Here is a 71,254-nt window from a genome sequence, read left to right as displayed (position 1 = left end):
TGCCCTATGGGTGCGGACCTTACTAATGGACCACATATCAGTCTGGGTGAACAGGTCGAAACTGGAGGCAAGGAAAGTCATGTCAGCTCCCAATCTTTCATGACACTCCTATAAATTTTCCTTCTGCAGCAAAGCTGCGAGAGAGTTTTCCCCCAGCTTTGATGAATGGCTGATGTCATCACCTTGTCTAGCTCTCTTCAGCCTTCCTGTAGAAGCCAGAGACTTTTGCATGATGATTTCTTATTTTCTGCATGTGAAGGAAACCCAAAAGAAAGAAAATCAGTATCACAGCTCAACACTACACGTTATATTTGTCTTTTGTTACATGATTACAAGCTGCTGATTGTCTCTGGAAACAGTTATCTCACAGATAGAAACTCACAATAACTTTTTTTTTTTCCTGAGGAGCACTGGTCACAGGTTGGTACAAGTTTGTTTGTTCTCTCTGCTGATCCCCCTATGCTGTTCGGATGCATTCCTCTTTGACACCTGGAAGCTGAGTGCTCTGCACAGGAAACTAAGAGTATCAACAAACATAGAAGGTGTCTTAAGGGATCAATGGGCCCACACTTGTAGACTCAGGGTTACATAATAATGTGGATGTGAATACGCATTGTTTTTTTCTTATTATTTCTATTTTTTTCCTCACTACACATGTTAGTTCTTTAGTCATTTGAGCTTTGCTCATCTACTTTACTTTAGTAAAAGAGCTTGACAGTTGTTCTTTTTTTTATCTTCATATCAAATATCAGTTGTGTTGGTTGATTATATAACTTTTAGATGATAGGATGAATAATTTTCAGTAACTTTAAAATTTTGTAACTTAACTGTCAAGTAAACCACATGTCATTGTTACTCATATCTGCTGTGTCATGTAAAAGAGAATTTTAATCCGAATACAATTCTCTCAATAAAAAGAGCCGGTGTCATCTCAGTGTGGGATGTTTTTTGTGACTGCAAAAGTTCTAAAAATGTTATCATGTCCTTTTTTTTTTTTTTCTTCTTCGCTGTTTTTATTATATACTGAACTCTTTGTCCCTTAATGACTCAGGTTAAGAAAACACTCTCCACTGTAGGTGGGGATGTTAAATTTGTGAGTTTAAGCTGTAAGGGTTTAAATAATCCAATCAAGCGCAGTAAAGTGTTGCACTACTTACGCCACCTTGATGCTCATGTCATATACTTGCAGGAAACTCATTTAAAAGAGATAGATAATATTAGATTGAAGAAGAGCTGGGTCGGGAAAATATACCATTCCTCATTTTCCAGTAAATCAAGAGGGGTTGCTATTCTCTTATATAGAGATATTCCTTTTGTACATGTTAAGACAATCTCTGACTCTGCTGGCAGGTTTATAGCTGTCATGGGACATATTTTTGATGTGAAGGTGACTCTTGCTAACGTTTATGCTCCCAACTGGGATGATGAGTCTTTTTTCAGACATTTTTTCTCTATGCTACCGGACTTATCCATGTATGACTTAATTTTAGGAGGGGACTTCAACTGTTGGATGAACCCTTCCTTAGATCGTTCTTCTCTAACCTCAGCTGCTCTGTCCAAATCAACCAAAGCGATTCAAGCCTTTATGAATGAGTTTAATGTTATTGACCCTTGGCGTTTTTCTCACATATTCACCGCACCTACACAAGAATTTACTTCTTTTTAGTGGCTAACAAGTTGTTACCCTCCATTTCCGGCTGCAAATATGATTCAATTGTGGTGTCAGACCACGCCTCTATTTCTATGAATGTTTACTTTCAGAAGTTTATTAATACAAGACCACCATGGCGTCTGGACACACATTTGTTGTTAGATACAGACCTTATTAAATTTGTTTCAGAACAATTAGATTTCTTTTTTCAGGTTAACAAAACTCCTGAAGTAACTGCCTCTGTGCTGTGGGAAACAATGAAGGCTTTTATCAGGGGGGAGATCATTTCGTATAGGGCTCATCAGATGAAATCTAGAAGAGAGAAGTTAGCCAAGCTATCTCAAAGCATCTCACTCCTAGATTCTTTATACGCAGTCTCAAAACTGCCAGACACTTATAAAGAGCGAATGACTTTACAAGCTGAATATGATCTTATCATGTCACAGCATACTACTGAGCTTTTACTACATTCAAGATCTAAATTCTACGAACAGGGAGATAAGACTAGTAAACTCTTGGCCCATCGACTACGTCAAATATCTGCATCTCAGTTAATTCCTTAAATTGAGACTGGCGCGGTCGTTACATCTGACCCTTTGGAAATCAATAAAACCTCTAAAGATCCTATGGCATGAAAATAAATGGAGGCTTTTATATATTTTTATAGGCTCTAGTGATCCCCTAATACTGTATCTGAGTTTTTTTCCCCAAAATTCTGCCTTGGTGCAGAATTACAGCCAGTCCCAAAAATGAGCTTTCCTTAGGATCCTCAGAATGAGCTGTTTAGGGACTGCAGCTTTAAATCCAAAGCGGAGGGTGGGGGTGTGGCCTTACTTACGCCCGTGGTACCTTGCGCAAATGTTTTGTGAATTGCTATGGCACGTAGATGGCACGGCAGCCCTATGCCGTAAAACTAGCGAAACCTGTTGAAATGAGCTTACTTTGACAATATGACGAACTAGTTACTGAACAACTCTCCTAACACAGTCAAACATCAAGCAAGTGCTACACAAGACACAGCAAAAAAGGCGTGCGTGAAGGGGAAAGCAGGAGTGAGGATTTTGACATTCTCAGCTGATTGCTCTGGTTTGCAAAGATGCACGTAGCGCGAGTCATTTCAATCAGGGGAAAGGCAGATATTGTGCGCGCCATAACACCAACAGCAGGACGGCTATCAAAACAACAAATAAGTACACAACACTCGCGTTACAGTAAATGAGGTGTCTACTCGCATACCTCATGCTATTTACCGTTACATTAGCGACAGTGACCGAGCTATTAGCTGCAGAGCTAACGACACAGACAGACTGACCGTTTTAACTCTGGAACCATGAATGAATCATTATCCTGATGAAATGCACTGAATTTGCGGATTCATTCTTCTTCAGGAAGCTTGAAGTAGGGGGTTTTGGTCTAAAATGAGCGAGCTAACCATCTCATGGGCATGCAAACACCTCCAACAGCCCAGTTGGCAGAGATAAGAGCTTGCAGATGCTATTAGCTGCATAGCTAACCGTTAGCTAACGTTAGCTGCTAACGATACAAACCCTTTCCTGTGGTAACAAGCTATGTAACTATACTGTACATACAGGAAAGCAACACAATAATAGAGCGTTAAATTACTTACTCGGGAATGAGATCCTTCCCCAAGTGAGAGAAGAATGGAGCAGGAGATTGACAGGCGGATCGGTGCTGTGTCTGCAGTGATGCGGGCTCGGCCCGTCGTAGTGAAAAAGGAGCTGAGCCAGAAGGCGAAGCTCTCGATTTACCGGTCAATCTATATTCCTACCCTCACCTATGGTCACGAGCTGTGGGTAGTGACCGAGAGAACGAGATCGCGAATACAAGCGGCTGAAATGAGTTTCCTCCGCAGGGTGTCTGGGCTCTCCCTTATTGGGCTCTGTATTAGCCCAAGTTCTGGAAACATTCGTCTGTGAAATATTTGGCGCACACACAAATCTCTTCGGTTCTGTCATCACTTTCTCAGAAAAAAACAAAATCTGTCCACTGGCTCTTTAGAGGTTCTGATGCAGGAGCTCTAAACAGTTTTTTTACATCCATGTACAGAGCAATGAGTTGGCCAAAGAGCTGTGGGCGGGGAAAGGCAGTTTATTGGCTCTGGGTGGAAACAACCTCCACGTCATAAGCGGGCACACGTCATAAGCGGCAGCTTTCCCTATCAGGCCTTCTGCATGGTCACATTTCCAAAGGCTGAGAATAATTTGCAGTGCATGGTTTAGGTCTATCGTCATTTTTAGCCACTGGGGGAACGCAGGCAGGCTAGAGGAACTCATATTAATGTTAAACAACCTTAAAAAGTGAAAATATCATGCCATGGGACCTTTAAGGAATTATATGAAATGCTCTCCTTCTTTCACAGGTTTAACACTCCCACTCTCGATCAGGTTGAAGCTGAGGAACTGGAACGTCCTATCACAGCAATTGAACTTGAGGCAGCAGTTAAAGGGATAGTTCGCTTCTTTTGACATGAAGCTGTATGACATCCCATATTAGCAATATCATTTATGAACATTGACTTACCCCCTGCTGCGTCCTGTGAGCCGAGTTCCAGCTGAGTTTTGGCGTCCACGAAGCTAGTCCGGCTAGTTGGCTGGGGCTTGAAAAATAAAGCGTCTAGCTTCTCAAAAAAATATGCGTTCAAAAGAGTAATACATTTGCATCACAAAATCGTTTTGCATGAAAAAGTCAGACCTCACTTCGCTTGCCGCTATTTTTGCCTCCCCTGATATCAATGCGTCAAGCCACCTAGCGATAGCTGCACCTGTTACGGTGTTTGCTGCTCGGAAGCAGGGGAGTGCTCGGTCTGCTCTTCGGTCTACACAGTTTACATTGGACGCATTGATATCAAGGGAGGCAAAAATAGCGCCAAGCGAAGTGAGGTCTGACTTTTTCATGCAAAACGATTTTGTGATGCAAATGTATTACGCTTTATTTTTCAAGCCCCAGCCAACTAGCCGGACTAGCTTCGTGGACGCCAAAACTCAGCTGGAACTCGGCTCACAGGACGCAGCAGGGGGTAAGTCAATGTTCATAAATGATATTGCTAATATGGGATGTCATACAGCTTCATGTCAAAAGAGGCGAACTATCCCTTTAAGTTCAATTCAATTAATTTTTATTTATATAGCGCCAAATACAACAAATGTCATCTCAAGGCACTTAGATAATAAAGTCCAATTCAAGCCAATTGGAATTCAATTAATTGTAATCATAATTATTCATAAAATAATCCAATTCGTTCATATAGAGCCAATTCAAAAACAATTTCCTAGCTAAGGAAACCAACAGATTGCACTGAAACTTTGTTTTCGGTCCAATCTCCCATCCTGAGCGTGCCTGAGGCGACTGTGGAGAGAAACGACTCCCTTTTAACAGGAAGAAACCTCTGGCAGAACCAGACTCAGGAAGGGTGGCCATCCGCCTCGACCAGCTGGGGTTTGAGAAGACAGAAAGGGGGGGCACTGTAACACCATTCAAAGGATATCTGTTGGAACAGGGAAACACGAGTTGATGACCACAATAATTTCACATATACATATTGTCATTTGAGAAATGGAACAGGGGAAAAAGAGAGTAAAGTGAGGAAAGGTGTGACAGAAGAGCTCCTTCAGCAGTCTAGGCCTATAGCAGCTTAACTATGGGATGTTTCAGGATCACCTGAGCCATCCCTAACTATAAGCTTTATCAAAAAGGAAAATTTTAAGCCTGGTCTTAAAAGTGAAAAGGGTGTCTGCTTCCCGGACATTTAATGGCAGGTTATTCCACAAGAGAGGGGCCTGATGACTGAAGGCTTTGCCTCCCATTCTACTTTTAGAAACTCTGGGAACCTCAAGTAAACCTGCAGTTTGGGAACGAAATGCTCTGTTAGGAAAATATCTTACAATGAGATCTTTAAGATATGATGGAGCTCGGTCATTAAGAACTTTATATGTGAGGAGAAGAATCTTAAATTCTATTCTGAATTTAACAGGGAGCCAATGAAGAGAAGCTAAAACTGGAGAAATATGATCTCTCCTGTTAGTTCTCATCAGAACTCTGGCTGCAGCATTTTCAGAGAATATGTGGGACAGCCCAATAATAAAGAATTACAGTAGTCCAATCTTGAAGTAACAAATGCATGGACTAGTTTTTCTGCATCACTCTGAGACAAGATGTTCCTGATTTTAACAATATTACGAAGATGAAAGAAAGCAGTCCTAGAAACCTGTTTTATATGCGAGTCAAATGATAAATTCTGGTCAAAAATAACTCCAAGGTTCCTCACTGTAGAACTAGAAGCCAATGAAATACCATCTAGAGTAACTATATAGCTAGACAATTTCTCCCTGAAGCGCTCAGGTCCAAAGATAACAACTTCAGTTTTGTCTGAATTTAGAAGCAGACAGTTCTGAGTCATCCAGGTCTTTATGTCTTTAAGACATGCTTGCAGTCGGACCAACCTATTGGGTTCATCTGGTTTTATAGATAAGTACAACTGGGTATCATCAGCATAGCAATGGAAATTTATGCCATGCTGTCTAATAATGTTACCTAATGGAAGCATGTATAAAGTGAAAAGAATCGGTCCAAGCACAGAACCCTGAGGAACTCCATGACTTACTCTGGTGTGTGAGGAAGATTCTTCATTTACAAGAACAAACTGAAACCTATCAGATAAATATGACTTAAACCATCCTAATGCAGTTCCTTTAATCCCAATAACATGTTCAAGTCTCTGTAATAAGATACTGTGATCGACCGTATCAAATGCAGCACTGAGATCCAACAGGACAAGCACAGACACAAGTCCGCTATCAGAGGCTAAGAGGAGATCATTGGTAACTTTCAGCAGTGCTGTTTCTGTGCTATGATGCACTCTGAATCCTGACTGAAACTCTTCAAACAGATTATTTCTGTATAAATGATCACAAAGCTGCAACTATTTTTTCAAGAACTTTAGACATAAAAGGGAGATTGGATATAGGTCTATAATGAGCCAACACTTCTGAATCAAGAGTAGGTTTTTTAAGTAAAGGTTTAATTACAGAAACCTTAAAAGGCTGAGGTACATATCCTGTCAACAAAGACAGATTGATCAAATCCAATATGGAAGTGTCAATTAATGGGAAAACCTCCTTGAACAGTGTGGTTGGGATTGGGTCTAAAACACAAGTTGATGGTTTAGAAGAGACTATCGCTGTTGTTACTTCAGAGAGATCAACTGGGCAGAAGCCGTCTAAATACAAACCATAAACCAGGCTTGCATTTCTCTGCTTTTAAAGAAAGGTAAAGACCCACTTTCATGGTTCATATCGACCCATTAGTCTGTTGAATGCTGATTTCAAGTTATTGTCCAAGTTGCTAGCCAGACGCTTAGAGGTTGCTCTACCTTCAATTATATCTTTAGATCAAACTGGGTTTATTCGTAATAGACACTCCTTTTTTAATCTTAGAAGGGTGTTTAATGTGGTTTTTAATCCTCCTCCAATTGCTCTCCCAGAAGCTCTGGTAGCTCTGGACGCCGAGAATGCATTTGACAGGGTAGAGTGGGATTATCTTTTTTTTATTTTGGGGAAATTTGGCTTTGGGAAAAACTTTGTTTCATGGGTTAGGCTATTATATGCTTCTCCTCAGGCCATGGTCAGGAAAAATGCCACAAACTCAGAATACTTTTGCCTACATCACTCTACAAGACAGGGTTGCCCTTTAAGTCCGCTCTTATTTGCCATTGTGATGGAGCCCTTGTCAATTGCTCTGCGGTCCCATCCTGATATATGCGGTATAACCAGAAATGGTGTTGAACTGAAGGTGGCGCTGAAGGTGGCGCTGTATGTGGCACGATCTTCTTTTGCTTTTGTCTAATCTGTCACGTTCTGTTCCTGCTGCCCTCAAAAGTGAAATGCTTACTATTAATGGAGAGGTAAATGAAAACTCACTTGAACTCCAAAATTTACCATTTAAGGTTGTGAACTCTGGCCTTGTTTTTCTTGGAGTATATGTCGCCAAAACGCTGGTTGATGTTTATAGGAAAATTTTTCTCTCTCTGCTCACAAAAATTGAACAAGATTTAGAGCGATGGTCCCTACTAAATCTTTTTATAGCTGCCAGAATCAATGCAATTAAAATGAACATTTTCCCGCACTTTTTATATATATTCCAATGCATTCCGATCTTCCTTCCTCTTTCATTTTTTCATAAAGTAGACAGTCTTATTCTAGATTTTATCTGGAACAAGAAAACTCCTAGGTTGTGTATACAAATTTTGCAGAGACCCAGTTCTGGGAGGAATGGTGCTACCAAACTTCCTTTACTATTATTGGGCAACAAATATTAGAAATTTGAATTATTGGGTTAATTATTGAGATATTGAGGTCCCTCCATCATGGTTGATCTTTGAAGCAAATTCTGAAAGCCTTACTGTACTCACCATTGTCTTTGTCTATTTCTGGTTATACTAACAATGTGATGGTGGCCTCCAGTATTAAAATTTGGACTCAATTTAGACGTCACTTTGGCCTGCAAACACTTCCTATTGGGGCTCCACTTGCAGCAAATCCTATTTTTCCCCCATCGTTATTGGACAGTACCTTCTCTATATGGGCTAGGCTGGGCATAAAAACTCTTAGAGACCTGTATGTTGATTCTATTTTTGCTTCTTTTCAACAATTGGTAAATAAATTTTTGCTTCCTATAGGACATTTTTTTAGATACCTTCAAGTTCGAAATTTTGTCCGTAGCTCATTCCCAGAATTCCCTGCTCTTCCTAAGCCTTCAGATTCTGAAATATTTCTGAAGCCTCTCTCTTCATTAAAGGGGGCAATCTCTTCTATTTATTTAAATATTTATAACCTAATCGAAGTCTGTAGTTACTTAAGGGGTTACAATTATGTATTTCAGTTGGGGAAATGCATAGGGGTTCTCAGGGTTTTTTCCTTATTGTATACATATGGGTATTGTTTTTTTTTCTTTATGTTTTCATTTACTCTTTTCTACTTTGATAAAAAGAGAGGCAAGGTTCGTTTTTCATGTGGTGCCCTACTGCATAGGTATTTTTATGCTCAATGACAGGTAAATCAGTGATTAAGATCACATCCTGGAATGTCAGAGGATTGAATATACTTGTTAAATTAAAACAGATATTAGGCAGAATTAGATTACTTAAATCTCAAATTATTTTCCTGCAGGAATCGCATTTGACTGATATCACTAAAGTTAAAAGAAGATGGCCTGGACAAGTCTTTGCAGCCCCATTTAACTCTCAAGCCAGAGGGGTTATTATCTTAATTCATAAATCAGTCCCCTTTAGGCTCAGCCATGAAGTAATTGACCCAGCAGGCAGGTACATTATTTTACAAGGAACAATATTGACATCCCAAATTACTCTAGTAAATGTTTATGGACCCAATATGGACAATCCCACCTTTTTTAGGATTTTATTTCTCACTATATCCTCTATTCCCGGACAATATATAATCGGTGGTGACTGTAACTGTGTGTTGGACCCAATGAAGGACCGCTCCACAGGTGTTGATGCTTCTCATTCACATGCCAGTAAGGTCCTGCTTCAGTCTATAAAAGATCTTAACCTAATTGAGGTCTGGAGGAAACTCCATCCCAACAAAAAGGAGTTTTCATGTTACTCCAGTACTTATAAAACTTCATCGCGTATTGATTACTTTCTGATCTCCATGAGTCTACTACCTCATGTGAATGAATGTGCTTACGATAGCATAGTATTCTCTGATCATGCTCCCGTATCACTTACTCTTGATATACCACGACTTGCCAGATCCTCCCCCAGGTGGCGCCTCCAAACAAAATGGCTTCAAGACCCTACATTTGTCAAATTTCTTGGTGTTAATATAGATAACTACTTTTGTATGAACACAGATCAGACCAGTGCGGCCACTCGGTGGGAGGCATTTAAAGCTTATATTAGAGGTGTGATGATAAGCTATACAAGTTATAAGTCAAAGTCCCACTATAGAGAACTAATCAGCTTTGAAGCTCAGATTAAAGCTCTGGAGCTAGACCTATACCAAAATGACAGTCCAGAGAAACATAAGGAGCTCTTAGTGTTGAGAACTAGGTATAAAGAACTCTCTACTAGTAAAATTGCCGCAAATCTTCTTTGGCTGACACAGTCTTATTATGACCAAGGAGATAAGGCTGGCAAGCTTCTTCCATGGAGAATCAAAAAAATGCAATTGCATAGAGCTATAGATTCAATTCAACTAGAAAATGGAGACCACACAGTGGATCCAGTTGAAATTAACTCCTCCTTTAGAACATTCTATGAATCTCTTTATCGATCAGAATACCCAGAAGACACACAGTTACAGTCTGAATTCTTGGACAAACTAGACATCCCAACTATGGCAAATCACGATAAGACTAAACTGGACAAACGCTTAACGGTCGATGAGTTGTCAGAAGCTGTGCGTAATATGAAAAGTGGAAAGACCCCGGGTCCGGATGGGATCCCTATAGAAATCTATAAATTGTTCCCAGATAAATTGCTCCCCCCTCTGCTAGAAATGTTTGAGGAAGCATATGTTTTAGGAATCCTACCTTCCATACAAACTGCACTAATCACCCTGGTTCCAAAGCCTGGCAAATCACCTACAGAAAGGGGATCTTATCGTCCTCTATCCCTAATGTGTTGTGACACAAAAATACTCTGTAAAGCCTTGGCAAGGAGGCTGGAGAAGTGTGTTCCATCCCTGATCCCTAATGACCAGAATGGTTTTGTTCTAGGACGCCAAGCATTTCATAATATACGTAGAGTATTAAATATATTATATGAAAAGTATGATGCTAAAGATAACGCAATCCTGTCGCTGGACGCCGAAAAAGCCTTCGATAGTATTGAATGGAAATACCTGATGGAGGTCCAGGCAAGATTTGGATTGGGAGACAGTTATCTTAAATGGTTGAAGCTTCTATATACAAATCCAACAGCTGAGATATTGACAAACAGCCAGATATCCCAACCATTTAGATTACATAGAGGTACGCGTCAAAGCTGCCCCCTGTCCCCCCTCTTATTTTTCTTTGCTATTGAGCCACTAGCCCTGGCCATCCGGCAGCATCCAAGAATCCTAGGGGTAAAAATAGAAGAAACAGAACATATAATTTCACTCTTTGCAGATGATATTATTATTTACTTATCCAACCTGGCATCATCTATACCAACACTAGTTAGTTTAATAGAATCTTTTGGGAAAATCTCAGGATATAAGGTTAATAACTCCAAATCTACTATTTTGTTCTTGAATAAGAATGAGAGGCAAAATCCGCAGATCATTTCGCCCTTCTCAGCCTCTAACGGTTTCACATACCTGGGGGTAAATATTGTTCCAGAAATTGAAAATATTGTTTCCTCTAATTATGATCCGTTAGTACAGTCTGTTACTGAATCTCTGAATAGATGGATGTCTATGCCCATCTCCATGTTAGGCCGCATTAATGTTCTTAAAATGTCAATTTTGCCCAAATTTCTCTATTTATTTCAATCTATTCCTCTGCCACTTCCACAATCCTTTTTTTGTAAACTCAGAAAGTTGTTTTCAAATTTTATATGGAGCAACAGACGTCCAAGGCTACGGCTCTCCCTACTGTATCTCCCCTATGATGGTGGTGGACTTCAAGTCCCTAACTTACAATGGTACTACTGGGCGGCACAATTACGTACAGCAATGTTTTATTTCTCTGCTTCTGATCCTCCAGCATGGCTAACTATTGAATGTACTACAGCATTAGGTTTATTTCTTCAGTCATATCTGTATTCCACCCATGTTAAAAAACTCAAGAAGCAGACAAAAAATCCTTTTGTAAAGAATACCCTCTCTGTTTGGCATGTGGTGCACGCTTACACTGGGGATCCACCCAGACTTTCTCAGTTTGCCCCAATATGGGGTAATGATAACTTTGTACCTGGCAGAGCGGATGGTGGATTTAGACAATGGGCTAACAGAGGTTTATGTAAAATAATTGACCTTTACATAGACGGGAATCTGATGACCTTTGATCAATTGGTCTGTAAATATGACATACCTAGAAATAATTTCTTTAAATACTTGCAGTTGAGGAGTTTCATAAAATCGCAGGCCCACTCCCTGGATAGACCTTCCATGTAAGTTTTAGAGGAGTTTATTGTAAATAATAAGAATGGTTGAGGCCAGCTGTCAGTATTGTATGGTATGTTACGATCCAAATCTAAGGACAATTCCCACTGTAGACTCAATGCATGGAGAGGTGATTGAGGAATAAATATTACAGAAAATGAGTGGGAAAATGCGTGTCTTAAGGCACAAACAAATACTATAAACACAGCACTAAAACTTATACAATACAAGTGGCTATTCAGAACTTATGTGACACCTGTAAAACTACATTACTACAATCCCAACATTCCTGACAGTTGTTCAAAATGTAACGATAGTGTTGGCACTCTGCTGCACTGTATGTGGGAATGCCAAAAAATCCAGTCATTTTGGAAAGATGTAACCGACATAATTTCTCGCATGACTAATACGGTGGTTCCACTTGAGGCAAAGCTCTGTGTATTAGGGATCTATCCTGATCACTTTGTACCGGGCTCCAAAATTGCTCCCATCATTGATCTATCCCTGCTACAGGCTAGGAGAGTGATTGCATTGAGGTGGAAAAGTATGGACAGCCCTACACAGGGAATGTGGTTACGGGAAATGGCGTTATGCTTGACACTGGAGAAACTAACTCATGTTGCCAAAGGGAAACTAAACAAATTCACAGGAATATGGGACACTTATATGCAGTTCCTGGAAAGTGTTTGACTGAAATTAATGTCTAAATTTCGAAGGGTGGCGTTTGTGGACGCTGGCTTGCCTCTTATAAATGCATAGGACCACTATTGATTTTGTGTTTTGTTTTGTTTTTTTTGGGGGGGGGGGTTGTATGTTTGTTTGTTTTTTGTTTGTTTTTTTTATTTTGTTTTGTTTTTTTCCCTGACTGTGCTGTCAAGGGTGGGGGGAGGAGGGATGTTCGTAATGTTACTGTCCCTGTGACTGTATGTTCTTTCTAAAAAACAATAAACATATTGTTAATAAAAAATATTTATAACCTTTGCCAAGGCTCTTCTACGGTACTCAAAACAGTTTGGGAGACAGATCTGGGAGAGGTGATTCGGGATGATGTTTGGGAGGAGATTTTACGGAAAGTACATAAGTCTTCAATCTGTGCTGGACACAGTTTTATGCAGTGTCGAATCCTCCATCAAGCTCACTACACTAAAGCTCGGCTTGCAAAAATGTTTGATACAGTGTCTCCCCTATGCGAACGATGCCAACAAGCCACAGCAAATTACTCACATATGTTTTGGGGCTGTTCTTCTCTGCCTAGATTTTGGTCTGAGATTTTAAGCACTTTATCTAAGGTAACCGGAAGGGATATGACTCCCAATGCCTTAACTGCCCTGTTTGGGGTATGGCCTTTCCCACTAACCCTCTCCCCCGCTTAATAGCATTCACAACTCTGCTGGCCAGGAGGCTGATACTCCTTAAGTGGAAATCCCCAGTCCCACCTACCTACACATACTGGGTTAAAGAAGTGCTTTATTTTCTTAAACTAGAAAAAATTAGACTGACTCTAATTGGTAAGGCAGTCTCATTTAAAAAGTCCTGGAAGCCCTTCCTGTCGTATGTCAATAGTACAAGTTGTCAGATCACTGTGAATTGAGTACTGCAATGCTGAGCTAGTGTGGGGTTTTTTGGGGTTTTTTTTGTCTTTTTTTCTGTTTTTTTAAATTATCATTTATTCATTACTATTTTTCTTTATTTGTAATTGATTTATATATTTTGTATTATTATCTGCCAATTCAGATATTTGTCATTTTATATTGATCTTCTTCATTTATCCATCTGTTTACACATGTATATATACCGGTGTATATATATTTTGTTTTACTGATATTACTATATGTACTCTTTCACACATTTATTTATTTGTTTGTTTTCCTTTGCTTTCTATCTAAATATATCTATCTGCTGGGGCAAGGTGCCAGAGGGATAGGGGTGGGGGGTGGATATCTGTTTTGTGATACATTGAATCTATATCTGCAAATCTAAAAAAAAAAAAACACTGTAATCATTATTGTATGGAACTCTATTGTTTATTATGTAAAACTCAATAAACAGATTGTTAAAAAAAAAAAAAAGTTATCATCTAACTAATCTAAATGTCCTACTGTAATAACATAAAGTAATCATGGAGTTTTGCGACCATTACCTTGATAATCGCACGCCTTCAGCTGGTACAAAACGCAGCTGCGCGACTTTTAACTGGCACTAGGAAATTTGAGCATATTATGCCGATTTTAGCATCTCTCCATTGGCTTCCTGTCCATTTTAGAATTAATTTTAAAATTCTTTTATTTGCTTTTAAAGCCATGAATGGCCTTGCACCAGTGTACCTCTCTGAGCTTCTGCAGCCCTACGCACCCAGTCGAACCCTCAGGTCAGCTGATCAGCTGCTCCTGAGGGTTCCTAAAACAAGGCGGAAGCTCAGGGGGGACCGAGCATTTTCTGTTGCTGCCCCTAGGCTCTGGAATGAGCTGCCGCTGCACATTAGGCAGGCCCCTTCCTTGTCCTGTTTTAAAAGTCGTCTTAAAACACACCTCTTTTCTTTGGCTTTTACCACCGTCTCGGTTGTTTATTTTATGTGCACAGTTTTGTTTTATGATGTTTTTATTGTGTTTATTTTAATGTACAGCACTTTGGTAACCTTTGCGTTTATTTAAAATGTGCTTTATAAATAAAATTGATTGATTGATTGATTGATTGATAATGAGTATTTGCCAGTATATAGAGTGCTAAAGTGGTCAAATATGGATATTTCTGAAGCACAACACAACTGAACCAATTGTCTCAAAAGCTTTAACCTTTTAATGCAAAGCAATGGAGAACTGAAATTTCTTTGCCTTGTCCATTTCCTTGGCACAGTAATAAGAATGGATGGGTTTTTTTCTAGAAAAAAACGGTTGCCTTGTCACTTCATACGAAAGAGTTATGGCATAACATGAAATCATTTTCATACTTGAACTTAGTGGGAGAGATGGCTCAGACAGGTTTACTTCTACAGATTTTCAATGGAATACATTATAATCACAGAAAATACTACCAAAATGTAGAGCAGGACATTTTGACCAGGGTATTTTGGCCTAATGATTAACAAACTTTCCAAATAGCTGGGCCATCATCAAGACAATCAGTACATTTACATAAAACTAGATTTGTCTGACCAAAACCAGACTTTTGAAACACATGTAAACATGCTAGTCTGATGCAGTTTGGAGTCAAATTGCTTTTTCATGTATAGGCTCTATGACACAGACTCATGCTCGGGGCACAGTTTCTGTCAAGTATACGGAAGAAGAAGAATTAAGTTACTAACAACAAAGAGTAACTACAAAGGATGCCATGTATTTTTTTTGCAAAAACAAAGTAAGTACACTAAGTACAGAGTGTATAAATACAGCTGAATTTTCCATAAAGCTGCTGTTGTTTGCTCTGATAAAATCCTGATTTTATAATAGCAGCACCATCTGGCAAAATCTCCATTCGAGCAACTTAAAAACAACATTTACGATCTGATTTCAGCTATACTTGTGTGTACGATAATCTGAGGAGCAGCAGAATGTCTTGAACTCACAGCCTTGCAGTGTCCGACATACTTAGGTCAACAACTCAACCCCCCTCCTGCGTGCTTTGAGCGGTCAATAAAACAAGAAATGTATGATGCAGTCCATTTACAACACAGCTCAGTTGTTGTTCCTAATGTCAGACCACATGCACATCAGGCAATATTAAATAACCGGGCAAAGATTTGAGATTTGAAAAAAAAAAAATTGCTCAAACTTTTAAAAATGTGCTTGTCATGTATTTCTAATTTTTTTTTTTCTTTTGGCCGTAGACTGATGATAAACTTGTATCCAATTTAATAGAAATCTATTGTCACAGATTCTACATATTTTAAATCACAGATTTTATTTTACACAGATTTCTGCTTCAGTACGAGTAGTTGAAATTTATTGTGTTTGCAAAATAGGTGCGGTTTATTGGGACTTTGAACAGACTCTTGATCCCTCTTCTTTAAATCTTTGTGCCATGTTTAGGCTAAGCAAGTTCTTGGACAATATTTTAGTGGTAATGAATATGCAGCTGATATATAATTAAAAAAATTAATTGACTCTCTTGCAAAGGTGTATAAGATAGACAATACCATAACTATTTTCCAATTGTCTGATGATTTTTTTTAAAATCACGAAACAGAGAATATCAAAGCAAAGAAGCAATGACCATAATCAAATCAAATCAAATCAAATTTATTTGTATAGCACATTTCATTTACAAACAATTCAAAGTGCTTTACATAGAATAAAAGCATTGCAGTAGGGAGTGGAAGAATCATTAAAAATACATAAAAGAATATAAAGAGAAACAAATAAAATCATTTAAATGAATTTGAAAACAAGCAACAGTCCAGATAAATTAAAAGATATTGTGCAGATTTCATGCATAGACACACGAGAAAAGAAATGTTTTTAACCTGGCATTTAAAAGTGTCTGGGTGAAAGTTTAATCTCCACTGGCAGTTTGTTCCACTTGTTTGCAGCATAACAGCTAAATGCTGCGTCTCCATGTTTAGTCTGGACTCTGGACTGGACTAGCTGACCTGAGTCCTTGGATCTAAGAGCTCTACTAGGTTTATATAATATCTGAACATATCACAGATGTATTTTGGGCCTAAACCATTCTGAGATTTGTAAACCATCAGTAGGCTTTTAAAATCTATTCTGTCACTGACTGGAAGTGTAAAGATTTTTAAACTGTTGTGATGTGTTCAAATCTCTTAGTCCTGGTTAAAACTCTAGCCGCTGCAGATGTTTAATGCTCTTTTTGGGAAGTCCAATTAAAAGACCATTACAGTAATTGAGTCTACTGGAGATGAATGCATGGATAAGTTTCTCCTGGTCTTTTTGGGAGAGAAAACCTTTAATTCTGCTGATGTTTCTGAGATGGTAAAAAGCTGCCTTGGTGACAGCTTTGATGTGGCTGCTGAAAGTCAGATCTGAGTCTATCAACACTCCAAGGTTACAAACTTGGTCAGTGATTGTAAGGGCCCAAGTCTCATGATATTTACCAATGCTGACCCTCTTCTCTTTGCTACCAACCAGAATGATCTCAGTTTTGTCTTAATTTAACTGTAGAAAATTCTTTCTCATCCAGGTATTTATTTCCTCCAGACACTGACACAGTACGTCTGCTGGGCTGCAGTCGTTTGGTAACAGAAACACATAAGGTTTTTTATCGTCTACATAACTGTGATAATTGATGTTAAAGTTTTACAATATCTGACCAAAAGGGAGCATATACAAGTTAAACAAAAGAGGTCCAAGAATTGACCTTTGGGGGACTCCACAAGTCATGGCCACTTGCTCAGATTCATAGCTGCCAATTGTAACAAAATAACTCTGGCCTTCTAAGTAGGATCTGAACCAGTTAAGGACCGCTCCAGAAAATATTAGGCATATATGTTGTGTGTGTGTGTCTTCAAACATAAAATCAATCATTCAACTATGTTTTTGATGTGTAAATACTGACATATTTTCCACATCAGGTAGAAAAACGATAAAGACACATATGTCTGAATGTCTGCTTGTATATCTCAGTGAATGACATGTTTGAACATAGTGTGAGAGAATTGGGTTTGACCTTTGGTTCCTCACATATCATCAGTGCTTTGGGTAGAGAGAAACACAGTTACATTCAGACCTTACATTACGATTTTAAATGTCTCACATTTTTGTAACTTAAAGGAACCCTGCACCAGAGGACGTTCTGAGGGGATTTTTAGTGGATCAAGCATCAGGGAAGAGTTTTTTTTCCTTGTATACAGGGATGCATCAGCTTGTTTTAAAAGTTTGAAGTCTTCCGTTTTTTTATTATATGTTTTTTATTATTTATTTGTTTTTGTTTTCCCCTGCCGCCCGGTAAGCTCCAGCTCTGTTTGCATTTATTATGTTTTTCTGCATATTATTTTAACTGGGTTTTTCTTATAGGTTATTTTCCCTTTTCTTTGTTTTTCTTTAATAAATTGTAATTTTGATATACACCAACTGTCTCTTGCCCTGCGGGATTTATTTGGAACCTGTGTGTCTCTCGTTGTGTGTTACTTTCCACATTAATTTCCTGGAGGGTGAAACTCCCCCAGGTGGCGTTGTCGGTCGATCTCCCTCTCCGTAACCGCATGGTGATTCCGCCACATTGAGATCCAGGAGCGTTCCTCGGGACCGTACCCCTCCCAATCCACAAGATACTGGAAGCCGCGGCCACGCCTGCGGACATCGAGAACCGTGTAAGCAGGGTGACCATCGATGACACGGGGGGGGGGGGGGGGGGGGATGGAGGGGGTGGAGGGGGCTCTGCAGGAGGGTGAAGATGTTTTAGGAGGGAGACATGGAAGCAGCAGCAGGACCTTGAGAGCTGCTGGTAGTGTCAGGCGGACAGCACTGGGGTTGATCATTCTTTCGATGGGATAGGGACCAATGTATCGAGGAGCCAGCATCTTGGAGTCAACCTGGAGAGGAAGATCACGAGCAGAAAGCCATACCTGCTGTCCTACTTGGTATGATGGTGCAGGAACACGATGTCTGTCAGCCAAATGACGGTTCTTGGAGGATGAGCGTTCCAGCGCCGCTCGGGCCTCCCGCCAGACTCTTCTCGCTCGTCGGAACTGCACTTGGACTGAGGGAACTGCCACCTCAGTCTCTTGGTTAGGAAAAAGAGGAGGTTGGAAACCATAGCTGCTTTCGGACTGTAGGAACCTTTGGCAGTTCTAATAACCTTTTAATCCGCGGGGCCGTTTTCTCCCGTGTTCGGACATACAGGAACTCTGGGCTTTCTCCCTTAGTTCCTATAACTATTTAGCTCCTTCTCCGAGGTCGGGTCTTTTCATGGTTCTATAGAACGATCTGACGGAGGTGTGTGGTGGTCGGTAGCTACGCCCCATGTCATGCTATCACGGCTGAAATGTTTACTCATACACGGACACAACCGGCGGGTGTTTAATAAGTTAAACTTACACTGGTCTCATTTGTCTGCAGCGCTGCTCTCCTTTCTTCCTTCATGAAATGAAAAAGTATCTCCTGACTCTCTCTGTGAGCTTTTCCAGCCTCGATATTAGACGCCTGATGTGATTGTCCATGATTAATATCACCATCATGCAGACCATAAACACAGTGGCCTCCCCACTCTCCATATTAGCTTCTTGGTGGTGTTTTTTCTACTCTCCTTACTTTTACCGTTTTGTTTTGTGTTTGAATGTAGCGCTAAACGGCTAACGGCTAACGGCTAACACGTCACTGAAGCAGACGGCTGCGCGCGGCGCATCAGTCCCTATCAGGTCCCGACTCATGTGCGAATGCAGACTGAAACAGTTCCGCTGGGGAAGGATAGTTATCAGAACGAAATTCGAGGAGGGTAGTTCTGATAACTACTTTCTTAGAACGGTCTGTCCGGAAGCGGCTCATGACTGACCATGAAAGGAGACAGTCCAGTAGCAGAAGTAATCTGGGAGTTGTGGGCATACTCCACCCACGGTAGATGTGAGGACCAGGAAGCTGGTAGATGAGAAGCCACAGCGCAGTGAAGCTTCCACCTCCTGGTTGGCTCGTTCCACCTGCCCATTAGACTGGGCATGATAGCCTGAAGTGATGCTGCTACTGGCACCTAAGGACTGACAAAAGGCTTTCCAAACCTGTGATGTGAACTGTGATGTTCACGTCATGTTCATGTTCACAGAGGTGATGTCGTCAGGGATGCCGTGTAGTCGGAAAACTTGCTGGATGAGGAGGTTGGCCGTCTCCAATGCAGATGGAAGCTTGGGAAGGCCGACCAGATGAATAGCCTTAGAGCAACGGTCAATTATGGTTAGTATGGTCGTGTTACCTTCAGACGGAGGGAGGCCGGTGACGAAATCGACTGCGATGCATGCCCAGGTACGGTGGGGAATGGAAAGTGGTTGCAGGAGTCTGGCCGGAGGGTGATGAGAAGGCTTATTGCGGGTGCATACTACGCAGGATAGTCTCTGATGTCTGACATCTTGGAAGGCCACCAGAAGTGTTGGCGAAGGAGTGCGATGGTCCTGCGTATTCTGGGATGGCAGGCGAGTTAAGAGTCATGACTCCACTGGAGCACCAATGACCTAACTTGTGGAGGAACGAACAGTCGACCAGGGGGGCAGTCCACAGGTGCCGGATGTTGTCAGAGGGCATCCTCTGAGGACCTCCTGTTCCACTTGCCATTGGATGGATCCTAAAAAACGAGAAGGTGGCAGAACAGTGTCAGGGGTGGGACTGCTATCAACTGATGTGAATTGGCGAGAGAGGGCATCTGGCTTTCCGTTCTTGGAACCCGGTCTGTAGGTGAACGTGTAGTTGAACAGGAACAGAGCCCAACGAGCCTGACGGGGGATGAGTCGGCAGGCAGAATGCAGGTAGGACAGAATTTTGTGGTCAGTCCAGACAATGAACAGCTGAGAAGTCCCTTCAAACCAGTGCCGCCATTCCTGAAGGGCTAAGACGACTGCCAGCAGCTCTCTATTGCCTACATCGTAATTCTTTTCAGCTGAAGAGAGTCTACGAGAAAAGAAAGCACAGGGGTGTAATTTGTTATTAGACGGAAGGTGTTGGGAGAGGACGGCCCCCACTCCTGAATCAGAGGCATCGACTTCCACGACAAACTGCTTTTCTGGATCTGGGTGAATAAGCACAGGAGAATTAGTGAACATGTATTTTAGCTTATCAAAAGCTTGTTGAGCCTCCCTATGCCAAGTAAAAGGTATCTTCAGGGAGGTCAGCTGGGTGAGAGGAGTGGCTACCTGGCTGTAGTTCCTAATGAACGGTAAAAGTTTACAAAGCCCAAGAACTTCTGCAACTGTTTGCGTGATTCAGGTACAGGCCAATCTGTCACAGCCTTAATCTTGGCTGGATCAGAACCCAGCTGTCCCCTCTCGATGATGAACCCCAAAAAGGCTACCCTTGACGTGTGAAATTCACACTTCTCTGCTTTAACAAATGGCTAGCTTGTTTTCTAGAAGACGATGGAGGATCTTCCGAACATGTTTGACATGTTCTTCGGGCGTGCGTGAGAAAATTAAAATATCATTCAGATAAACAAACACAGACTTATTTAACATGTCTCGTAAAACATCATTGACCATAGCTTGAAGCTGGGGTGTTTGTAAGACCAAATGGCATGACTAAATACTCAAAATGTCCCAACGGGGTGTTAAAGGCGGTCTTCCATTGGTTGCCTTCCCGTATTCTAACCAGATGGTACGCATTACGAAGGTCAAGTTTGGAAAAAAATACTGCCTCTTGAAGCAAGCTAAAGGCAGAATCCATGAGTGGAAGAGGGTATTTATTCTTAATTGTTATGTCGTTTAGTCCAGTGAAGTCTATACAAGGACGGAGGGACTTGTCCTTCTTCTCAACAAAGAAAAAATCTACTCCAAGAGGAGAAGAGGAAGGTCGGATTAATCCAGCGTTAACAGACTGTTATATAATTCTCCATGGCCTGCTTTTCTGGTTTGCTGAGGTTACATAACCGCCTGGATGGTAGAGAGGAGCTCATGGTTGCTGCCTCTTTAACACTTTATGTGCATAAACTATTATAATTTTTTTTTTTTTTTTTTAAAGGCAAAAATGAATTTTTTTGTTTGTGAAAACGAGTAATAAGCAAGGTGTCTCATATGTTCATTAACCTTTTCAAATGTTCAACTTCAAAATGCACAAAATGTAAATGGAAACATGTAGCATGTAACATGTAGTGTAGCATGAAAGTAAGCTACAACTAACTTAGCGTCGCAAAGACTCAAACTGGGGTAAAAGTGAACCTGACAATATAGAGAAGTACTACTGTGTTTCAGAAAAGTTGAAAAAGGGCTGTGTGTTATAACTGTTTTCCATCAACTTTTAAAAAATGTGTTTGGGAACGATAAACACCTTTTTTCTTGTATGTATTAAACAAGAAAAGTATCTTAAATGTTGACTGGCTAGCTTTATACACACTAGTAGGCTAATAGTGCCTAATTATCAGACTGCTGTGGACGCTTTACACTTTGTACTAAGTTGAGCCAATTAGCTGCCTGATGTAGCTTCATATTTAGTTCACAATTTTACACAAGAAAATATTTTAGACTAACACTGATTGCCTATCTACGTTTTTCTCCTATGAAACGCCCTTGTTTTGGCTGTTTGTTAGTCTCCCATTTATTTCTACTCCTCTTCCAACTGTATGCCACATGAAAGCAGTACACACCCATCTCTCCCAGTGTCAGCGGTGTGTTATTAGCATCCCCAGACTCCAGAGTGTCTGCTGCACTGTCACCTCCCACAACCTTCTTTACACGCACTCTACATGTGAGTGTATAATATATAGCTGGGTGCAACCTGTATCTGTCGTGACTCACCCTGACAGGCACAGCAGATAAAGCACTGTCAGCACAACACTTTTGTGTGTGTACGTGCTTCATTCACATGTTAACATATGTAGAAATGAATACATTAGCAGCTCAGTGAGATACACAAAATACATTTTATTTTTGTTCTTATTTTCAGACAAAAAGAAAAAGCTTCAGTGACACTAAGTGTTGTGCTTCTTTATTTCTACGTTTGCCATAAATAAAAGAAAAAAAACCTGAGTAAAACACGTTATTAGAATTTTTACAACTTGTTTTTTAAAATATTCTAGCACCAATTTACTAATTTTGCTCACTTAGCCATGCCCTCATAGTATCAGTGAGCAGGAACAAAAGAGCCACTCCAGTAATTACACAGATGAAGATTGTTTGAGAACTAATGTGGAATACTACTTAGCATGTGAAAACAGTTGTACGTCTTCCGTGGGTCTCGTAAGGCTTTGATAAATCAGGTTGAAAACCTCTGAGAGCTGTCTTGAAGAGTCGAGGCATGTTGTTTAAAATATGTGAAGAAAGCTAGTCTCATGAAAGACTCTACTGAGGTGTATTGTGGAAGTTGAAGGCTCACGACCTGGCTCATACTGTGGGATAAAGACATGGATTTGTCGTCTCTTCTCTGTAAACGGCCTTAATATAAAAAAAGGAGGAATTGAACAGATCAGAAGAGAAGTAAATAAGTCTCTAGAGTACTGTGTAGATGTTTGACCTATATCTTCCATGTTTCTGCTATTTGTTTTACAAATTACATCACCTGCTGAATTTTCAACCAGTGCTTTTATCTGATTTTTTTTCACAACTTGACAAAATATTTGCAGGTTATAAATCATGCCCTGCACCGAAAGTAAGTTGTCTAACAACACAAATTGCTTTGCATGTATCGTTGAGAAAGTTATCTTCAAAAAATCCGATAGCTGGCAGTCTTGTTTTCCTTCCATGTTTTCAAACATGCTAAAACTGGACCAGTTAAACTGCGCTAATGCGAATATCACAGAGATGTTTTACGAGTGCTCATTATCGCTCTCAGTTGCACGTCTTTGGATCGAGTGCAAATAAAAACATTTAAACTGCTCTAAACGTCACGCCAACTATTAAAGCAACAAGACAGGAAACAGGCACCCTACTATCTATGCTGTATCCGAACAAAGTGGCTATATATATCTAGATTCAAAAGCTATAGATGACAGGAATTTTATTTTTTCATATTTGCAATTAAGAAGGGGAATGTTGAATAAAGGGATAGCCAAATGCATTCTTTCCGCCCTTATTTACTTATGTTATTATAATTTCTGAATAATTACTAGATATTGTGTCGTAATTATCACAAAATCTGTTCTTATGAGATAGTACTTTGTAATCGCAAATTATCTGGTCTGTGGAAGAGGTTTTTGGAATGCAATGTACTTCCGTACAGCACTGGCATAAATAGCTTCTTCCTCAAATTCCTCTTAATTAAAAGCTTTCCCTTACATTGCCCACAATGCAACCTGACAGTATGGCCTCAGTGTTGGGTGTATCATGCTAGACGTGGCCATTCAAGCCTTTAGTAGCTAGACAGAAAAAGAGATTATGAGAGTATCAAGAGGATTGATACACCATAAGAATTTGTACAAAAAAGAATCTGTGGTTACAGCTAGTGGCCACTTAGCTTAACACAGTACAAAGACTGCGCGTAGGGAGCTAGCATGCATCCATCCAAAGAAAAAATAAATTCCATTTGTTAAGTTTCAGTGGAAACTGAGTTTAATTTGAGTGAATATGGATGAGTTTCTTGTTTTTATTTCTAAAATTCTAGTAGACTATCAGTAGTATTTTGTTTTAGTGGTAAAGTTCAAAAGTTAAAGAACATTTCCAGATGATTTTGAGGAAAGGACTGAAAAACTAAAGGTTTTTGGCATAAATATGCAGATCTTTCAAATAGTAAAAATACACAAAATGTTTTCTGTAATCAGTCATTTTAAATCAATATCAGTCTCAGCACCGAAAAGTGCATTTCAATCTCCGTAATGTTACTTGGATGCCTTAGAGAGAGAGTAACTGAGGAAGTCAGTTGGAACTGACCTTGTTGTCAGTCCACAGCTGTGTTTATTACAGTCATGACTTGTGTCTGATGGCCACTGTGAGGTGTTTCAGGTAACAGTTAAGCTGACTGAACACTGCCCTCCAAAAAACATTTTCAAAATCCTCCCAGTGTTTCAGCACAGGGTTCAGATCAGGATGTTGAGAGTCCATTTTCCTGGATCAGTAGACGGCTCCCATACTCTGTGAGGCTGATGGTCCTGTTGGTGGTACGTGGTTCGGCTGACCTGAATGTGTCAAACCTAAAAGGGCACCTTGCTGTTGGTACCAGTTCTGGTGTGTGAACTCCTCCATGTAAGTGGAATCGACTGAGACTGGAGGCTGATACAGGCCTTGTCCCCTGCTGGCAGGTTCCAGCATTGCATTATTCTTGACGTTGCTGCTGTTTATGTCGTTGCTGCTGCTGTTGCTGCTGTTGTTGTTGTTGTTGTTACTGTTGCTGTTTTCCCACACAGCTGGGGATGGGGGAGAGTTGCAGGCCATGGAATCGCTGGCATCTGGACTGTGTTCAAGAGGTATTTCCCCGAGTGGAAACTCTCCATTCTTGAAGAGTTTCTTAAACTTGGAGCGACGGTTCTGGAACCAAATTTTTACCTGGAAAGAAGAAAAATATTGAAGCAAATGTAAAAAGAAATAACAATAATCAGAATTGTCTTTAACTGTATTTTTTTTTTCTCTTTAGCCGCTCAGGTGCAATATATCAAAAACATCACTGACATATTGTAATTGTATGGGAGGAAAAGTCTGGAACTTTGAGAAATATGCTTCTTTGCATAGAGTTGGACCTTAACATTAATACTGCATCCTTGTTTTGAAGCAAATGATTTAGCTACAGCCAGAGATTGGTTATGCCCGGTTTGGTCTGTACATCGGTTAGCTAAATGTACTGTACAGCTACGAAGGATGTCAGTATTTAAGTAAAAAATCTCTCTGGATTTGTTATTTTGGGCAAACCATTTAAGAAACCACATATGGATTTTGATTCATTTTTAAATTAACATTATTTATTCAGCTTGCTTAAAAGGGACCTTTTAAACATTTTCTCTTGTTTTTAGCTTATTATAGCAAATGTTTTTGGCTTCCTTCTTATCAGCTCTGATTCTGTCAAAGAAGGAAGTCGTTCACAATTAGCCAGTGATCATAGTGGAGAATTTAGCCGCTGATAGGGTCTATTGCACAAAACACCTACATTTTTCTTCTTTAGTGAGATACTTGGAGCCTAATTTGTGACTTACTTAAGAGTGCACAAAATTTCCTATCTGTGTTCTTAGTAATAGAAGAGCATTAATGCATTTAATGCTTTTTTAAAGTACTGTCATAAAAAGAAGAAAACCAAATAGGTCGAAGGAGAAAAAAATAGCATTTCTTAGGAAACAAAAAAGAAAAAAACATTGTGTAATAATAATGGTTATTCTGCAAACTAATGCCACATTGATTGAATGTTGCTCCCCTCCAACTGAACAGGAACATAACACGATGTTCAGCTGACGGAGGAGGACGTTAAAAACTTGAAAGATGCAGCACAACGTTGACTTGTAGACATTAAGTCGCTCACCAAGAACTGAGTGGAAAGATCCTGTAGCATGAAACCATTGGCAATTTTAACTATAAAGTGGCTGGAAGAACACAGCTACAGGAAATAGAAAGATGTAACTGTAAATGACTGGACAAATCTTGAATTATCTGCCGATCAAATATTTAATGCAAAATTATTCTCTCTTCTACTACAATCCAAATGCCAAAAAAGTTGGGATAATGAGTAAAATGAAAAAAGTCAGACATTGCAAATATTTCCCAAAGTATCATTAAATTTTGAACAGGTCAACAAAAGAAAAGAAAAGTAAGTAGTACTAAAAACAGCTAGAGGAATATGTTGCAATGTATTAGGTTAACTGGCAACAGAAAGAGAGTACCTCAAAGAGGCAGAGTATCTCAGATTGCAAAGAGGGGTTGAGGTTTGGCAATTTGCAAAAGACTGTGTCTACATATTGTGGAGCTCTTTCTGAATAATATTTTTCAATCGTTCATAGTATATAATAGCATCTAAAGATTCTGCCAATATCGAGAAATCTCAGTGCGCAAAGGACACAGGCAGTTGGTGTCATGTCTATTAGTTTTGTTAAGTTTTAAGTTCCTGCTTAGTCTTTAGTCTTTTGCCATATTTTCATTAGTGTCTCTTGCCCTGTCATCAGCTTCACTTACGTCACCTGTGTTTTTCCCGTCAGCTGCACTTACCAATCACTCCCTCAGTATTTAGTTTCCAGGTTTCCTCAAGCACTTTGCCAGATCCTCACCGTCACTGATGATAGTCACTAAATTCATGCCAAGTCAGGTTGGTTCATGTCAGGTTTATCCATATTTTCATAGTCAAGTTTTGTTTTATTCAAGTCACTTCATAGTTTAAATTTTTGTATTCCAGCTCAGCCACGCTTTTTGTTCTGTATTGGAAATAAACCAAGTTTATGTTTTTGAATATCTGCATCCGGGTCCTACCCTCTCCATGCACGCACATCAACCCAAACGTGACCATTGGATACCAATTACCTTTAGGCCCTCAGGCAGCACTACATAAGAAAAGGCATTATTCTTTAAATCACTATATGGAAAACTTCAAGAAATCACTCTCTGTAAACACAGTTCACAGCCGAACCAGCAAATGCAAGTTAAAGCTCTATTATGCATAGAAAAAGCCATATGGGAACACGACCAAGAAAGTCCTCCATCTTCTTTGTGCCAGAGCTCATTTAAAATGGACTAAAACAACATGAAAAAACGCTCTTTGGTCAAACTAATTGATATTTGAAATTTCATTTGGAAATCGTGTAAGTTTCATACTTCAGGAACTATCCAGCTTGTTATCACCGTTCAGTGCAACATTCACATCTGGAATGGTGCCATCAATGCTGAAAGATACTGTATATACAGGTTCTAGAGCAACATATGCCACCATCCAGATTACATCTTTTTAGGGAAAGCCTTGCATACATAAGCAACACACTGTTAAAGCACATCCTGCATCTGTTACATCAGCACGGCTTTGCATGAGAAGAGTGCGGGTGCTGAACTGACCTGCCTGCAGTCCAGACCTTTCACCAACCGTGAAGTATAAGACCAAGACATGGTGATCGTTTTAATGAAATCTTTGTTGGAGCAAAGGACTTCAGGTTGTTCTTTGCAGATTTTTTTTAATTTATTTTAAAACCTGGACTTACTGGAAAATCTTAAATAAAGGTTGTTTTTCTTTCCATGTTTTTTTTTTGCAACCAACCACTCATATTTAACGCTGGTCTCTACCAAAACAAATCAAAAATAGAGAGATTTACATTCACCAGATAAGAAGACATAGGGATCCAACTGTGTTGTAATGCTTCTTTGTTGCAGATAGATGTGCAACAACAATACAGTCAGAGTTGTGTTTTTAGTATGTTCTACTTCTGACTTAAGGAATGACGTGCAGTTCTAGATGAATGGAACTGTAGTTGATTATTTGTTTTCTTAGAGCCTATGAATGTTACTCAAGCATAAAAGTGAAAAATGATTTACAGAAGCCGTAATAAAACAGCGTGGACCTCATGTTTGGTCTTTATCGCTCCGGCAAAAATGATTCATCAGATAGTAAATCATTAGAGCACAAAGATTATGACAGCAAAAAAACAGACTGACATATGAGTAAACACTGCCTACGTTCACTCTCTATCATTCAGGCTAATTTATCTGCATTCTACTACACCTCATGCTGTTGTACTCATATTCTTTTTTGTTTTGTTTATCTTACTCTTGCCTAAGATAAAACAATATAATCTACCTTTAGCTTTCATACATTTATTAGTTATTATTTACTGCATTTCTCTCAGCAGTTATCTTACTTACAGACACTTTATCTACAGTTCACACTTCACCTTTTCAGCTCCTACACTTCAGCCGTTTTAAGCATGTCATTAACCCTTTCACCTCAGCTCACACTAAAACCACATGCATTAAAAACTACTTCTAACACCCCAACTTCAAATTTCTGTTTAGTGCATACATACAAACTGACAACTCCACTGTCTACAGGACTTGAAACTTGACTTGAACCACCTCCAGATTCAGACCCTGTCAGGGCACCGGGAACAGGTTCAAATGTTTTGCCACATATACATTTTCTGAACAAGTGTTGACCCTCTCTACTTAAAAGAGAGCAGCACGAGATGGTGGCCTCACCTGCGTCTGTGTGAGGCCCAGCTGTGCAGCCAGCTCGGCCCGCTCCGGCAGGGCCAGGTACTGGGCTGACTGGAATCTCCGCTGCAGAACTGCCAGCTGGTAGCTCGAGTAGATGGTTCGAGGCTTACGCACTTTTTTGGGCTTCCCGTTGACCATCCGCACTTCCAGGTCTGGCTCCTCTTTGACTGTGGAAAAATAGAAAGATCACGCAATGTCCCTGCACGAAATGTATCGCAACTTGTGTGTCACTCACACCTTTTATTCTTTCTTCAAACAATGACATGGAGGTTTAGGAGGTCTTTACAGAAGCAGATTGTGCAGAGATGTTGTCACACAAAAATAGCCCCGGCTTCTACAACCCCGAAATTTCAAAGAAATTCCGCTAGCGCTCGAAACTTATAATTTGCTCTCAGAGTCTCCCACAGCTGCGGAGAGAAGCAGAGATTTATAGGTGCTTTTCTTGAAGCCCGGAGGCCCACTTGTGTACATCGCTCCCCATTTGTGCAACTACTCTTGCATTCGTTGTTGTCTGTGCGTCTTTGAATATACAACCAATTTACTCAAGTGGATTTGATCAATTTTTTTTCATCCCCTAAAATGCAAAAAAAAAACAAAAAACAAAGTTAAAAACACATCTTTTAAACCAACTAAAAAACTGCTACACACGCTACCGTTTGAACAGTGCTGATAAAAGCTACTCTGAAAACTGCAGTAATGCACGACAGGTTTAATTCGTCAGCTTTTTAAAATAGAATGAAACATTTTATAACATTGCCAAAGAATATTTTCCACGTGTTTTTTTGCCACCTGAATAGGGAGCATATCAAAACTTTCAAATTGAGACAGGAGTTAAGTGTTCGGCTCACATTTAGATGTGTGTATGTTGAATGACATTAATTTAATGAATGTATTTGTTCCGTGAATTTTGAATATACTATATACTGTATAAATAAATAGATAAAGTCTGGTGCATTTAATTGATCATATAAAAATGATCAGCTCCCTCAATCGCAACTTTGTTTATTTCTTTGGATATGGTTGCAGGCCTTGCGTGATAAGGAACCGACTACGCTGGATGATTCAAAGGCCAAGGCTGGCTGACATGTCGTTTCACCTGACGTGTGTGGCTGAGGGCCAAAGTCCCCTAGAGCCATTTCCAGGAGTCAACTCCAAACTGGAATGCCAAAAACAGAGCACCAGTCTGTCGAGTTTATTTTCTTCTCTGTAGTTTGCATAGACACCTTCCGAGCTCGAGGAAGCATCAAAGGAAAAAAAAAAAAGAAAAAAGCTTTTTAATGTGTTGTCATGTCTACTTTGCTGTGCTTCCACGTGATGGGTGTTGAGTTTAAGTACTCTTGTGGCATTTTATACATTTAAAGTTTTGTTCCAGTATTTTCACCCACCTCCTTAAGATGTATTTTGTTGTCAAAATATAATCAACACACAGTTTTTAAAAAAGAAGGTAATAATTATTGGGCTACTTTTACTTACTATCAGTCAGCAGAGCCCATTTTTTAAGTTTAGAAAAATTCAGAAATCAAATCATGAACCACATATCAAAGTATTAAGATTAATATTTTTTCACTTTTACAGCACTTTTACTTTTACTCACTGTCTAACAAAGACAGTTTATCACTTTATTTTTGAGGGAATGAGTGGCCCCCAGTTCGATGTAACTGTGTTTGCATCGTTTTAAAACACTAATCAATTTTTAAATGGTGGTATCTTAGAAGTTTAATATTTCTGAAGAATCATTTAAATTTAAAAATGGAGAATGAAAAATAACCTCATATGCCCCGTGCGTAAAACTCACGCGCAGTTATTGGATTACATAACTGGATATGAGCGTTCCAGAAATCAACTTTTGGTGGTAAAACCGGCTTTGAACAAAGATAAAAGAAGACATTTTACTTTTAGTCTTCACTGAAGTGAATTAGAGTTGACTGAACCAATATCTGGTGTAAATTTGGACGTTGGGTTTAACTTACTACTGTCTTGCAGAGTTGACTGAACCTCCCTGCTGAACCCTCCGTGCTCTCTGTATGCTGAAGGGGGGTACGGGTATTCAGCCTTGCCAACAGAGTAGGCAGCACCAGGAGCCATCCCGTTCAGGTTGTAGTGGTGGTACGCGTACGGGTTCATGTGTTGGGTTGAGTACTGCTGCTGCGCCGAGTAAAAGTCCTGTGAGCCGTGGAGCGCGCTCTGACCGCTGTAGAAGCTCATGTCAGTGGAGGAGGACTCCGGCAGGGTCGGGGAGTCTTTAGCAGCCGAGATAGAGCCCCCAGGCATGGGGAGGGACGGCTTCTTCTCTTCGAATGTAGGTGATGGTTGCCCGTTCATTTTCAGACCTCTTTACTAGCTGCTGCTGTTTGCTCTAACTCGTACTGCCCTCTCACACAGTATGGAGCTGGCGCTTCCAGACTCCCTTGACGCAGCCAGGCTGTCCACCGTGGCGGGCGGCGCCCAACCTAACTAGAGCTCCTAATTACAGGGCGCGCCGAGCTGAGCCAAGCCAGGCAGGACAGAGAGGAGTGGATGTCTCCTTCTTATTGGCTCGCCTGCTCGCTCACTGCCTCTGCCCTGAAGCCAAGACAGTGCTGACTGTCGCCTGTCTGGCTCCCTGCTTCTCCCCGCAGAAACCTCCACTAAGCCTCATCTTGGGCTGAAACCAGAGCACATAAACAGTGGGCAAAACTCAGTTAGAAAGTCCTCTTGCAACTACCTTCAAATAAATTAAAGACCCAAAATGTAAAACTTTTTGCAAAGCAGATAAAAGTTTACAAACCAAACCAACCATGCATAATGATGTTGTGATAAGGAGTGTTTGCATTAGCTTTCAAGTGCTGTCTCCCATTCAAATGCAAATACAGGGCCAGGTGCTGTTGTAGACCAATGTTTGGGGTTATTTACAGTTAATCAAGGCTTTTTAAAAGGGCTTTCCTTATTTACATGTGTCTACGTGGCCCCCCGTGCTTTTTCTATAGGGTGTGGGTGTGTGTGTGTGGGGGGGGGGGGGGTCAAACAGCCCACAGAGGTGTTTATCACATTCCTGGGGGACACTGTAGAAACATAGCTAATGGCAGAGTAAACTGAAAAAGAGTAACATGTGAAACATTATTACAGTTTCTGCACAGAGGTAAAAGAGGGGCTTTTCTTTTTATAAATAACAGAATGTAGCACTTTCCACTCAGGCCTTTTCCACCAAACGGATGTCAGTACAAGAAGCTCTGGGCAGCTTAGTGCCTGAGCCTCACCAGCAGGTGTCACTGCTGGGAGAAGAACGTTTCAGGGAATAGTAAGAGCATGAAAAGCAAAACTCGAAAAAGTATGTTGGCATTCACCCGTAATCACAAAATATTGACTATAAAAGAAGATTCAAAGTAAACCTTCAAAGTAAAATTTCCTTTGAGTGAGGTGATTCACAATCTCATCTATATTTCATGATCTCCTAAATAAATTGATTACTAAAGAGAGTGAGAACCTTTTGGTTCCATTATTTCTATGGTTCTCCAGATTTTCTGAATGTCATTCAAAGTTTTTCTTCGGACAGTGGCTGCTCTTTCTCCTTTTTTGTTTTCTAAGCCACTTTAACAATGACTTATGAAGTGACCTATCGAGTGTCTACACGTAACTCGGAAAAAAATCTATTCCAGACATTATCTTTGGCCACTTTTATCCACATAATTTGTTCCAATTTTCTTAGTTGCATCTTTGAAAAGCACCAAAGAGAACACAGTTTGACAGACAGAAAATAGCATTTTTGCAGCAACAAGGTGATTCCCAAAGAGCCATCAGCTGAAAACCTGGCATATCTCAGCATGGTGTGCAGTGTGTCCTTAAAACATTTGAGGAAACTGGACAAGTGGAGGACACAAGAAGAAGTGTTAACAGATGAACAGTAGATGAAAACAGCAAAGACCTGACTTGAGAGATGCAGCTGATCCATTTACTGTTGGCCCAAGCCTCATCAGAAATGGTCTCCATGGAAGGGTGGCTGTCAAGAAGCCATTCTTTAGGAAGGGAAACAGGAAGAAAAGGCTGAGGTATGCCAAATGACACAAGAAGTGGACTGAAAATCAGTGACAACAGGTCTTATGGAGGGATGAATCCTCCCTCGAGCCCGGACCTCAACATTATTGAAGCAGTGTGGGATCATCTTGACAGAGAACAACAAAAGGCAGCCAACATCCAAAGAAGATCTTTGGAATGTCCTTCTCAAAGCCTGGAGAACTATTCCTGAAGACTACTTAAATAGATGACAGAAAGGCTCATCTAAGGTTAACTTTTAAGCTCATATACTGCAATTCCATTTGCTCGCACCTATTTCCTGTTTTCCCTACAATACATAAGGAAGTGAGGAGAGGTTCAAGACTTTTGCACAGTATCACTGGTCTTATGTAGTCTGGGAATTCCCATGCTGCTTTGCGCGTGATTTCATTCACACTGCAAAGGCAGCCTGGAAACCACCGCCCTTATTTTTGCCTGAATTAGGGAACCAATCACAGAACGGGGAGGGGGCAGCAAGACGATGACGTTGCTATGCGCGACACCGAAGCTTGTAGAGTGTTAATCCAACATGGCAGCGGACACAATGTTACTGTTCGATGCAGCCTTAGAAAGTGTTTTAGGTAGCTTAGAACGCAAGTTTACTTTTAAAAAAGAGCAACGTTTGGCGTTGAAAGATTTCATTGCCAAGAAGGATGTATTTCCACGTCAAATTTCTGTCTCTCTACATACGTCATCTGGTATAAGTGATACAATTGGCTATGAATCGCACGCAAAGCAGCATGGGAAGAACCAGATGCCATTTGATAGACATTCGTATCGCCCAATAAACGGCTCTAGGCATTCGTAAACCACGCCTCAAATACGAGAAAATGCACACCTAGTTCCCAGACCACCATCTCATCGAGATGTGGACGCGTCAGCCAGGCTAGGTCTTACGTATAATTAGTGGCGAGTGAACACTGGGAAAATGACACCGTAGGATTGCTGCTGACCTCATTATTAATACTTTGAAATGAGGCACACAATACAAGCAGTGAGAATGACTGAGGCCAAATAGAAGAAAAAAAAACAACACATTTTTCAGCATTTAAAAAATCATTTAAAAAATAAATAAATAAATAAAAAAAATCACAACTTGCAGGTTTCATTTTTTTTTTATTAGCATTTCTCTTTCTCTATGTCATATATGGTAAATCATCCAGTCCTTGCAAAATTAAGTTCCAAGAAATTTACAGCTTGATTTTCTTCAGAAAAACCTGCCTTTTTTTTTTCTTTTCCTTTTTTATACACAACTGACTCATATCTCACAACACAGCCTCAAAAGCACTTTGTGTGACCGTCCGAGCTCTCAGCGGTGAAGTTTATTCTTTTCTTACACGTTATAAAAAAAGGGGACAGTGTGAGTAGATCAGGCCTTGGATGAACAGAGGCGCTTGGCAATGTTATATACAAACAGGTAGTGGGAGTGCAGAGGGGGAGGAACTCCCGTGGTCCCGAGTGGACAAAAGAGCAGTTCCCTGTATGGTCCACGATCCCAGGATGTCTTGTGAGTGAGTGTGACAACAGTCAGGGTGGGGATATAAAGGTGGGCAGCACTCAGGACGAGGCTGTGAGGAGGGATTGTTCTGATGCCCTTCAGTTTCGAAATTCTGTTTTTTTTTCCGGGAGACCTAGGATGTGTTTTTTACAACTGCAGAAAAAAAAAATGCAAACATTCAGTTTCAGGGCCAGTTGGCAAAGTGAACAGAGCAGGTAGAGAGCGACCAACCAGCCTCCCCCCTGCTCCGACAACAGACTCAACAACGGTTTTTTTATGATACATGTATGTATAAGTACTATATATGTATTCTTTATTGTTATATTACAACATTCCCTGATGGCCAGTGCAGAGAGAAACTGGGGGGAGGGAGAAAAATAAAAATAAAAAAAATAGAGGAAAAAGGCATGTCCAATTTTACATACAGTAGAAACAAGGAGGAAGAAAAGAAGGGTAGAGTGCCAGGATTGGTCCACATGGTGGGGGGGAAGGCCACTGTGTGGCTGATAAACCCCAATCAGAGAAGAAGGAAGAGACATTGACAGGAAGGAGGGAGGAGAGCAGAGGGCAGATGGAGGAGTCCACCCTGTCAGATTCTTGTTCTGTTGAGTCAGCCTCGTTTCAACGGCTGGTTTATTTGCTTGCTGGGTTGTTGAGTGTTTGTAATCTCCTCATCGTCCTCCCCTCGTCCCTCCCGGAATAAGGTGAGCAATCGACAGGGATCCGACTGGCCCACGTCACTCCGGTCAGGATGACAGATAGTCCCGTTCTCTCTGAGGGCAAAAAAGGATTTTACTGAAAGATACAAAGTTTTTGCACAACCACAATCTGGGACTTCTCTGCTCCTGCTGCACAGGTCAGTAGAGAGTCCACCGGGAGCAGTGAAATGTTTCCCCGACAATGTGAACCAGACACGTTTCCACCGACTGGCCTGAAGTCATTAAACTAGGCTGCGTAGCGTCGACAGAGGGTAGCGATGTAGGCTACGATACTTGTGTTTGTAATTCAGTAGAAGAAGTACTCACCTTTAGGAAGACACCTGAAGGAAGGATGTACATTTGTTTACGCATTAGAGGAAGTATTTTCCATCTGTTTTTACTGTGTTTTAAATGTTATAATCTTCTTTCATTTCAGCTAAAAAAAAAAAAAAAAAAAAAAAGATGAAAAAAAATCACAACAATGTGAATCCAAACTCTCATGCCTCTTAGGGTCTGGTTACACGGTAAGGTTTTTCACTGTAACCGCTATTTTTGCTTATCGTTTGGCTGTCGCGGCCACATGGAGCCGGCGTTCCCAGTACCCCAAAACGATATTTTTGGAGAACGGGTTCCAGAGTGGGAAGATCTAAGAACGCTGTCGTTTCGTTTCCATTGTTACAGCCAGAACGGATTTGTTTACATCTGCGTCAAAGTCACATGGCCAATGCCAGTGACGTATACACATACGTCAGTGACCAGAACAAAAAGCGGCTTCCATTCAAAATCCGGAAGAAGAAGACAACACAACAAGGACAGACAGCGATCATCATGGACCCCACAACATTGATAGCAGCACTGCTGCAGACACTGCTAAGTACAGCGGCGTTGTTGAAGGAACAACGTGAGCTTCGCGCTGGTAGAAGTAGGGGCGTACACGCATTGCTTCTTCTATTGTTCTGGTGTAACCGGTGGGGGTAGCTTACAGCGCACCTAGAGGTGTGGCGTGTGTACTGCATCGTTTTCAGCGTTTTCATCGTTTCCATCTGGACCTGATTCTTTACAGAAGCTTTCCTGTGTGGTCGCAATAATTTTCGTACCCGTTTTCAAAAAAACCCCTTGTTTCATTTTCGTGTAGCCGTAGCCTTAGTCAGACCAAGTAACACGTGTCTGATTTACAACACAACAAGTGTGAACTGCTGCAGTCACATTTAAGAACTTACCCACAGTGGAGGGACGTTAATGATCGGACAGAGCACGCTACTAAACCGACACAAATGATAACGAACGGCAGATCCTGGTCCGTTTTCACATCATCTGAACCCAACTAATGAAAAAAAAAAAAAAGTTTCAAAGTTACTGAGCTGGAGCTGGAGCTTCTGCTCTCTGGTTTTACGTCAGTATTTTATTTGCAGAGTTTTGTGTTGTCATGCGGCAGGTCTGACAAAAAGCGAGAAGTTTGTCCTCGGGGGAAGTTAACAAAAAAAAAAAAAAAAAAAAAATCACGTGTTTTCTTGAGTTGACAACAGCCATGCTGTTAATATAAGGCACATTCCCACTGTAGGATCCTTTTGCAGTTCCTAAAGGTTTTTCAGGAATAGGGCCGTTTTTTCCCGCATTCGGACATACAGGAACTAGGGACCACGGCCCTCAGTTCCTATAACCATTTTAGCTCCTTTTCCGAGGCTGGGACTTTTATGGGTTCCATAGGAACACATATGACGTAGGTGTTTGGTGGTTGGTAGCTACGCCCCTTGTCAGATTTCCGCTTCTTCATGTTCCTAATCTGCTCAATGTAAACAGTAGAATAACGACTGAAGTGTTTACTCATACGACATGGACACAACCGGCGTGTGTTTAATAAGTTAAACTTGCACGTGGTCTCCTTTGTCTGCGGCACTCTGCTCTCCTTCCTTCCTTCCTTCATGAAACGAAGCAGTATCGCCTGCCGCTCGATTCTTCGTCTCCTGACTCTGTATGCTCTTCCAGCCGCGATGTTAAACACCCGATGTGATCGTCCATGATTAATATTACCATCAAGCAGACCATGAACACGGTGGCCTCCCCGTTCTCCATATTAGCGTCTTGGTGGTGTTTTTTTCTTCTCTCCTTACTTATCGCGGGCTTTGTTTTGTTGTTGAGTGTGGCGCTTAAGTAACACGTCACTGTCGCAGACGGTTGCGTCACATCAGTCCCTATCATGGTCACGACTCATGTGCGAATGCAAAACTGCGTTCTTAGAACTGCTCTGTCCGAATGCGGCTATAGTTCAATTAAACCTCAATGAGTCTAACAATGACCGTTGAGTCATGTGAAAGTATTGCTGCTCCATATTTTTTTAAATGTTTGTCTAACATGGAAACATGAAATGTTATGGTGAGAATACATGTTGTGAGAAAACTGGAACTCTGGAAGAATCAATATGTTACACCTTGCTGTCCAATCTAATGTGAAAAGTAAATATAAACAGTTACTCTGAATGAAACAGAAGCTCCATTAAAGGAAACGTGACAAATGTCACTTCAACATGAAAGAGCTTTAGAAACATGTGAACCACGAAAGGTCTGGCTCCTGGATTAGTTTCTGTTAAAGGTATTTTCTGATGGAAATATAGAGAACACCATTAACCTTATCCTCTAAAATGCTCTGTCTTATCCAATTATCAAAAACTCACTTCCTAATGTGGTCAATATTTGCATAAATTCAGATAGGTTCTTCTGGAAGCACCACAATAACACCAGATTAACGATTTACAAATAGCAATTTCTTTTGGAGGTCCAAATAAAGTTAAAGAAAATGGGTGATACCTTATGTGAGCTTCTTTGCTTTGTTGTAAAGCGAGTCGACCACCTTGCTCATGTTTTGAATGGTCTCCAGTGCTGCCTCGTACGTCTTGTCCACCACTGGCTCGTCAAAGACAATCAGCACTCCTTCACCTTGGTCCAAAATACCTGTCGGGCACAAAGGATGACATCAGGAGGGTGGATAAACCGATAAGAGAGCAACCTGTAAAAAGCTGCTGAAAACACCAACAGACACGAGCATTTAGAGCAAAACAACATCTGCCTTTTTGCGTAGTGTTTACACATACCGTGAAACTTCTTATCCAGAATCATCTGGGATAATTTCCTCTCCACGTCTCGCTGCAAGAGACACACAATCGGACTGAAGCCATTTCACAGGGAAAAACCAGAAGAACTATATAAAATAGGCAGTTTGCAGTGTGCAAATAGAGTACAACAGGACTAAAAGCTCACCTTAGGGAGTTTAATGAGGGAGGAGATGTGCGCAATCTGTTCGAGACAAGACACACAAGCAGAGTGATAAGCACATCAGTAACTGATATATAAATCTGAACGATTCAATCGAAAATATCTGGAGAAGATCACCTGAACCCTGGAGAAAGGCTCGATGACCCTGATGAGGTTCTGCTCCAGCAGGTTGTCATACAGCTTTGTCAGGTGGGTGCTGATGATGGGGTCATCCCTCAACTCTGCTTTGTACTCTGTTAGAGCCTTAAGACGGTTGTGGAGTGGACATTTGTAAACAATAAATGAGACTAAAAGCTAAAATGCCATTAAAAATAGGTAAAAAAAATTCAATTAAATTTAAAAAAGATGACATTATTTAAATCACAGCAGTTTTAAATTTGTCCACAGCAACAAAAAGGAACTAACCTTTTCAAAATCTGCGAGGGACCGGTTCTTGCTGGCTTGTGCGACACATTTCAGGGAGTCTGTCTGTCATGAAAAAGAAAAAGACATGACTGAATGAATGAATGAATGTTCATGCAAGACTGCAGTGAAAGGCTGAACTAAGCAGAAAGCAGCCCACTGACCCCAGAAAAGAGCTTGTATTGATTATGGGAGATTCGGACTCCTGTGGGCACTCAAAGATTCTCAACAGGGTTCAGGTGTGTGCTCTGGGGGCCAATCCAAATGAGGAAATGACGACCCTTTCACACGCACCAAAATCTCAGACAGTAGACCGGCGCTAAAATCAGGCTTCTAGAGCAGGTACGAGTCCTGAGCAGACCACACGACTCTTTTCCACTGCTCCACGGTCCAATCTTTTGCCTCCGAGCAAACTGAGGGCCTTTTTTCCACTAACTTCTCAGCTAAAGTTTCATAAGGCTACATAGTTGATTAGTTCCAACATGTTGAGTTGTTTTCACATTGTGCACGTGGCAGTGATCACAATTATTCAAGATTGAACACATTTCAATGTCAAACATGATGCCAAGTTTTTGTAGTGCTTGACGCAGACGAATAATTTGACACTTCTGCAACAGTAACACGGTTCCCCAACTATTGATCACAGCAGTACTTTTCCAATAGGGTGGTTGTTACTATTTGCTTGGTTAAATCCAGGTAACATGTTTTCTATTTTGCCAGGCAGTGTAAATGATCATAGTGAAATTCCTGCTGCTAAACCAAATTCTGTAGTTTGCATAAACACTGAGGCAGTTTTACAGAATAAGTTAGAATTAACCCTGTTGATTTCAGCTTTTATTTTGCTCGGCATTTGTACATTTTGAAGACTGAAGTAACTTAACTTTGACTGATTTAAAACTAAAACCCAGTGAAAAGTGCACCGAGCTGCTACATATATGATGTTGCTCTGAAAAACTTTAAAACTAAAACTTTAAAAAGAAGAAAGATTTTTTTTTCCAAATATGGATATTTATCTCCATTTATCTACACAAAAAAATATTTAAACCTTTCGAAACATAAAGTAATAAAGGGTGTATTGTGTATCCGTAGTTAATTCAGGTAGAAGAATATGGAACCCCAAAAAATATGACCTGCAGGCTTGGTAGATTAAAGTTGGACTCAGTTACACAAATGCAAAACTTGACAGACTCTCGTTGTCTTTGTTTTTATAGTATTACAGAAATATTTGTAGTCACTTGTAGACCACCATTATTGTTTATGTTGCACTATCAAAAGGTAGTGATGTCAGATCAGTCTTTCCCTGAAGGAAACAGGAATTTTTTAACATTTGTAACAGGAAAAGTTTTCTTCCTGTTAAAAGGAGTTTTTTCTCTCCACTGTCGCCTTGTGCACGCTCAGGATTGCAACGAAACTGCAATCCAATCTGTTGGTTTCCTTAGCTGGGCGACTTTTTGTAAAATTGGCTCTGTATGAATTGGACCAATTTGGAATTGCTTTCTACTTGGCTTGAATTAGACTGTGTGTCTTTGAAGTGCCTTGAGATGACATTTGTTGCGATTTGGCGCTATACAAATAAAGCTGGATTGAATTAAAGGGCGCCGGTCTCTGCACATGGAATAGACTGAAGACTTTACTGGAAATATACACCGAGCTGACGAAGATGAGAGGTGGGAAGGTGAGAGTGGATAAGAGCCTGTGGTGCAGCAGCAGCCCCTCAAAGCTAAAGAGGGAGCTCCACCTTCTGGTATCTGCTGTTCAAGGTGAACATGTTGAACAGATCAAAGCATGGCCGTGACTTTGACTGAGGACCATTTCACGCCAGTTACTCCAACCACTCAGTGTCACGGCACTGATGAATTCAAGTTCAAACTGTTAATATGAGAGTTTGTTGAATTTAAACCATTACCTTGGCTGAGGACAGCGTTTAAACTCAACAAACATTGAATCAGCATCAGAGTTCTGTGGTAAACGCTGACACGCGGTTAGTGTTTCAGAGTAGTGTTGTGGCGAGCTCTTCTCAGCTAAAACCAAAGCAGTTGGTATAAACGTTGTGGCGCATTAATGAAAGCAGCTGTATGCGTTTAACTAATTTAACTGTAGAGAGCTCTCATTCCTAAATGGTACACCAAAACCCAGTGGGATGTAACGATATCAGAGACAGACGTATACCACAGTGAGATGTAACACCAAAGCTTGTTCTTATTAATGCTAACTGACAAATGAATCAGGAAGATTTGACAAGTCTTTAGGGAGCTGTCTTTGCTCCATTCGTTATCTAGGAAAGCTGTGAAGACTTCCTTTACTTCCCATGTTGCCTTTTGACAGGAAACGAAGCCCAAAAGCAGTACCATGTGGGGACATCATTAGAGAAATAGAATGTATCATTCACATAAAGTAAAGGTGTGCAATGTAATTTTAAAAAATTGATTAAACTTAGAAAGTTTTGCAAACAAATATTTACAGTACGTGTAGAGTAAACACAACATATTCAAGTTCAGAAGCCTTATTGGTCTGGGTGTCTTTAAATTAAGAAAAAGATAAATAACTAAGCTTGGATGTAGGGCTGCGCGATACGGGAAAAAGTCATATCACGATATATATTTTTTTAATATCAGTCGATATCTGTTATAATTGGCTTTGTTCTTAGACATTATGAATTCATATTAAATAATCCATGTTCCAATTTTGTACTTTTCCACTCTGCTCATCCTATTTTGTACTTTTCCACTCTGCTCATAATACACAATATATGATCTTAAATGGTCCAAGACTGTTTATCTTATCCAAAGAACATGACGAAGACGATGGATGGCCTGCTCACGTCACTAACAACTGTCCAATTATATTTGGACGAGTGTAAGTACAACCTCTGTGAGATAAAGGTAAATATAAATATAAAATGTTTGCGGATATCGGGGCTCGGTCTGACGGATTTCATGCGAGAGCTCTGTCACTCCGAGTCCAGCGCTGCTATACTTCACATGTGACCACTAATAAATACTTTGTTTAACTTAAGATTTCTCCAGCTTGTTCTTGGGCTTCCAATGAAAGAATCGGGCTAACAATATCGATATATATCACAATATAAAACAAATCACTATTTTGTGAATTTTAAATGTTCCCTGTTACTCTTAATTAAGATTTGATGATATCAGAAGGTTCATTTTTAATTCAATATTTATTTTCTGTCAAAGTTGAACGTGACATGTGAAACTGTACAAGTGTTTCAGATAAATACAGAACAGGTCTTTCAAATTAAAATCCTATATCGGTTCGGTCAACTACTCAAAAAAAGTTTGCATTCTCCGCGCTCAAATGGTTGGTGCTGCTTCAGGTGTTGAAAAAGATTAGTGGTATTCCCTGTCTTTGTCGGAACATGTGCTCGACATAATTTGCAGTGCACACTACTCTGTTTCTTGGGCTGTGTCTTCTGTCGTCTCTTCCAAGGGAGCACTCATTTTATTTTTTAAATATAAAAATATAAAATATTATACGGCTGCAAACACGCCACGACTAGCTGCTGGCATGGCTCTATTCCAGCCACGTGATTGGTTTAGCGTGGCGCAACTCTCGTTGTCATTGGACATTCGTATTGTCTGTCAAAAGATGGACAAATGCAATCTATTGAAAAGTATATCGACCATGTTTCATATCTCTTTCAAGGAAAAGTTATTCCTCGATAGCTATCGTTTTATCGCCCAGTCCTACCTGGATGAATATGATACCTGAAAGGTCAAAGCAGTGCAGGCGTAATTTCCAAAGCTGCGGACTTTTGCTTTCTCACACCACCCTTCTAGAACGTCAACAACATTTCATGACTGGATTGCATGTGTGAAAACACATTTACTCTTTGGGCTTTGGAAATGCTAAAAGAATAATGAGTTTCGCTTGGAGTTTAGAAGCTTGACAGGCCCTTCTGCAGCCAAGCTAGGACATATCTGCTCATCTCAAAAATTTAAATGAAAGAAACACTTTGGAATGAAGACTGATACCTGTCTGCCAGCGTACCGCAGAGCTAGCTTGCCGCCGATGAGCGCCTGAACATCCTCGGGTCTGAAAAAGGAACAATACGAAGCCTGTAAATAAGAACAGATGCCAACTATGGGCTCTTGTGAAGTGACACTGAATTTAATTTAATGCCTTAAACTTTATGTTAAAGTTAAAAAGCTTAAAGATTGCCAGTCATGCTACGACTTACGCATTGAGCATTATTTTGCAGAGCAGCATGTATTTGAGAGCTGTGATGGCTCGTGGGCTATCAATGGAGTCGTAGCCCTCAAAGGCCTCATAGAAGTAGGAGTACGCCGTCTTCCAGTCTTTCTCCTCTGCCGCGTGGGTGATCCCTGGAAGCACATCCAAACACACTCACGTGAATATCAAGTTCACGTAATTGTATAGATTAGCTACTTATCCGTTCTACGTGGTACCTGACTGCATGTCTAAAGCTGCTTGTAGTTTCGGGGGGCAGTAGATGGCGTTGGCGGTCGTCCTGGCAGAGGTGAGGGCAGCACGGGCCTTGGGCAGATTACTGAGCGCGTGATACGTCTTACTCTCCAGCAGCTGGACCTCCACCAGTAGGGCCTTGTCATCCATCTTCTTTAGCTCCTGCAGCAACTGGGAGCCTGGATTAAAAAGGAGGGAAAGCGTAGTAAGAGCTGACACACTGCTCGAAGTATGGAAAAGTTTTACCAAAAATTCCTTCCTGACCAGGAAAAGTTTAAGATAAAGAGCTGAAACTCTCCTATCAATGTTTTACTAGGTTTTAAGGAAAGTCACCACTCACCCAGTTGTAGTGCCTCCTGGTAGCATTTTGTGTCGAAATACAGAGAGATGAGTCGAGCCTGGGGAGAGAGGAGAGGTTATATTCACTTGAATATGTGCAAGCTTGAATGTGTTAATTCTTTCTCAATCCTCATGCTTTTGCCTGCTTCACCTGCAGCCTATTATCCTGGAGTAAACAAGGCAGAAAAGCAGCAATTACAATTACAACTCGGTTCAAGGTGTAGACCGTGCAGACCAAAGTGCAGACCAAAGTGCAGACCGAGCAGTCCCCTGCTTACGAGCAGTAAACACCGTGAAACAGGCGCGGCTGTCGGCAGCGTGCAGTGATACGAAGGGAGAGAAAATAGCGCCAAGCGATTCTAAGGTCTGACTTTTTTCTGTGATGCAAATGTAGAACTCTTTTGAACGCATATTGTTTTGAGAAGCAAAACGCTTTATTTTTGTAACCCCAGGCAACTAGTGGACTACTTTCGTCAACACCAAAACGAGGCCGGAACTCGGCTCACAGGACGCAGTAGGGGGCAAGTCAATGTTCATAAACAATATTACTAGTATGGGATGTCATACAGCTCCAGGACAAAAGAGGCAAACTATCCCGTTAAGGACACTGAGCATGTTCCCATGTTTGACTACAACCCAAATGTACTCAAGAAGCAGACATTTTGAGCAGTTTTTACCATGCTGACTATTAAAAATTAACCTAATTTTATTTATTTAAAAAGCTTGAACGTAATGTTAACACTGGGTGGGAAATGCTGCAAAAGGTGAAACCTGACACCTGCCTGACGACCTCCTTCCTGATCACGAAGCTGAAATAATAAAAACACTTATCCTGTTTTTTTACACCAAAAGTAGAGTGTTTAAACTTTAAAAAAAAAAAAAAAAATTTTTATGTAGATACAGTAAAGTCTTTACCACAGTGTGTAGTAGCAAGTTTATCATAGGCACTCAGTGAGCATAAACTAACCAGAGCAGAATACAAGAAGAAAACAAGCTCTGTGACGGCACCAAGTCTCACCTCTAGTGCCTGTCTGAGGAAGGTCCTCTTCTCAGCTTTGGCCCATTCGATGCATTCCAAGCAGAGGTCGACCTCCTGACCGGTGGCAGCCTCCATGTCCAGGAACAAGTCCAGCAGGGAGCGGACCAGTCGGGCTGCCTTGGCCTTGGAGATGGAGTTAAGGAAGGGGCGAACATACTTCAGCAAGCCCCCAAGCTCTGAGAAGAAGGCAGGTAGGAAATTAAGTTCAAGGTTGAACGACACAGGCATCCACAGTTGACTGTATGGATACAAACGTAATTCTTTGCTCTAAAATCAGCAGTGAGAAGAGAATTTGAGCCATTGTGAGTTTCTTTTTTCACCCCCAATCTGTTCAACTGTTTGGATAAGTTGCAGCACTGATCCAAATGCGATTCAGAAACATGCTAGTTAGCAAAAGGCAACACAAAATTTCCACACAATGTTTCACCAATGGGTACTTCAGCCATCGCGCTTCAGTGTCTTTGTGTAAGGCAGTCTGATCTTTTGCAAAAAAAGTCAGCAACGGCACTTTTAGCAGATTTGCCGGCATAAGTGGAACAAACACCTCTGTCACACCCACTAACAAGTAACATAAGCCTTCCTTCATCCGTTTGCTTTATTTTCAGACTAATATGACTACAATTAAGGTTTTGCAACACTTTGCTGTGTCAGAAATTAAAAGAGTTGTTTTTACTGAAGTAAAACAACTCGTCGGCTCCACTTCTTCAATATGTCTAAAATCAAACAGTGTATTAAAATATGAACATGATGCTCTGGTTACCTGCAGCTTGTCCCGTCTTCGCCAGCAGCCCACCAAGCTCCAGGATGCTCTGCTCTTTCACACGAACCGCCTCCTCATCACTGTCCTGGATGTCCCGCTTCACTACAACACACATCAATGTTACGATGATGTCATCTTAACCGTTTTAAGACAGACCACCGCGACATACAAAGACAAAAAAATATGCTGGTGTACAGTCTTGTTTTTGTCTCCTGAGAATAATATTTAATGAAATTACGTCGCGCTTTGACTGGGGAGGATGGCAGGCAGCCAAGTCGCCAACAAAGCTGCGAAATATGAGAAGAATCAAACTGGTCAACACAAAGAAATAACTGCTACACAGCTGCCATTTAGTAGAAATATTTAAGAATAATTTTCTACATTGGCATAAGCTTAAATCTATGACAAATTAGGAAATATTGGAGGGCCAACTCATTTAACAGTAATTTCCTTGTCGGCCTGACATTTGACAAGACGAATAATAGCAGCTAACAGCATTGGCCACTAGCTAACATTAACTAGCCAGCAGTCACAGAAGTTCCTATCAAATGAATGAGACCAGGCAGCTAACGTTACCTTATCTGGTAAGCTAGCCGGTATGTTGCTAACCGGCTAGCCCACTGCTGCTGACTCACTGTGCAAGACGGGAGAAAAGGGAGACGGCCAGCATTGGGCTAGCTAACACAGTTTAGCTTTGCTGCTAGCTAACAACGCTGGCTAACTCATCAGCTTCATGACTGATGGAGAAAAGTGTAGACTTCGTGTCTGTGCGTAAAATGACTTTCTTTCCAGAGCCGTGCTGTGTCGACTATATTTACCTATTGAATGTAAGATGTCGATAGAGGCATTCCGGTCAGTTCCAAGAAGAGACTGTGCTCTCTGAAACTCAGCCACAGCCGCGGCTGCCATCTTTCCGCTGCCTGCCTCTGCTCTCTCTGCCAGATTATTTTCCGGGTGGGTCGTTCACATGGTCGGAACTATGCCTCCCCCTACTAGTAAGGTCGTGTAACTACTTTCTTACAAGTTTTACATTAAGAACTAGTGTGCTGCTTGCTGAGAACAATTCCGTTGCATTTGTTTGTCGCCGAGGACCACGGCTGACAACTTAACACAAAGTCCCGCTTATCCAATGCACCAGCATTTCTAATGGAAATGCTGCAAGCTCACCAGGATACCTCCTAAGATCCCGAATATGTATTCAGAATAAGGTTTTTCATTTCCAGAAAATATAATACAGTAGTGTCAAATTAAGCCAAAACTAATATGAATATGAATTGGGGCCACAGTTCCAACAATAGACAAACTTGCTTGGACACTCTTGAGAGCTTATTCTTTCGGGACTGAGGAAGGCAATCCTTCAATATTTAAGTAAAGTTGTTCTAGAAAAAAAAAAGAAAAGAAAAAGGCCACACCAAAGCATATAAGCAAAGATTGTTTAAGCAAGACGGTTTTCAAGAAATATATTTAATTCAGCTACTTCTCCTCTTTCCTTCCCAGCAATACATATTTATTTATTCTGGCTTTGCAAGGGCACTTTCGAGACTTTGATATAGATAGCATCTGAACCCTACTGTGGCTGTAAGTGCCAGATCTGCATTTCACACTCCATAAACATAACCCTGAAAACCACAGCCTGCTGCAATCCATTTATTTTATGGAAACGCAGCAGCCAAGTTTCATGTGAGTAACTAGTTAACGAACAGATTTAATTGTAGCTTTAGTTTGACCACTCTCAGATGACACTGGCAAGGGAGGGGCAGCATATGCAGAAGGAGAGGACAGCAGTCGGGCATTGGATACAAAGGGAAAACAGGCTTTATTTCACAAAAGATACACAGAGCACAAAAAACTCAAAAAGTTCAATCTCACAAGTGAAGTAACTAATGATGACAATGACTGCCTTTACAGGACAACAGACAGGTAGTCACAAACCTGAAAGCAGAGGGGAGGGAGAAAAAAAAAGTTTAGGTCAACACCAACTGAAACTCTGCACTGATTGCAAACAAATGAGTCACTTGCTTTAGCCGCATTCGGACATAGCAGTTCTAAGAACACAGTTCGGTCCACCTCGAATTCCGTTCTATGAACTGCCCTTCCCTAGGGGAACTGTTTCATTTTGCATTCGCACATGAGTCGTGACCTTGATAGGGACTGATGCGACACAACCGTCTGCAACAGTGACGTGTTACTTTAGCGCCACACTCGACAACAAAACAAAACAAAACCCGCAAAAAGTAAGGAGAGAAGGAAAAAAAACACCACCAAGAAGCTATCGTGTTCATGGTCTGCATGACGGTAATATTAATCATGGACGATCACATCGGGCGTCTAACATCGAGGCTGGAAGAGCATACAGAGAGAGTCAGGAGACGAAAAATCGAGCGGCAGGCGATACTGAGGCTTCGCAGGGGCGTAGCACCAAATTTGGGGCCCCAGGAACAACCACTACCATGCATATTTGAACCAACATTCTCCCTATGTTAGGCTTTTGGGACACTTGTATAGGCTAATAGGTATTATGAAAATAAATACATTTAAGACAAATATGGCTTCTATATCACAATTATGTGGTAGCCAACAAAATGAGACATAATTTTTTAATTATTTGAATTCGGCTGCTATCAGAGTGGTATGCAACGGAATGGGATAATCAGTTACTGTAGGCTGTAATTTTGACATTTGGGCTCACCTTTCTTGGGAAAGAAATCAGTCAGCAGTTGCTTTCCTTCATTTTGTTTCCTCTGTCTCTCTTGCCTTTCTTTTCTTTTCTGAAAGCCTGATTTTTTATTTTTTTTGAATGACATCTTTCATGTGCCGGCTGCTGCGTTTAATGCCTAATAATGAAGTGAGTGAAATTTATTGCGCATGTACAATCAAAAGTCCGCCAGAAGGCGGACTAAACCAATGCGCACTGATAATGGGGGTGTCTGATATACATTATAACCTATTTGCAGGCTGGGATATACATTTCAACAGATGTATTTCCAGAGAACATTAGATTTGCATAAATTACCAACATATATTGACATTATTTAAAAAATGATTTTTAAAAAACGAAAGAAGAAAATTTCCCTCAGGGCCCCCCCTGTAGGCTGGACCCTGTGAATCAGTCTGACTTTTCCCCCCTGTTCGACACCGCTGCTGCTTCGTTTCATGAAGGAAGGAAGGAAGGAAGGAGAGCGCCGCCGACAAAGGAGACCACGTGCAAGTTTAACTTATTAAACACGTGCCAGTTGTGTCCGTGTCGTATGAGTAAACATTTCAGCCGTTATTCTACTATTTGCATTGAGCAGATTAGGAACATGAAGAAGCTGAAATCTGACAAGGGGCGTAGCTACCAATCACCAAACACCTACGTCAGATGTGTTCCTATGGAACCCAGAAAAGACCCAGCCTCGGAGAAGGAGCTAAAATGGTTATAGGAACTGAGGGCCGTGGTCCCTAGTTCCTGTGTGTCCGAATGCGGGAAAAAATGGCCCTATTCCTGAAAAGGTTGTAGGAACTGCAAAAGGTTCCTACAGTGGGAACGCGCCTATCGAGTTTCTTCTCTTAGTAATCAACAGAAATGTAAAGGGACAACAGTGATGGCTTGACAGCAAATACTGCATACCTTACAGCTTATCATCAGGTTGGTAGAGCTTTCCGCTTCTGTATTGGGGGCGACAGAGAAAACAGGGTTGTGCAGACAATCCTCCATGTGTTCCGACACCCTGGTCTCCAGAAGATGCTGCAGGATATCTGGAGTGATGTTCCGCTTCTAAAAACAAGACAAAGCCATGATCAAAGAAATCAACGTCTTCTCTCTTGCTTTATCGACAGGCTTTCAGCATAGTCACATGAGTATGCATTGTGTTCAGGATAAGAGGGGAACTACAATTCGTTCATGACCTGTTCTACACATGTTCCATGGATATACAGTACTGTACAGCAGTCTTGATCCAGCCTTCTGGTCTTTACATACTGCCAGGAAATTGGGGTGGACAGGGATTTATTAAAACACGAGCAAACATAACTGGAAATACATCACAAAATGCAAAAAGAAAAAACAGCCTCAACCCTCTTAGATAAGGTTTGTTGTCATATCTTTACTTTGTCGTCAGGAATAGTTCTCCAGGCTTCTTAAAGGACATCCCAAAGATCTTCTTTGGATGTTGGCTGCCTTTTGTTCCGTTCTCTGTCAAGATGATCCCACACTGCTTAAATAATGTTGAGGTCCGGGCTTTGGGGAGGATTCATCCCTCCATAAGACCTGTTGTCACTGATTTTCAGTCCACTTCTTGTATCAATTGGCATACCTCAGCCTTTTCTCCCCATTTCCCTTCCTAAAGAATGGCTTCTTGACAGCCACCCTTCCATGGAGACCATTCCTGATGAGGCTTCAGTGAACCGAAGGGTCCTGTGTCAGATCCTATTCTCCATTTCTTAAAGACATCCCTTTCAGATACTGTTCATCTGCTGTAGATAGTTCTTTAGGCCTGACACTTCTTCTTTTGTACTCCACTTCTCTAGTTTCCTCAAATGTTTTAAGGACACACTGCACACCATGCTAAGATATCCCAAGTTTTCAGCTACTAGCTCTTTGGAATCACCTTGTTGCTGCAAAAATACTATTTTCTGTCTGTCAAACTGTGTTCTCTTTGGTATTTTTCATAAAACCAAAGAAATGGGAACAAATTATGTATCTATAGCCGCTTTCGGACTGTAGGAACCTTTGGCAGTTCTAATAACCTTTTAATCCGTGGGGCCGTTTTCTCCCGCATTCGGACATACAGGAACTCGGGACCATCTCTCACAGTTCCTATAACCATTTCAGCTCCTTCTCCGAAGTCGGGTCTTTTCAGGGTTCTATAGAACATATCTGACGTAGGTGTTTGGTGGTCGGTAGCTACGCCCCTTGTCATGCTGTCACGGCTGAAATGTTTACTCATACGACACAAACACAACCGGCGGGTGTTTAATAAGTTAAACTTACACGTCGTCTCCTTTGTCTGCAGCGCTCTGCTCTCCTTTCTTACTTCATGAAATGAAAAAGTATCGTCTCCTGACTCTCTCTGTGAGCTCTTCCAGCCTCGATGTTAGACGCCTGATGTGATTGTCCATGATTAATATCACCATCATGCAGACCATGAACACGGTGGCCTCCCCGTTCTCCATATTAGCGTCTTGGTGGTGTTTTTTTTCTTCTCTCCTTACTTTTACCGGGTTGTGTTTTGTTTTGTTGTTGAATGTGGCGCTAAACAGCTAAAGTAACATGTCACTGACGCAGACGGCTGTGCCGCATCAGTCCCGACCTGGTCCCGACTCATGGGCGAATGCAGACTGAAACAGTTCCGCTTGGGAAGGACAGGTATCAGAACGAAATTCAAGTAGGACAGTTCTTATAACTGCGTTCTTAGAACGGCTCTGTCCGAAAGCGACTTTTGTGAAAGGCTGCTGGTAACAAAGTGGCTAAACATATTATCGAAAATTGGTTCTTTGCCAAGTTGTCGGTTATGTGTAGACACAACACAGGCTCATCCCTGAAGTTAGGTGAAATTTTTATACTTGAATTATTTATATCTCGGTGTTAAATGGCTTCTGAAAATCCTAACGACCAGAGTGAAAAGGAGCTGAAAAGGAGTCAATGCCCAGAGAAAAAAAAACTTAAAGACCCTTCAGAAAGCCTGGAGAACCACTGCTCAAGACCACTGTAAAAAAAAAAAAAAAAAAAAAAAAAAAAAAAAAAAAAAAGTCTGGCTGCTTGGAAGCAAAATATAAAGAAATCAGGAGTGGCTCAAAACTGAACAGCTTAAAAGATTAAACTCTGCTGGACAAGAGCATGCCATTACTAAATTAAAACCAATAATACAAGAATGGAAGCTTTACTATTAACTCCACACTTTTAAAAGAATAAAGCGTAGGAAACAAACCTTAGTGTTGATGTAAAGTCCACAAGGACAGGAGATAAAATAGCTGTTGATGCTCAAGTTGTTCCTGCAAGATTGATAAGTATGATCAGGTTGACTCATTTTTTCCGTGGAAGCAGAATATCAACACTTAACAGCTGCCACTAGTTTGAAAACCGAGGCAGTTGATGGGAAACCATTATCGGTATTGTGTATTTAATGCAGATAACATTTTGGACTCACGAGTGACATATGGGGCAAATAATATGCATCTCCTCCATTCTCTCCACAATAGATGATATGTACTGCTGCTCGAACTGCAGGTTCCTCTCATACTCTTCTATTATGGACATTTCTGTTGCACCAAGAAAACCATGCACAGATTTATTGAAGACTTAAATCAACAGGCTTACACAGCTCACATTTTCAATGCCTGCAGAGTGCAGACATTACCACTGCAAAGGTCAGGTTCATTCATTTAACAGTCAGCGGTGTGGTTCTTAAGAATATGGACATGGATTACCTTGGGCCATGAGCTCCTGCTGGATTTCTTCAAGCACTGCCAACTCATCATACTCCTTCATAACACTGAACATCTGTTTAAAAGGACATGAATGAGATCGAACAGCAAAGTAAAAGACAACTCATGTCTGAGACAGATGGAGGGAGGTGATAAATCGAGAAAAATCGAAATAAAGAAAAGAGCTTGTTTTTGTCAGGGAACATCTGACAGACCCCGACCTCAGCCATGCCCTGCGACCCCCAAAGCGAGGGCAGTCTCTGGTCCGCTGACTGCAGGGCGGTCCACTCCTCCTCCATCAACTCCTGGACGATGATGGAGGTCCCAGAGCTGCTACGCTGCTGGCTCTCTCCCGTCTGCCGGTACCTCTCCAGCAGCCTGGAGCGGCTGTTTTTCAGTCTGTCTACACAACGCTTTAAAAGACAACAGGGAAAACCCAACAAAATTTAATTAAAACCTACACATGAACCACACGCAGCTTATCAATATGCTAACTAGCTAGCTATCTGTCATGTTAATGTTTTAGTACTCGCCTTTCGGTAAGTTTCTTTCCATGGTGGAGTGGTTCCCTTATAAAGCGAGCGGTGTCTGTGCAAAGCGTCCATTAAAAGTGCCACTTGTGTTTGTACATTTACATATGTGCAATAACTTCAAAAACGCCAACTAAATATGGGGAAAAGTTCTGAAAGAAAACGTTTGACAGGTTTTAACCCCATCGCCCCGGAAGTTGAGTAGTTGGACGCGAAATGCACGTTGGGCTATGTAGTTCTTTGCTGCCAAAACCGCAAATATCTATTTCATCACATCAAAAAACTGAAGTGTCCAGAAGCGAAGCAGCAGAGACACTTATTTCTTAAAAAGTATGCCATGGGAAGTCACTCAATGACATTTTTTTTTAAAAAGCACATAAAGAAGCAGAGACGTAAGGCAGTTATATTAAGTGGAGCCCAACAGAAAACAGCATACAGCTCAATACAAAAAAAGTTACTCCCAAGTTGACATTATTTCTTAATATATTCAATAAAGGGTCCTAAAATCCCTAAAAACTTTGAGTGATTGTCAGAGAGAGTCAGAGAATGTATTTAAATACCTCCTAGTAGTGAAAGGACACCATATTGTTCAACAAAGACATGTGGGAGGCTTCTGGAAAAAACTACACTAATGCTGTTGTAATGCTGAAGGAAAGGTTAACAAGTGATCTGAACAACCAGAAATAGCAAGAAGCACACAATGCTCCATGAATTAAAAACATCAACTTAGAAACTCCTAAATTCAGGACAAGCTCAAAAGAAGTGACCCAATGTCCCTACAATCACCTTACACTTTATACAGATGGAAGACACAGAGGGAGAATTTTGTTCTATATGGATTTAAAGAAGTGTAAGTGATGAACAACTTTAAACAGGATTAACTGGAGCCTAGAATTTGTGGAGCAGTCTCTACATTACATTACATCACATTACGTTCATTTTGCAGACGCTTTTATCCAAAGCGACTTACAATAAGTGTGTTCCACATCGGTAGGCAAAAGAACTTCAGGTCACAAAAAATCATAAGTGCATTTCTTTCCAAAACCAAACAGCTAAGAGCATAACTAGTGCTAGAGTAAGTGTAAAGCTTTTGCCCTGGATTGATATGAAAACTTTGTACCCTGATCTTTAATATGAAGGGTATGGGTTTCTAAAAAGAGAAGTTTGAATAATTGGGAGACCAAGTGTTTAGAAGCTGCGTTACTAGTCACGATTTTATAAAAATTATGGAGATCGTTATCAAAATACAAAAGAGACTGTTGGACATACAATCTAATTTACAAGTAACCGAAAAAATAATCAATAAGAAGGTAATAAACTGCTTGTAAGTGCGCAAAAAGATGCAAAGTGGCTTTCAACATACAAATCTTTAACCAGTGGCCATCAGTCACAGCTTCAACAGGGAAATCTGGCATAAATAGATGTTTCTCAGCAACCCAGTCCAGCTTTAGTTTGCCTTGAAATTTTTCAAGAGTTATGCAACATAAAGTCAATTTTAAGGTGACTGGCAGCTGGAATGAAACTGGAACACAAAATGGCTGATAAAGAAGGCCCTATATGTGATACTGCTTTACAGGACTTAATAGAGGTCACTTGTCGGAAAGTGAACAATTACACTCCAGTGAAATAGAAGCGTAAAACTCAAGCTTTACCACTGCAAGCCCAGTAGTGACACAATACAGGAATGCCAAAGCCCCCTCATAAGTGGGCTTCAGTAAATGTGCTTTGGTGATAAATGGGGGCTGGTTACCCCAGATGAAGGGTATATTGATTGATTCTAGCAATTTAAGAAAAGAAGGAGGCAAAGAAAATGGGCAAATTTAGAAAGATATAAAGGGCACTTTAATGTTTGGATAAAGTGATGGTAGGTACATTAAAGCAGCCATGTTTAGTACTTTGTTGCATATCCCTTACACACAATGACTGCTTGAAGTTGGCGATTAATAACATCAGCAGGTGCTGAGTATATTGTCTGTTGATGCTCTGCCAAGCCTCTACTGCTGCCACCTTCAACTTCTGCTTGTTCTGGGGGGGGGGGGGGGGGGGTTGTCCTTTCATGTTACTTAGTCAACATATAGAAGGTATCCTCTATCGGTATATATCCTCTATAGGTATCCTCCCCTATCTGGATTTAAATCAGGTGACTGGTTTGGTCATTCAAGAAGTTTCCATTTTTTAGCTCTGAAAAACTCTGGTGTTTTTCATAGCGATGTGTTTGGGATCATCATCTTGTTGCGGGATGAAGCACCGTCCAATGAATTTGGAGGCATTTACTGGAACTTGAGCAGATGAGATAGTTCTATACACATTGTGCAGCTGCCATCAGCAGTTCCATCATCAATGAAGATAAGTGTGCCAGTACCTGTGGCAGCCATATATGCCCAAACCATAACACCCCCACCATGTTTAACAGTTGAGCTGCTATGCTTTGGATCTTAGCAGTTCCTTTTTGTCTCCACACTTTCTTCTTTCCATGATTCTGACACAAGTTCATCTTGATCTCGTCTGTCCAGAACACCTTTTATTCAGAACTCTGCAGGTTCCTTTAAGTACTTTTTGTCAAACTGTAATCTGGCCATCCTGTCTTTATGGCTAACTAGTGGCGTCTTGCAGTGTAGCCTCTGTATTTCTGTTCATGAAGTCTTCTGTGGATAGTAGTCTCTGACAAAGACACACCTGCCTCCTGAGGACTGTTTCTGATCTATTGGACAGACGTTTGAGGACTTTTCTTTACCATAGTGAAGATTCTGCTGTCATTAGTAGTGGAGGTCCTCCTTGGTATACCAGTTCCTTTGCAATTACAGAGCTCACCAGTGCATTCTTTCTTCTTAATGATATTCCAGTCAGTTGATTTTGGTAATCCTAAGGTTTAACAGATGTCACTAATGGTTTTATTCTTGCTTTTCAGCCTCCTAATGGCTTCCTTGACTTTCATTGGCACAGGTTCTCTCCTCATGTTGAACAATGATAACTACAGACTCCAAATTGTAGAAGCAGCTCTAGGTATCTTATCGCTGCACCAATGAAGCAATGAAACGTACCCAAGTAATCACAAACACCTGGGAGGCCAATTGTCCCAAACGTTATGGAGCCCTGAAATGAGCGGGATTATGTATAAAAGTGTTGTTAAAAGTTCTAAATGTTGGAATTAAAATCTATGAAAATAATTTAAAAGTTTGGAATGTGCACTTTAATCACATTTGAATAATTTGATTTATAATTTTTCACTTTTGAGCAGAGGCGAAACTCAAAGAAAAATGTGACTTTGTTCCAAACATAATGGAGGGCATTATATGTAATCTTACATACATTTCAGTATAGGTATGTCCAGTTTAGCTTTGATTAAAGCGCACATTTGCCATGGCATTATTTCTACAAGCTTATGCAAAGTCCCAACATTTACTTCCATCCATGATTCCATTTTTCATCAAGATCTTGTGTTGATGGCAGGAGAGTCAGACTGTAAAGTATTCTCCACTACAATCCAAAGTATTCTCAATGGGCTTCAGGTCTGGTGTCTGTGGTGGCCAATCCATGTGTGAAAAGGATGCCTCATGTTCCCTCAACCACCCTTTCACAATCAGAGCCCAATCAATCCTGGCATTATCATGTTGACATATGCAGTATGGACAAAATTCCATTAATATATTATACTGTGAGATGTTGCCGCTGTCTTCAAAATGACTTTCATCTGGATGACAACACCAGCTGATGTTCTACATCAGCTTTGAATATCTGTGCTGGTCTGCCAGTGGCCTCAGAGACAGGAAATCTAATGTCTTGTGAGAAACTGTGTAGCATTGAAAATGTGTCACCACAAGGTAATCAAATAAGAAATAGCGAGACAATGTGAGAGTGATCACTAAAATCACACTGATAAATCTGTTTTAGCTATGTCAGTATTTAATTGACTTGTCAACAGTCCACACAACACATAAAAACGTGTGCCAAAGTCAATTGATACAGCTAACTTTGCAAATCATCTTGAGGCAAATATTTTCGAACATCACCCAAAATCAGACTGTAAGGGGATACACTTGCACCATGTTTATATTGCTAATGTCTTATTTAGTTGTTTTTTAGTTAATTTCTGTTTAAAAAAAAAACCATTTCTTAAATAAAGTTTAGTTTCAATACAAATTCTCATGACTCATTTGTCTTGATTTTAAGACAGCAGTTCAATGTGACCCTGAACAGAAAAGATATCTCATGTTAATTTCAGATTGTTATTTGTCCCATGGCTATCTGGGAATTCTTGCTCTTTGGAAAGCAGGTTGAACACCATCATAGCTTCTGGACTGTAAATGAATGGTGCACACCTACAAACAAGTCATAACTTCAACTAACCATCTCTTTCATCCCTCAGTGTTTGTTGCTGACAAGATGGCCTGTTATAGATTTTACATTTTGAGATATCATGTCAGGAAACGCACAGGTGTCCGAAAGTATTGCTGTATTCCACTAAGGGGGGTCCTGAAATTGCCCATGTTAGCTGATTATTATGATTAACTGGGACATTTGAGTGAGCTGAGCCATGTTTTAAGTTGTTATTTGTCATTGTCAATGCCAATTTTATTCATAAAGCATTTCAAGACCAATAAAAGTGCTGTACCAAAAGATAAAACAAATTCAGAGTTATTATGACTTTTACTGCTTTGAAAGATAACAATGCCTATTGAGAAAAGAAAGGTCTATTTGTTAACAGCACAAACTAATCGGACAAAGTTGAACTTGATGCAAAACTACACCTTGAAACTGGGGTAAAATGATATTACAAGCCTCCCAGATATCAAACAGACTCCGGACCGGAGTCTTTAACCTTTATTTATTATGAATTTATTAGCAAAAGTAGATACAGATAAAAAATTGCTTACCAACTAGAAATGACTCCATAAAAATCCCACTAGTTTAGCCTTATACACCTGAAAATGATTTATTGTGAAAATGCAAAAGACCTAAAATTGGGTTATTATTACGAGTACATTTACAGTTTTGAGGCTGCACAGTGTTGCAGTTGGTAGCACTGTTGCAGGTAGAATCCAGCCAGGGGTCTTTCTGTATGTGGTTTGCATGTTCTCCCTGTACATGCATGGGTTCTCTCTGGGTACTTCATCTCATCTGCTATCCATTGTGCTGTACTGCTCTCCCTGCCTCCCTCATCCTCTATACCAGGACAGTACCTCCACCAACCTCCCTGGAGATATATGGGACATTACAGTATGATCCTTGTGATCATATGATTGGTTGGATACAACCAATTAAGTGGAATTGAGTTCACTTAAAAGAGCTGGCACAAACACCAGATTGACCAGCACATCACTACAAGTGGCTAATAAGATAATAGACACAAAAAAACATGAAAAAAATGTGATGGAAATTCTTAAATGTATTTATGAATACTCACACACTCATTTAAATGAACAATAAATAAATTAAAAAAAAAAACTGGCATAACATGTGCTGTGCTGTGCTTAGACATCGTCAGCAGGGGGAACCTCGTGTGTACTGCGTCTCCTTGAGGTTCCCCTATCTGCTGCCAAGTTGAACCACTGGATGGCATGCTTGCAGACATCATGTTCAGTGGAAGCACGAGCGACAGGATTTTTTCTGACAGAATCTGTAATCACAAAAGGAGATTTTCAATTAAGTTATCATCATCCGCCATCATAATCACAATTTGTAATGTGACAGGATACACATAGTGATGCACTCCAAAATAGACAATCTGTCACATACTTCAGACATAGAATTTCTAGATATAGGAATGCAGTTTAAGAGTAACAAAAATAACCTGTGTGTAGTCAACTTAGATGAATGAGTTGTAGCGTTGACACGTTATTAATTAATATTTACCTCGAAAATAGCAGGGGCACCACCTACCTACAATCTTTTACGTTACAGTCAGGTAGGAAACTGTTACAATCTTACGATCCTGGTATATTAAATCATTAATTAATTAATACTCGATCTCATTAATTAATTAATACTCAATCCCATTAATTCATTGATAATCAGTCTCATTCTGATTCGTAGTTCTGTTTGAAGTGATAGTCGGCTTTAGTAACTGTCCGTGACGCTCTTAAATGGAGTAATACAAACATTTATTCAACATCGCACAGGTATATAGGTGTATAAACAATTGATAAAGAGACAGAAATTAGAATTATGGGTGACACTCAAAAAGGGCATATAAGGGAAGAAAGAAGCAGGCCACTAACAGGGTTACCTATCAAAAATGTGACTAAATCTGGTTCGTAACACGGATATTGTGCCAACGGTCTTCTGCCCGCGGAGGTCTGCTCATTCGTCGCTTTCAGAGAAAGTTTTCATTTTATCCACGGCTTCGAAAGATCTCAAACCAGCACCTTACTTTGTCGTAGTAGCGTAAGGGGTCCCGTGGTTCTTTCCTTCTGATGAGTTGGTGTCGAAGCGGTGTTCCCGTGGTAACCAGCGGGATGACGTAGAATCGACTTCTGCTTTATTCTTGGTCCTTGGATGAAGAGTGGCGACTTGGCTGGGCTGAGTTGGCACACACTCGCGTGTATTGGACCAGACTTTTATACAAAAGAAAGGGGAAGTCTAAAAAAATGGTAATTAATAGTTACAGAGAGAGAGGACAAAAGAGTTGCGTGAGGGATAACAGAGAAAAATGATGAGAGAGTTTGATGAGAGGCTGAGAGGGCGGAGAGAGCGGAGAGAGCGCGATTTCATGCGCGCCTCTCTTTTTAAGCTGGAGATCACATGTCGGCTTTCGTCCAATCAGAGTTCAGCTTGCTTTTGACCCAAAGGAAAAAAAAGGGGGGGTTGACCAAGCTGAACTCATGAGACAAAAAGGGGAGAATTCCTGCTTCTTTCTTATACCGTATTTAACTCATATGACATTGATTTTAGATAATATAATGTTTCTAACAGACAATAATGTTGCATACGAGCAGGCATAAACACACATATGAGCATGGAACAGTTATCAGCATACAATACTTCATATTATCATGATAGAAATAGTATGACAACTTTTGGTTACTGTTAATTATAATGATCTGCAGCTGTTTGGACTCAGTGCCTGTGGAATTAAACACTATTAGGTTATGCATTGCACATAATGAGAACATTAAACATCCATAGGTGAAATTGTCCATGTCGGCTGAAACTGGCAACACACAAGGCATCCTTTGATGTAGTCGGCTACATCTTTTCTCATTTTTGGCCAGTATGCCACTTGTTTTAACGCGCTGTATGTTGCTTTGACACCTTTGTGTCCAGCCGCGGGAAGGTCGTGTGCGTGCACGAGCATCACCCCCCTTTGGTTTCGAGGGACCACGAACGCAGGTGAAGAGAGTGCGTCGGAAACATGAACTAAGACACCTTTGACCAACCGCAGGGCTGATCGAGTGGCAAAGAGTTTCTTTAAATCAGGGATGTTATTGAGGTCAGACTCAGAGGGTGTGTTTGAGTCGTCGGACACGAACAACACCATTTTATTGATGGCAGGGTCAAGCGATTGAAGGGTGACCAGATCAGTGTCGGTGAACGCTGGTTCCACTGACACTGATCCATCGTTAGATGTCTGGGCGGGAGGGTTCGTTTTGGAACGCGTCACCACACAGACCTGTGGTTCGGAGGAGTCCGCGGTGGCTGCGGTTAGCCACGAGGGATCCAGTGACCAGGGGATGCCATGCATCGCTCCCTGTTTTGCCAAGGAATCAGTTAGATCGTTCAGTTCTTTGTCTTGCCCCGGTACACGTGAGTGGCCCCTGACCTTTTTCCAGTAGATCTGCATGTCGTTGGACTCAATGGCGTGGTTACATGCCAGGAACAGTTCTTTATTTTTCACAGGTTTTCTGCTGGAAGTCAGGAAACCATTGCGTTTCCACGTGGCAAGGTGGCAAGAGAAACTGAGACGAGCGTAGTTAGAATCAGTACAAATCAATAATTCTTTCACACCTTTTTCTGCAGCGAGTTGTACCGTGATCAGGACACCTGCCACTTCTGCGTATTGGGACGACTGTGAACCAAGCTGGAAGCTTTGAGGTTCATAGGGGTTGTTTTGGAGCCAAACGACGCCTGCACCTGCTCGTGTAACCGTGTCATGATGAAAAGAGCACCCATCTACATACGCAGTAGTCATGTTTTTACACACGTTTTCATCGTAGTAGTGATGGTGGGGGTTGGTTACAGGTGAGGGTTTGTCTGTAATCGCGCAGAGTGGAGGTGTATCTGCAGTGCAGTTCTGACATGCAGCAAGATCGGTGCCGAGAGGGCTTTTTTTGTTTTGCGCGTAGCGAACTTCTAAGTCGAAACTTTGCAGAGCCATTAGCCATGAAGCCACACGGGCATTTGTTACAACTCCATCCCTTATACGTTGGCTGTTAAGGAACGTGGTAGGTTGGTGTTGTGTTTCTACAATGACCTTTTGGCCTCCAAGGTAGTTGGAGAAATGTTTAACTGCCCAAACTGTGGCGAGCAGAGCTTTTTCACAGTCCGAATATTTCAGCTCGGGCATAGCTAGCGTTTTACTGGCGTACGCCACTACTCTCTTATCCTGGTCGTATTTCTGATACAGACCAGCGCTTAAACAGTGAGCTGAGAAGCCCACTTCGAGGTGGAATGGTTTGTCGCAGTTAGGGTAGTTTAAACATGGTGCTGTGCACAGTTTTTCTTTTAAGGTGGACATGGCCTTTTGTTGTGGCTCAGCCCAGATAAAAGGTGTGTCCTTTTTAAGTAGTTCAGTTAGAGGTTTTGCTATGTCGGCATAGCTCTCAATGAACTGTCGAGAGTAGTTGCAGACTCCTAAGAAGCTGCGGAGCTCAGAGACGTTTGAGGGAACTTTGATGTTACTGATGCCCTGGATGCGGTTAACTTGTGGCTCGACACCACTTGGTCCTACTAGGAGACCGACGTAGTCTACTTTGGTTTTGCACCACTGACATTTTGAGAGTGATATTTTTGCACCCGCAGTGGTGAGTTGACCCAGGACATGGTCGATTTCCTGAATGTGTGCATCCAGGTTGGGGCTACGGAGAAGGATGTCATCGACGTAGATGAGGTTACCTCGTTCGCCGGCATCAGGACATGCTTTGTTCAGAAATATGTTGAATTCAGCAGGTGAGTTGGCGTAGCCAAAAGGACACCTGGTGAATGTATATTGACGGCTAGCGAACGTGAATGCCAACTTGTGTTGGTCCTCAGCGTGTACTGGAATGGTCCAGAAACCCGACGCCACGTCTAGAGTGGAGAAGTATTTGGCATTTTTAACGCGAGGAAGTTCTTGTTCAAGCTGAGTCATTGGCCACCTCGAGAGAGGGACCTGTTGGTTGAGTTTTCGATAGTCGATCGTGAGTCTCCATTTTCCATTGGGTTTCACGACCGGCCAGAGCGGTGCCGAGTAAGTGCTGTTACAAGGCCGAATGATCCCGTTTTTCAACAGGTCGTCTATTATTTCTTGTATAGGCTCCTGTGATGCTAGAGGAATCTTATACTGACGCACAAAAGTTGGCGGTGCGTCTGGTGGAGTAGGAATGCGCATTGAGTGGATTGTGGTTAACCCACAATCCGAAGAATCAAGTGAGAAAAAATTCTGATATTTGAGAAGGGTTTGGCGTAGCTTGTCGCGTTCCTCGTCATTAACGAGAGCGTTAGCTTGCGTTACCACTTCTTCGATTCGATCAGCAACATTAGGGGATGGCCCTGTTGTTACTTTTTCCTGTGCGTCGGGAGAGTCTGGGGTTGATGTAACCGCCAAGACGTCAACCGTGTGAAGTGTCATTTGTTCATCATGACTAAGATCAATGCGACTGACTGAGTTCTGGTCGAGAGTCACGACCGAAAAGAGTGCGATCGCCCTTGAAGGCTTTGTGTAGCAGACCAGGAAAGAAAAACACGCCTGGTTTGTTTCTCTGTCAGAGGGTGTCAGTTTGCATAATTTATTATGCGTGGCTGGCGTTGGAGGAGAGAATCTCACAAAGGAACTCCAGTAGGTTAGAATTCACATCTGGGTCCTTATCTCCTTTGGGTAATCCGTTGAAAGGGGTCATAAACAGCGGAATGTTTTCGATGTCAAGACATTTGAAAAAGGGGGGAAGGTTTAATGTAAACATCTCCGTTCTCTGTCTTTCCTGAGAGCACGCTACAGAGTGCTATCCTTCTAATATGTGGAAGTGTCATATTGCTGCAATTGCCAAAAATGCAGGATGCCTCTTTTTACATAAGGGGGAATAAACAATTAAAATGTTATGTGATTGTGATTGAAAAAGTCACTTGACTTGTCAGAGTCAGACTTGAATAAAATATGAGTACACAAAGTGGAGAAGAAATGTTCTAAAAAAAAATTATTGTATCATGATCAATGTTCCCTCTAATTTTTCATGTTTCTGGGCAAACACACAAGCTCCCTGAGCACACTGAGGACCACTGTGAGCAACATCAGATGTGCACGCTGTGGCCACACACCAGTATCACACCTGTCCAAAACCTTGGATCATAGCAAGTTACATGGCTTATTAAAAGAATCAAATCACAGCAGCAATTTTCATTAGTTTACTTTTAATATAAGCAATTTGGCCCACTTAAAATGAAAAAGACAAAAATATTGTTGTTCATGAGATGTGTAGTATGTTATCTGTTATATGTGAGAGTCATGCTTGCAGCCTGCATGTTTTGCAGAGTGGACCTTTGTCACTCGAAAAAGAAAAAATTTGACCCAGTTTGTTTTTCTATTTGCACATACTCAGACAGCCATTCCATCCTCAAAGAACCGCATTTCTTTTTTACTTTGGCTTGGTGAGTGGATGTGTCGCTGGCGGTACCCGTTCGTTTCGCCATGATAAGGGGTTGCGTCTCTTAACGGTGCAAATTTTTCACGCGACGTGATTACATACAAAGTCAATACAAAGACGCGAATAGACGCGAATAGACGCGAATTGGAGCCGGCGGCGTGAATGACGGTTTTGAGGCGGCACGAATGAGGCGAATGAAGCGAATACCGCTGCGCGAATGACAAGACACGAATTCGCGCGAGTTCAGAAAATCTAACTTTGGCGAAATATTCGCGTCACGACAGCCTATCAGCGTTGAGATTCTGGACGACAGTGACGTCATGCGCCCCCAGGATCTTTTTAATTGATTTATCTGCCACTCACCGGAGACAGATGGACAGGCGCTCCGCAGCTGAAATGGAGTCGTGTCTGGGTCAGTGACATCATCCCGAGGTGCACTCAGCTCGGAGAATTTCACCGCCTTCTCCAGGAGTTGCGTCTGGATGACGGTGTTCTGTCGATTTCTCCTACTCGTCGAGAAATGCTACCTTGTGTTTTTGCGCATGCGCGCGCATGCGCAGAGACAATTTTCTAAGTTTTCGTTGTCCCGCCCATCATTTTTTGCTACCCTTTCTCCTACTAAGGTAGGAGAAATCGAGGAGAAATTTTTCATTCGTTTTCGTTTTCACGCCCATAATTATTTATAATTATTTGCGTTTTCGTTTTCGTTGTCCTGCCCATCATTTTTTGCTACCCGAAATCGAGGAGAAATTTTTCATTCGTTTTCGTTTTCACGCCCATAATTATTTATAATTATTTGCTACCCTAACGGTGAGTAACATCCTCAAAATCCTGATTCCTTTTGGAAGACATGCAAAGTAATAAAACACTTATCGTATTAACAAGCAGTTAGCTTAACATGCACAAAATGCAAGCAGTTAGCTTAACATGCACAAAATGCATTCGTATTAACAAGCAGTTAGCTTAACATGCACAAAATGCATTGTTGCTCATGTTGTGGGGGTAGTATGTGTGCAGTGTGGTTGTCGGTGTGATGTTGTGTGTGAGTTTATGCATGAATTGATTTGATTATTGATTTTATTATGTAAAGCACTTTGTGCTGCTTTTTTTTTATTATGAAAGGTGCTATATAAATAAAGTTTGATTTGAGTTTATTTGATTTGATTAATTAATAACAGCGATGCTGTTTTTAGAAATGGAAGAAAACTGGAGAAAAATTTACAAGCACCTTTCTGAGGGACTATACCCAGAAGGGTATAGTAAGTCCCAAAGACAGAACCTCAGAAGGTACACCGGAAAATTCACACTCAAGGGTGAGTATCTGAAATGCATTCAAATGTAGCTATTGCGGTACATGGATTCATCTGTAATGATTTTTTTTTTTTTTTTTTTAATGAATTTTCACTTCAGATGATGAGCTCTTTTTTGGACAGAAGAGGGCCATCAGAACCAAAGAAGATGCTCAAAAAATTTTCCATGAATTTCACAGTTCACCAATGGGGGGGCATTCTGGAATAATCAAAACCAGAAATGCCATTTGCTCCAGATTTTACTGGAAAGGAATGAGCTTGGACATTGATACCTGGGTATGTTCTCTCAAGTTTCTTTTCTATTTTTGTTATTTATGTCTTTCAACTTTTATTAAGCTATATAAATGTTAATTATTGAAGGTGCTGGAATGTGACAAGTGCCAGAGGGTTGGAAAACCCTTGGCAACTTCAGAGCCACTACAATGCATTAAGGTAACTCAGTAGACCTGTAGTAACACTCTTATTTAGTATACTGTCATTAAAGTGCCAAACCAACATTTCTCTAACTACTCTTTCTATGCATTTTTTTTGTATTATCTCCTGCTTATATTATTCTTGAATACATTGTCTTCTTAAAATTATCCAGGTTTTGTATCCCCTCTTGTTTATATTGCTTGCTTGTATTTATTATTCGGTTTGATTGTGGTACAACGCTGTAAATTTCCTCAATCTGGAACTGAAAGTAATTTTGTTTTACTTCATAGGTGTCTGCTGTCTGGGAGCTGGTGGGGATAGATTTAACAGGGCCCTTACCCATAACTGGGGATGGGTTTAAATACATCCTCACAGCTACAGACTACTTCTCTAAATGGGTAGAGGCATTTCCGTTGAAGACGAAGACTGCAGCAGAAGTGGGACGCCATATTTGCACAATTGTATATAGACATGGTTGCCCAAAAAGAATTCTGTCAGACCAGGGAAGGGAATTTGTTAATGATGTATGTGCCTGTACAATCCTGAATTTGCAACTTTTTGGGGTTGTGTTTGTTTCTGTTTTTTTTTTTTTTTAATTTTTTTAACAATTCCTGTTATTTCAGCTGAACAGAAGCCTCTGCGAGTTGTTAGACATTGAAAGAAGTGTCACTGCAGCCTATCATCCTCAAACAAATGGCCTGGATGAAAAGACCAACCACAACATCAAACAGTAAGTTTATTTATCAGGTTTTTGTAAAGCCCAGAGCTTTTTCGTGAATGTAAATGAAAAATTGTTCTTAATTGACTCGCCTGTTTAAATACACGTAAAAAAGCAGTTTGTACTCTGCACTGCATGTTGTATGCAGTGGATGATAGGTGTGATACGTGTGGCACTAAATTGTTGGTTTATCTTGCTTAATTTCACATCTTAGAGCCCTCACAAAGCTTGTTAATGAGAGGCAGGACAACTGGGACGTGTTCTTGGAGGCAACACTGTTTTCTCTGCGCTCAAAAGTCCATACAACAACAAAACAAACACCGTTTATGTTAATGTATGGACAAGAGCCAGTTTTTCCCTCCCAGGTTCCTGTTGACATTCCGGTATGTTAGTTTCTTTTAGTTTCTTTTTTAAAATGTCACACCCCTAGTGTAAGGTTGTTTGGGGTATTTCATCTATGACTTGTGCTCAGCTTATGCTATATTCATGATATTTTGTGGACATGATTTTTAAGGGCTGTGGGATGTTTTGTCAATTTGTCCAACCTATTGAAAAGTGCTTCATTGAGTGGGAGCATGATTAAAACTGTAAAAATGACATGTCCTAAATGACATGGCAAGCTTGTTATGCTGTCAAATTCGGAAGGGAAAGTGTTGAAGAACAAGTACAGCATTAACCACTTGAAGCCGTACAAAAGGAGCCAGACTTCCCCCTGTCAGGAATCAGAGGATTCCACAACAACAGACAAAGTAAAGAATAAAAAAACACAGCATTAAAGACCTGCATACATGTGCCTTACATGAAGTTCCTGCCTACCACTCTGATTAAAAAAATGTAGGACAACTTCATATGTCAATATAATTGTGCATGTCATTAAAACCACAGCAGCTGCCGTCTAAAGAGGACAACATTAAAGAGAGAGGTTGTATTCAATAAACTTTGTGGGCCCTATTTTGACCGTCTGGGTATGAAGACTCAAGACTCTCATAATAGGGCCTTTTGTGTTCAGTTTGACCTGTTGGTCATTTGTTCGGCCCACCTCCGTTCTTGTTTGCATGAGGATGGTGTTGCCTTGTTCAAAAATTGATCCTTTTAAGGTAACTGTATTTTCATCCATGGATGTATATCACACCTGTTTCCGGTGATCAGCATTTCCTTTTCACATCACAAGATGTCACTAGATATAATTAGGACCTTATTATTACAATATATTTTGAAAATCTGAATCAATACCCAGCCCTAATATATCTTCTAAAGTGCATTATGTCCTGATCTGTGGTGAAGAGGAAATGTTATTTATTACACGAATACTTCGGTGAATTATGTCGGCTTCTTTCACTCAGCAGCCAAAGTTTTTTGTTTTTTGTTTTCTGTATCCTGTATTCAAATAGATGGAAATATGTTTGAAACAAACTTAAATAAGTATGGCATTCAGATGTTCATGTATGTTAGATTAGCAATACAATGTTACTAAGAGTCTTTCTTTGGTTCACCATTTATTCTTTCAGTTCAAACGTTGTGGGCAGCAAAGGATCAGGGGCAGGTGGAAGCAGTTGTTGGCCCATTCAAGCTGTACGACACATCTTTTCGCACACTGCATGGGACTGCATGGCTGGCTGATGATGTAAGAAAGCAAATTATATTGAGAAAAGCTCTGAATGTGATATAAAAATTTTTTAGAAATGTTCTATTTTTTTGTCTTTGGTTTGCATTGCAGGTTATTGATGCATACTTGTACAGTGTGATTGAAAAAAAGAAGGTAAGTTTGAATATTTTTGGTTCTCATTGGTTCTTCTCTCCCTGCACTTCAATCCATATGTTTTTCTAACTCTTTACCCTGTAAATATTCATTTTTAATACTTTGGCTCTGTCTGCATTCTGGCTGAAAGCACCATGATATTAATTTCAGATTGAATCTCTGTAACAACTAAAAAACTTTTTTTGACAGAAACCTATTCACCTGCTCAATTCCGCTGTGTCCACCTCATTGTTTTCAGGGCGATTCAACCCCCTCGAAAAGGTAATTAAGTTGTCACAGTTAATTATATTGACGTACTGTATGTTAAAAAATACATTAATGATAACTTGGTGTCGAATTGATTCCCCAGATGAAGTTTCCAGTGGAGGACATCTGGTTTTGTCCTGTGAATGTTGGGTCTCATTGGATTTTGGTGGTGTGTTTAAACCTCTTTGCTTGTTACTGTGTGCTGTGGAATATTTCACATTGATGAGAACATTACTTTAATGCCGTAAACATTTCCAGATTGTCAAAATGTTGGAGACAGTCCTTTTGCTGGTTGATCCTCTGGGAAATGAAGTTTCACATGAGAGAAAAGTGCTTCGAAACTGGAGGTAATGCTTAGGTTTAGAAACACATTGGTGATCTTTGTAAGCTTAATCTTCAATTTTACAGATAGATAGAGACTTTATTGATCCCCAAGGAATACAGTCATTTTAAAGTGTTGGTAATGATGACAGTTTTCGTGATATATGATCATCGTGTGTGAATTTGTGTTTTTTTTAACTCTTTTGACAATTAGAAACTACTTGCAGAAGGCAGACTGTCAACACAAGAAAACATGGACAGTCCAAAAAATGCCCCACAACATACAGCAGGATGCCTGGAGCTGTGGCGTTTTGGTGTTGATGGTAAAAAAATAAATTACTATTATAATAGAAAATTTCTAAATTTCTAAAATTACTTTTTCCAACATACTAAAATCCTCTTCCTGTCTATTTGTGTAGAAAATCTCTTAACCTTTTTATTGTATTTTTCTCTTCTTCTTTTCTCTTTTCTTTTATGGGCGCCAGACTTGTGCTGACCTAACGTTTTTAGTGTAGACTTAAAGCTGCAGTCTGCAACTCTTTTTCAAGCATAATGCCTGGAACTGTCCGGGGATTCTGAAAGTAGTACATTAAATACCCCAATACAAAAAAAAATGAGTTCTCTAGGTCCCCTATATGTCCCGCTAGGTCCCTCCAAAGCCAGCAGGTTTGTTTACAAAATTGCAAACCGGACCGGTAAAAGGTAACCAATCAGGTTTACGAGCTGGGCTCTGCTGCCTGTCAATCACCGATTGTGCACGCGCGATACAAGGTAGGCTCGTCCCCACGCTTATTTATCTGGACTATTGAACTTCATTTCGGGCTAGTCTACTTACTGTGTCTTATGATCGCAAATGACAGGTGAGTTGATGAATGAGGAGTCGTGTAGGCGCATCTGGCGTGCACGTAGACGTGCACGAGTTCTCATGTGTTTTGAAGGGGCGGGACAGGAAGTTGAATAACTTTTTATTTTTCGGTTAAAAAATAAGCATTTCTTGCATTTTGCGACTACGGAGGTCACCGTTTTCAACTTCAAGCGTTCTGATAGATCATGTAAACTCTTAAAATGCCAAAAAGTAGGACTTTACATATGACAACAACAAATCTTGCAGACTGCAGCTTTAATAAACATCACAAACAACTTGAAATTTCTTGACCACTAGCATATGAACTGTAATATCATTTTGCAGTTTGCTCAAGAATACATGGAGCATGGGAATGTTGCCATGACGGAGACATTGCCACAAGCTGTTGCACAAGCACGGTTTGATGTAGCTTGTGCACTGCTTCAGTCAAAAGGTGAGTGGTATCGAACACTGATTTAAGTTGACTGTATTTTATTACTATGTACGTTCAGTTCTAAATCTTACAAAATCCATGGGTTACAGGGAAAGCAGATGATTATTGTGTGGTGTGCTCCTATCTGGAAACTGATGCTGATACCAGCATGATTGAAATGGTAAAGTTCATGAAATTTATGCTTTGTAGGGCACAAAACCCACTTGATTATCGCTATGAAAAGATCATGGGTTGGGTTAAACAGATATGCAACCTTTACAGCCATAGTGCTTTGTATTGATTTTTCCATTTACATATATGATTTTATTTATTTTTTTGTAGGTGCAGTGCGATCTCTGCAGTCGGTGGGCACATTTTCAATGTGCCAATTATAAGAAACACTGTGGCACAAAATACATGTGCCCAAAATGTGTTTGCGGGGCTTCCGGCAGTGCAGTGGCCTGAGTTTGGGATCCCACATTGGACGGCCCCTTATTTCCTATCACCCCCCCCATCCTCTCCCCCCTCTCTCTGCCCCATCCTCTCCTTTGTGAAGGAGATAATGTATATGTAACCATTAAAACCTCTGTTCTAGTTCTCCTTCCTGTCTTGTCATTCGCCATTTGATTTTTGTATTTGGGACACTTCAGGCTTTATTTAGGTGACTCTGCTCCATCATTGTCAAGAATGATTTGAGAAGGGGTAGCATTATTTGACAGGGTCATATTGGCCTATCAAAATTTGCTACCCTCTTAAAAATTGATTAGATAATGTTATGAACATGCTGCCATTCATCGTACAGTGGCAGTGAGGAGATAAGTTGTCTTACAAGAATGATTTGAGAAGGGGTAGCATTATTTGACAGGGTCATATTGGCCTATCAAAATTTGCTACCCTCTTAAATAAATCAATTTCATTACACTTTTTATAATTACACACATGACAGACAAAAACGCTTACTTTATGACTTTATTTGATATACAGAGGTACAAAAACGCTTACTTTATGACTTTATTTGATATACAGAGGTAGAAAACCATAAAGTAGCATTTTTTGATAGGGTAGCAAAAACCGATAGGCGTGTCTATCGGTTTTTGCTGCGGTAGCATTTCTCGACGAAGTAGGAAAAATCGACAGAACAACGGCCGCTTCCAGCGGTATTTCAGGCTCACCAGGACCCAGTTTGATGACCTGCTCGGGAGGTGCCGTGATCTCTCGGCAGGACACCAACTACAGGCGCTCCGCAGCTGAAATGGAGCGCCTGTAGTTGGTGTCAGTTCCTACATGTCACTGACCCAGACACGACGCCGTGTGCGTTTCCGACGAATCTCGGACTGCCACAGCAGGTACAAGGACGCGATGGTACTTATATCAGCCATGGTTGATGAGAGAATGAAATGGATAGCCCCTTGAGCGAAAATTCGCTCGTTGTTTACTCGCGCGAATAACGCCAGTAAATTCAACTACACCCGCGGCAGTAACACGACGCGAAAATTCGCACCACGTCCGGTCTGAACGCACCGTTAGCTCCTAACTCCGCCGCACTGTTGTTAGCAAGGAAACCTGCACGGCGCGTATGGGCAGGGCACATATGTAAGCACTATCAATGCTATGATTGGCTGCATAGCGTAACTAACCGTATCGTATCATTGCCTGAACACCTGTCACTCACTGCGTTATATTGAAAAATGGTACAGAAAAACACATTATTGGTCTAATTAAATAGATTAGATTAGGTCTAGTATTAGATATTAATTAATATGTTTATGGTGAATTTTATTTTATGCGCTGCATTTCTTGTGCGCTGAGAATGTGCGAGCATTGCGCGATTGTGCAGGTGCGCAGCTTAGAGGGAACATTGATCATGATATAGTGACCAAAACTACCAGGGTTAACTCAAATCTACATTACCTACCGGCAATATGCAATGTGAGCTAGCAAACCACACTCGCTATGCTATATGCTATATCGCTATGCTATATTACAAAGTTAAAAGTAAAATCATAGAGACAGATTCACCCGCTTTCCATCTGCATAAACAAGCACATATTAACAGTTTCAACAGTTTACTTACAGTGTATGAAGTTTACTTACAGTGTATGATCCATAGATATGTATAGAATGCTGTGGCAGGAAATTAATGCATTTTTAATGCCTTGAACTTTGTCATTAAATAAAATTGCAAACTCATTACACTTGGATGTAGAAATGAGTTCTAAAGGCAGTGAAACTGGAGGGTTTGTTCATCTGTTTACTGTAGCAAACAGGACACGAGAGTTGATGCTGCAGTTTTTGATGATTTCAGAAAAATAACTCTCCCTTGTTCTACGCAAAGTCTGGTTGAACACACGTAGCTTTTCTTTGTAAGTCTCATAATTAACCTGGAGCTTTGACTCGGCTCTCCGGCGCTCCCTTTTCTGTGCCCTGACCGACTCTTCTTTTCTCCATGGCGCCCTTTGCCTACTTTTAACCATTCTAACCTTGACATAAAGACCTCTAACATAATTCCTTATGGTCAAAATTACAGTCGTACTAATCAGAACCGTAGGAGCAG

The 71,254-nt window shown here is 40.8% G+C and overlaps 3 protein-coding genes and 1 long non-coding RNA gene across 6 annotated transcripts; 1 reads left to right on the top strand and 3 right to left on the bottom strand.

The window, feature by feature from the left end:
* Positions 1-22,268: 22,268 nt before the first annotated feature.
* Positions 22,269-31,003, bottom strand: LOC142371756 (homeobox protein Dlx3b-like). Its single transcript, XM_075454493.1, has 3 exons — positions 30,439-31,003; positions 28,451-28,635; positions 22,269-24,841 (listed from the first exon to the last, which is right to left on the bottom strand). Exons 1-3 carry the CDS (start codon positions 30,788-30,790, stop codon positions 24,410-24,412), a joined length of 969 nt encoding a protein of 322 aa, XP_075310608.1. The 5' UTR covers positions 30,791-31,003; the 3' UTR covers positions 22,269-24,409.
* A 2,590-nt stretch (positions 31,004-33,593) lies between these two features.
* Positions 33,594-45,997, bottom strand: LOC142370740 (26S proteasome non-ATPase regulatory subunit 11A). Its single transcript, XM_075453173.1, has 13 exons — positions 45,764-45,997; positions 44,946-45,047; positions 44,165-44,361; positions 43,148-43,205; positions 42,792-42,986; positions 42,563-42,707; positions 42,357-42,417; positions 38,368-38,430; positions 38,080-38,205; positions 37,948-37,983; positions 37,782-37,833; positions 37,498-37,641; positions 33,594-34,768 (listed from the first exon to the last, which is right to left on the bottom strand). The coding sequence occupies exons 1-12, from the start codon at positions 45,852-45,854 to the stop codon at positions 37,499-37,501; spliced, it is 1,269 nt and encodes a 422-aa protein (XP_075309288.1). The 5' UTR covers positions 45,855-45,997; the 3' UTR covers positions 33,594-34,768; position 37,498.
* Positions 45,998-46,737: 740 nt separating this feature from the next.
* On the bottom strand, positions 46,738-52,076 carry rpain (RPA interacting protein). Of its 2 annotated transcripts, XM_075453176.1 has the most exons (7): positions 51,884-52,076; positions 51,572-51,763; positions 51,354-51,426; positions 51,074-51,185; positions 50,855-50,918; positions 48,556-48,702; positions 46,738-46,877 (listed from the first exon to the last, which is right to left on the bottom strand). In XM_075453176.1, the coding sequence occupies exons 1-7, from the start codon at positions 51,953-51,955 to the stop codon at positions 46,848-46,850; spliced, it is 690 nt and encodes a 229-aa protein (XP_075309291.1). In that variant the 5' UTR covers positions 51,956-52,076; the 3' UTR covers positions 46,738-46,847. The 2 variants fall into 2 exon arrangements, with proteins under 2 accessions (XP_075309291.1, XP_075309292.1); XM_075453177.1 differs by lacking the exons at positions 46,738-46,877; positions 48,556-48,702 and adding an exon at positions 48,733-48,905.
* A 15,007-nt stretch (positions 52,077-67,083) lies between these two features.
* LOC142371549 (uncharacterized) lies at positions 67,084-68,855 on the top strand. 2 transcript variants are annotated; one of them, XR_012768065.1, is made up of 6 exons: positions 67,084-67,117; positions 67,206-67,271; positions 67,361-67,449; positions 67,638-67,746; positions 68,613-68,721; positions 68,811-68,855. It is a non-coding gene; the product is annotated as an uncharacterized LOC142371549 (long non-coding RNA). The 2 variants fall into 2 exon arrangements; XR_012768064.1 differs by lacking the exon at positions 67,084-67,117 and having other exon boundaries at positions 67,190-67,271.
* Positions 68,856-71,254: the final 2,399 nt, after the last annotated feature.

Source organism: Odontesthes bonariensis, chromosome 21 (assembly GCF_027942865.1).
Source record: "Odontesthes bonariensis isolate fOdoBon6 chromosome 21, fOdoBon6.hap1, whole genome shotgun sequence".
Lineage (NCBI taxonomy): Eukaryota > Metazoa > Chordata > Actinopteri > Atheriniformes > Atherinopsidae > Odontesthes > Odontesthes bonariensis.
The sequence above is the reverse complement of the archived record's forward strand: the minus strand, read 5'-3'. Positions and strand labels throughout refer to the sequence as shown.

Excerpts from the sequence above, each read along its gene's own strand:
- LOC142371756 (XM_075454493.1), bottom strand. The coding sequence starts at position 30,790 with ATGAACGGGCAACCATCACCTACATTCGAAGAGAAGAAGCCGTCCCTC. Across the intron at positions 28,636-30,438 it reads GTCAACTCTGCAAGACAGTA|TCAAAGAGGAGCCAGACCTG; the intron begins GTAAGTTAAACC and ends ATTTTTCCACAG. Across the intron at positions 24,842-28,450 it reads TGGGCCTCACACAGACGCAG|GTAAAAATTTGGTTCCAGAA; the intron begins GTGAGGCCACCA and ends TCTTCTTTCCAG.
- LOC142370740 (XM_075453173.1), bottom strand. The coding sequence starts at position 45,854 with ATGGCAGCCGCGGCTGTGGCTGAGTTTCAGAGAGCACAGTCTCTTCTT. Across the intron at positions 43,206-44,164 it reads TCCTCAGACAGGCACTAGAG|GCTCGACTCATCTCTCTGTA; the intron begins GTGAGACTTGGT and ends CTCTCTCCCCAG. Across the intron at positions 42,418-42,562 it reads TGCAAAATAATGCTCAATGC|ACCCGAGGATGTTCAGGCGC; the intron begins GTAAGTCGTAGC and ends TTCCTTTTTCAG.
- rpain (XM_075453176.1), bottom strand. The coding sequence starts at position 51,955 with ATGGACGCTTTGCACAGACACCGCTCGCTTTATAAGGGAACCACTCCA. Across the intron at positions 51,427-51,571 it reads GGTCGCAGGGCATGGCTGAG|ATGTTCAGTGTTATGAAGGA; the intron begins GTCGGGGTCTGT and ends CCTTTTAAACAG. Across the intron at positions 46,878-48,555 it reads ACCTGATGATAAGCTGTAAG|GTTTGTGACTACCTGTCTGT; the intron begins GTATGCAGTATT and ends CTCTGCTTTCAG.